General features: G+C 38.3%; 2 pseudogenes; both read left to right on the forward strand.

Moving 5' to 3' along the window:
* The first annotated feature begins 6,646 nt into the window (after nucleotides 1–6,646).
* Nucleotides 6,647–7,248, forward strand: LOC119522473 (annotated as a pseudogene).
* Nucleotides 7,249–21,436: 14,188 nt separating this feature from the next.
* On the forward strand, nucleotides 21,437–48,229 carry LOC119522474 (annotated as a pseudogene).
* Nucleotides 48,230–72,089: the final 23,860 nt, after the last annotated feature.

The following is a 72,089-nucleotide window of genomic DNA, read 5'->3' on the forward strand; positions in this document are numbered from 1 at the left end:
GAGCACTCACCCAAGCATTTGGAGAGGAAAGGGCTGCCACAAAGGCATTTAGGAAGGGTTAGACTCCTGCTCTCTCAAGCCCCAAGGATGCAACATTGTTCTGTAAATGACTCTCGGACTTTGAAATCTAATGGAGTTTGTCCTGCGGGTTTTAGGAACTGTTTTGCTCCTGTTAACCCTGTTTTCCTTACTGTTTCTCCTTATGGCAATGGAAATGTTTATCCTGTGAATGTCTCTTCTTTGTATATTGGAAGCATATAACTTGTTCTAAGTTCACAGATCCAAAGCTAGAGGGAAAGATTGTGCCTTGGGACTGACCACACCTAAACTGATTTTGATGGGATTTTGTACTTGACTGTTGTTACTGAGATGATGTAAGTTTCTGTGATGTTGTTGTGGAATGAATGTATTTTGCATTTGGAAAGATGATGTCATTTTGGGGTCCAGGGGGTGGAATGTGCTGGTTTGAGTGTATTGTGTCCCCCAAATGGCATTATCTTTGTGGTCTTGTGTGGGGCGGAAGTTTTGGTGCTGGTTGGATTTGCTTGGAATGTACCCCACCCAGCTGTGGGAGATGATTCTGATGAGATGTTCCCATGGAGGCGTGGCCCCGCCCATTCGGGGTGGGCCTTGATCAGTGGAGCTATATAAATGAGCTGACTCAAAGAGAGGAAACGGAGTGCAGCTGGGAGTGATGTTTTGAAGAGGAGCAAGCTTGCTAGAGAGGAGCGTCCTGGGAGAAAGCCGTTTTGAGGCCGGAGCTTTGGAGCAGATGCCGGCTGCCTTCCCAGCTAGCAGAGGTTTTCCGGACGCCATTGGCCATCCTCCGGTGAAGGTGCCCGGTTGCTGATGTGTTGCCTTGGATGCTTTGTGGCCTTAAGACTATAACTGTGTAGCGAAATAAACCCCCGTTTTATAAAAGCCTATCCATCTCTGGTGTTTTGCATTCTGCAGCATTAGCAAACTAGGACAGACCTCTACACAGAAAATTAAAAAAAAATTACTAAAAGAAATCAAAGGGCACCTAGCTAGTTGGAAATATATTGCATGTTCATGGATAGGAAGGCTAAAATTCATTAGGATGTCAATTTTACCAAAACTGATTAACAGATTCAATGCAATTCCAATAAAATTCCAACAACCTGCTTTGCAGACTTGGAAAAGGTAGTTATCAAATGTATTGGGAAGGGAAAGGGGCCTTGAATTGCCAAAAACCTTCTAAAAAACAAGAATGAAGTGGGAGGACTTACATTTCCTGACTTTAGAGTCTACCTTAAAGCCACAGTGGTCAAAACAACATGGTATTGGCACAAACATAGACATCTTGATCAATGGAATTAAATTGAGAGTTTGGAAATACACCCCCAGGTCTATGGTCAATTGAATATTTATATGGTCCAAAATTCACTGTATTGTGATAGCACAGTCTCTTCAACAAATGGGGCTGGGAGAACTGGATATCCATATCCAAAAAAATGAAAGCAGACCCCTGCCTCACACCCTATTCAAAAATTAACTCACAGTAGATCAAAGACATCAATATAAGAGACAGTACCATAAACTCCTAGAAGAAAATGTAGGGAAACTTCTTCAAGACATAGTAGTAGGAAGTAGCATCTTAGACCTTACACCCAAAGAACTAGCAATGAAAAAAATAGATAAATGTCAACTTCTCAAAATCAAAAGCTTCTCTGCTTCATAAGGCTTTGTCAAAAAGGTGAAGCAGCAGCCAACTCAAAGAGAGAAATATTTGGAAATCATATATCTGAAAATAGACTGATATCCAGCATATGTAAAGAAATCCTACAATTCCGTGACAATAGTACAAACAGTGCAATTTTAAAATGGGCAAAAGATATGAAAAGACATCTTTCCAAAGAAGAAATACAAATGGCTAAAAAGCACATGAAAAAATATTCATCTTCACTAGCTATTATGGAAATGCAAATCAAAATCACAGTGAGATATAATCTCACACCAAATAGAATGGCTGCCATTAATGAGGAAACTACAAATGCTGGAGAGGATGTGGAGAAACTGGAACTCTTATTTATTGCTGGTGGAAATGTGTAATGGTACAGTTGCTGTGGAAGACAGTTTGGTTTTTCCTCAGAAAATTAGATATTGAGTTACTATATGATCTGGCAATTCCACTTCTTGGGATATACCCAGAACATCTGAAAGCAATGCCATGAACAGACATTTGCACACTGAAGTTCATAGAAGCATTGTTCACAATTGTCAAGAGATGGAAACAATACAAGTGCCCTTCAACAGAAGAGTGGATAAAGAAAATGTTGTATATACACAAGATGGAATACCATGCAGCAGTATGAATGAATGAGGTCCTAAAACATGGCAGCATGGATGAACCTTGAAGATAAAATGCTGAATGAAATTAGTCACACACTGTTATAGTTTGCTAATGCTGCCAGAATGCAAAACACCAGAGATGGATTGGCTTTTATAAAAGGGGGTTTATTTGGTTACACAGTTACAGTCTTAAGGCCATAAAGTGTCTAAGGTAACACATCAGCAACTGGGTACCTTCACTGGAGGATGGCCAATGGTGTCCGGAAAACCTCTGTTAGCTGGGAAGGCATGTGGCTGGCATGTGTCCAAAGTTCTGGTTTCAAAATGGCTTTCTCCAAGGACGTTCCTCTCTAGGCTGCAGTTCCTCAAAAATGTCACTCTTAGTTGCACTTGAGATATTTGTCCTCTCTCAGCTTCTCTGGAGCAAGAGTCTGCTTTCAATGGCCATCTTCAAGCTGTCTCTCATCTGCAGCTCCTGTGCTTTCTTCAAAGTGTCCCTCTTGGCTGTAGCTCCTCTTCAAAATGTCACTCACAGCTGCACTGCACTGAGTTCCTTCTGTTTGTCAGCCCATTTATATGGCTCCACTGATCAAAGCCCACCCTAAATGGGTGGGGCCACACCTCCATGGGAATATCTCATCAGATTTATAACCCACAGTTGGGTGGGGCACATTCCGTGGAAAAACTCAAAGAATTCCAATCTAATCAACATTGATAAGTCCACCCACACAAGGTTATATCAAAGATAATGGCATTTGGGGGGATATAGTACATTCAAACTGGCACACACACAAAGGACAGATCTCGTATGTTACCACTACTATGAACTCCCTGAACAATGTAAAATTGGTATCTTATGTTGTAGAATATAGGGGACCTAGAGATAGAAGCTAGTGAGGGAAGAATGATAACCTAATATGTTTAGATAGGTTAATGAGGGTGAATCTAAAGGCATGGGAATGGATAGGGCTGATGATGGTTCATTAATGGGATTATAAGTATCAGAGTTGCATTCAATGTGAACATGATTGAAAGGGGTGGTTTAAAGACATGCATCTGACAGATTAACACTACAAATATAAGTATGTTCTTGTATGATCTACTTCTAATGTGTGACACTGGCACAAAGAGTTAACAAGTGAATGGTATATGGGAAAAACCACTTATTGCATACCAGGAAGTATAAAATAGGAATACCTTACTAGTACCACACAAATACTAGGGATAAATAAGTAATGGCTGATAAAGCCTTTAGGGTGTTTTGGGTCATGAGAGTTGTTTAAAATAGAGAGTGATGATGATTGTACAACTAAGTGAAGATAATGTGGCATGTTGGTTATTTATCTTGGACAGAATATATGCTATGTGAAATTAGGAACCCCCTACTTAATAAGTCAAGCCCTCTATCTTGAGCCTTTCTCTTGTGAAATTTATGGTTGTAAAGGGGAGGCTAAGCCTACCTATAATTATGCCTAGGAGTCATCTCCAGAGAACCTCTTTTGTTGCTCAGATATGGTCTTTCTCTCTCTAAGCCCAACTCTGCAAATAAATTCATCCCCCTCTCACCAACATGGGACATGGATCCCAGAAATGAGTCTGACACTAACATTGAGTATTGAGAATGCCATTTTGGCCAAAAGGGGGGAAAGAAAGACAACAAAATAAGGTTTCAGTGGCTAAGAGATTTCAAATATTGTTGTGAGGCTCTCCAGAAGGTTACTCCTATGCAAGCTTCAGCTATATATGCAAAATGGCCACAGTAAGACAAGCCAAAATAAACAGTAGTCCCCCAAACCCTAAAGAATACCCTTGTCCCTATCTGTGACTCCATAAATCTTCACTCCATAAGTTTATTTTTCAGAAACTTAAATCTTCCAGAGTGTTCCTATGCTGGATAAGTCCCAAAACCCAGAGGCAACAGCCTCTTTGTGAACTTTAACCAGATGTGTCCCCCTTTCCCTAATGTTGACACTCCTTTTCAACATGAACAAGTTAAGGTGGTCACTTCCAGACATCCCTGAAGGTCAGGAAATTAATTAAACTAGAGGAAGGGCTAGCAACAGACAAGATAGAATTTAACAAATGTTTTTGAAGATTGAATCTTTATATAACTTATTTCCTTAGTTGTTAGGGTGTTAGGATATCTAGAAGGAAATAACTGAAATGGTGGAACTGTAAATCATAACATTCTTTGAAATTTGCTATATAGCTACTTGTTAAACTGTACTTTGAAAGTTACCACCTTTCTGTATATATGTTATATTTCGCAATAAGGAAATAAATGAAACTGTGGAAAAGTAACCCATAGCATTCTTTGAAATTTGCTCTCTAACTTCTTGTTAAATTGCACTTTGAAAGTTGTCATTTTTATGTATATATGTTATATTCCAAAACAAAAAAATGAAAAAAGTAATTTTAAAACACAGAAAAGAGCATTGAAGAAAATAAAAACGAATACATATTGGGAAAAAAAAGCAGAGCCCAGAACTGACTCAATCATGCTTGTGGCAGGGAGGAAAAGGAGGCTGCTTGAGAGACCTGTAAAATTTCCATCCTGAAGCTCCACCCTCCAAAAAAAAGAGGGACAAGGCCCAGCATATTTAATGACTGTTATTTAGAAAATTTGGAACCAGGAATTAAAAAACTGAGAGAGTTTATGCCCCTCTTCATCCTCAGCCTCTGTCTCAACCATGCCCTTGGCAGGAACAGGGTCTGCTGAGAATTAAAGGCATAGTACCACCTTTGGGGAGCAGCAGGCTGATGAGCACCATATGCTAGGCAGGACATGAAGAGTACAGAATCAAGAGGCTTTACAGGAATGACTGACACTCTATTGGGTCTTATCCCCAGGAAGTCTTGATACTTATCACACCCCATTCATGAATCCTATGCCTTGTTTGTCTGGAAAATCTTACTGGGGTCAAATCTATCTGGGGAGATGCTCCTGCCAGAGCCAGATACCAGGTAAATGGTGCTAGAGGTCATGAAAGGAGCATGAAAAACATAGAGGCAAAAAAGACAACAAAAACAAACAAACAAACAGCAGATCAGCATTCCCTGAGGAGGATGAGGGAGGAGAGAGCTTTTACCTGGGGGTGAAACAATTGCACATATACATAAAAAAGACAATCTCAGAAAACTTCCATATAGGCAGGGCAAGAATAAGAAAAATTCTGATTGGTTAAACAGAAGCTATGCTAGGGATCTAGAATAAGTTGAATCAAATATCAAATAACAGAGAACAAAGGCAACCAACAGGAAAACCTAGGCAAAAGAGAGAAAATGACCTCCAGCAAAAACTAATCAAGAAAATCAGATGCCTAGACACAAGCAAAAAATTCATGAGTCGTATTAGGAAGCATGAAGATATGTCCCAGTCAAAGGAAAAACTAACACTTCAACTGAGATACAGAAGTTGAAACAACTAATTAAAGATGTTCAAACAAATCTTCAAAATCAATTCAAGTATTTGAAGAAAAATGTGGCAAAAGAGATGAAAGATATAAATAAGAAACTGGGTGACCAGAAAGAAGAACCTGAAAGCTAGCAAAAACAAATGGCATAATTATGGGGATGAAAGACACAATAGAAGAGATGAAAAACACAATTGATACCTACAATAATAGATTTGAAGAGGCAGAAGAATTAGTGAACTAGAGGATAGAACATCTGAAATCTTACCTACAGAAGAAAACATGGAAAAATATGAGCAAGGGCTCAAGGAAAAGAATCACAACATGAAGCACATGAATATATGTGTTATGGGTGTCCTGGAAGGAGAAGAGAAGGGAAAAGGGGCATAATGAATAATAGAGGAAATAATCACCCCAAATTTCCCAACTCTTATGAAAGACATAAAATTACATGTCCAAGAAGTGCAGCATACCCCAAATAGAATAGATTCAAATAGAACTACTCCAATACACTTACTGATAAGATTATTAAATGTCAAAGACAAAGAGAATTCTGAAAGCAACAAGTGAAAAGCAACCCATCACATACAAGGGAAGCTCAATGAGACTAAGTATGGCTTTCTCCGGCGAAATCATGTAGGTGAGAAGGCAATGGTATGATATATTTAAGATACTGAAAGAGAAAAGCTGCCAACCAAAGTTGTGTGTCCAGCAAAACTGTCCAACAAAAATGAGAGAGGCAGAGCCTACATCTTGCCCCGTGGACCCATGCAGTAATTCAGCAGTAGGGGTGGGGATGGGTGCTTTCTCTCTGCTCCTGGTTCTCTCCCCACTCTCCCTGTGTTATTCCCACTCCTGCTTGGAGGCAACCCGTGTCCTGGCATGCAGACCCTGAGCAGCCACAGCCTCCCTCCAGAGCCATGTCATAGAGCAGGGCCCCCAGGCTGCAGGAGGAGAACCTGCAGGGCTCTTGGGTGGAACTACACTTTAGCAATAATGGGAACAGGATTGGCATTCCAGCCTCAGTGTGTATATAAAATGGTGACATGGAAAAAATCCTGCTGGATGTCCAGAATGCATATGGGCAGAGCAGCCCCAAGAGTTCACACTGTGACAGTCCATCTCACTCGCAGGCACCCCAAGATGTTAACAGAGCTTCTGAAACAGACATGCAGAGCATTGGGGAGAGAAACAGCTCTCGGTCTGAGGAAGATTATATTGAGAAGGAAAGAAATTGAATGCATCTGAAAGAAAAACTCAGGTTAGCTATGGGATTGGTCTAGTTGACCAGAAAATACCGCCCCCCCCCCCCCAGGAATTCCTCTTCAAGCATCCATGGCACAGGCCACTTTCAACATGAGAAACATGAGTGTGATGAAGATGGAACATTTTCTCAGCAGAATTTTAAAAGGTTTTCCTTCCATCCCTGCTCCTCTCTCACCTGCTGGACATCTGGTTGGGGATCTATATTGGAAGGTGCCTGACCATATCAACCAGCACCTTTTTAATGCAACTTTATTGAGGTATATTCACATACCATACACTCATCCAAAGTGTACAATCAGTTGTTCACAGTATAATCATATAGTTGTGCACTCATCACCACAATCAATTTTTGAACATTTTCATTACTCCAAGAAATAAAAATAAAAATAAAAGTGAAAAAGAACACCCAAAACATCTCATACCCCTTTTGACCTCTAATATTATTTACCTTTTGTTCCCCTTTTTCTACTCATCTGTCCATACAGCAGATAAAGGGAGTGCAGGCCACAGGGTTTTCACAATCACACAGTTATCCCATTTAAGCTATATAGTTATATGATAATTTTCAAGAATCAAGGATACTGAATTGCAGTTCAATAGTTTCAGGTATTTCCTTATAGCTGTTCTAATACACTAAAAACTAAAACGGGATATCTAAATAATGCATAAGAATAACATCCAGAATGACTTCTCAACTCCATTTGAAATCTCACAGCCACTGAAACTTTATTTTGTTTCATTCCTCTTCCCCCTTTCAGTCAAGAAGGCTTTCTCAGTCCCATGATACCAGGTTCAGGATCATTCCTGGGAGTCACTGACTGTGTTGCCAGGGAGATTTATACCCCTGGGAGTCAGGTCCCATGTAGGAGGGAAGGCAATTGGTTTACCTGCAGTGTTAGCTTAGAGACAAAGGCCACATCACAACAAAAGAGGTTCTCTGGGGGTGATTCTCAGGCAAAATTATAAGTAATATAGCCTCTCCATGCAGCAACAAGCTTCATAAGGGCCAGTCCCAAGATTGAGTGATTGGTCTACTACAATGGTAGTCCCCAATACTTGCAAAAATATAAGGAATTCCCCAGGTGGGGAAGTTTAATATCTCACACAGAAGTCGAAGTTTTAAAACACAGCCAATATCATCCTTTTCCCTTTAGTCTGGTTTAACTTAGTCCTAACCAAGTCCATTTTGTTAATACCTCATTAAAGTCTGACGTATTTTCAGCTTTAATATTTGCTGTATGGTGTAATCCTGACATTCATAGCTGCTGAACTCTGGCTCTGAGTCTCGGGTGTCACACAGATACCTGAAATTCCAGGGACCAACCAGGTTATACACAAACAGTTCATCATCTCAGAGTTTAGAAATAACCATTACAACTCATGAATAGATGTGACTGCTGTAAGAGCTTACAATCTAGAAACCTATACCATAAGTCTTCCCCTGATGACCTATGCTATCAGATTCAATTCTCAGAGTTTGCACATTATAGTTAGTCCATATTAGGCATTATAATCTATGTCTTTTCAATTCTGGCTTCTTTAAATCAACATATTTTCCACAAGGTCCATTCACCTAGATGCATACTTCACAAATTCATTTCTTCTTGCCACCGCTCAAAATTCCGTTGTATTTATACACCACAGTTCACCATTCAGTTTATCAGTTGATGTACCCTTAAGTCACCTCCATCCATTGTGAATCATGAATACTGCCACCAAACACACCAGGGTGCAATGTCCATTCAGGTCCCTGCTCTCAGTTTTTCCAAGTATGCACACAGTAACAGGGTTGCAGAACCATATGGCAACCCCACAGATAGCTTCCTGTGTTAGGACCACACTGCCCTCCAGATGGGCTACCCCATTCTACTTCCCTACCATCAGTGAACAGGTACATCCCTCCCTTTCATTTTCTCCAGCACTTGTATCTCTCTGTTTATTTTTTAACAGTTTTATTCACACACCAAACAATCCATTCTAAGTAAACAATCAATGATTCCTGGTACAATCACATAGTTAAACATTCACCACCATATTCTATATGAGAACATTTCATTTCTTCCAAGAAGAAAGATGAAAAGGGGGAAAATGAGGAATAAAAGATAGAAGGAAAATAAAAATAAAATATAATACAATGAAAAGGTCATACAACAACAACACCACCACCAAGAATCTCATATCACTCCCTTATATCCCCCTCTTATAGACATTCAGCTGTGGTATATTGCCTTTGCTGCAATTAATGGAAGCATCTTACAATGCTACCACTAACTATAGACTCTAGTTTGCACTGGTTCTATTTTTCACCTATACCATCCAATTTTCAACACTTTGCAATGTTGATATTCATTTGTTCTCCCTCTTTTAAAAACATTCTTATTTCTGTATATTTAATCACCATCAATGACCACTCTGGGTTTCACTAAGTTTTACAGTCCCAGTCTTTATCTTATATTTTTACTTCTGTGTCATACATGCCCCTAGCCTTCCACTTTCAACCATAATCATATTCATATTTGTTCAGAGTACTTACAATATTGTGCTCCCATCACACAGTATTATGCTGTCCATTTCTGGATTTATACAATCAATCCTGCTGAACCTTACATACTCCTTCAACATCAAATACCCATTTTCTAACTACCTTCTATCACCTGACAACCTGTGTTCTCAACTTTAACTCTCAAATTTCACTCATCAATGTTGGTTCATATTAGTGAGTCCATAGAGTACCTGTCCTTTTGTTTCTGGCTAATTTCACTCAATTTAATGTCTATTGTCTACCATTTTGTCTTTTGGATTTTATATGTCATACCTTATTTTTATTTTTCTCTCTCTCTTTTTACTATTATTGATAGCCTTCATTTCTACTCTCTTCTCCAAATCTCTCTCATGTCTTTTCCTATCTGCTTGTAGTACTCCTTTCAGTATTTCTTGTAGAGCAGGTCTCTTATTCACAAAACCTGTCATTGTCTGTTTGTGTGAAAATATATTAAACTCTACCTCATTTTTGAAGGAGAGTTTTGCCAGGAATAGAATTCTTGGTTGGCAGTTTTTCTCTTTCACTATCTTAAATATATCATGTGACTGCCTTCCAACTTCCATGGTTTCTACTGAGAAATCCACAAATAGTCTTATCAAGCTTCCTTTTTTGTGATGGACCACGTTCCTCTTGCTGCCTTCATAATTCTCTCTTTGTCTTTGAAATTTGATAATCTGATTATTATGTGTCTTGGACTAGGTCAATTCTGTTTGAATCTGTTCTGTTTGGTGTACACTGCACTTCTTGGATCTGCAATTTTATGTCTCTCAAAAGAGATGGGGAATTTTCAGTGATTCTTTCCTCCATTATTGTCTACGCCACTTTTCACTTCTCTTCTTCTGGGACATGCATGACATGTATATTTATGCACTTCATGTTGTCATTCAATTCCCTGAGATTCTATTCATAGTTTTTCATTCTTTTCCCTGTCTGTTCTTTTGTGTGTAGGATTTCAGATATCCTGTCCTCCAGTTCAGAAATCTTTTCTTCTGCCTCTTCAAATCTACTGTTGTATGTCTCCATTGGGTTTTTCATATCTTCTATTGTGCCTTTCAGTCCCATACATTCTGTAAATTGTTTTTTCAAACTTTCAAGTTCTTCCTTATGTTCACCAAATGTCTGCTTTATATCCTTCATCTCTTTTGCTATATCTTCCCTCAACTCATTGATTTGCTTTTTGAATTGATTTAGCATATTTGTTTGAAGATCTTTAATTAGTTGTTTCAACTCCTGTATTTCATTTGAAGTGTAAATTTGTTCCTTTGACTGAGCTATATCTTCTTTTTTTCTAGGGTGATTCATAATTTTTTGTTGTTTAGGCATCTGGTTTCCTTGATTACACCAATCAGATTTCCCCAGACTAGAAGGCCCAGGTTTCAGGAAGAGGGTGTAATCAGTATCAGGTTTCTCTGAAGATGAGGCCCAACAAGTTTTCAGATTTTCCTGTGAGGCCTCTAGATGCTGTGCTTTTCCAACTTGCCCAGCATGTGGTGCTTGTCAGCCTGCAGCTCCCACCAGTGTAAAGAGGTGCATTGCTTTTAATTCTCAGTAGACCCTGTCCGTGCCTCAGGCTGAGTGTTGGAAGCCAAGCCTAAGCTGTTTCTGTTTTTTTTTTTTAATTCCCTGGGCCCTAGATTTGGAGCTCTCTGAAGGAGGGCAGCCACTTGAGCTGGGCCCTGCTTCCCCCTTTTCTTAGGGAAGATAACCCTTTAGGGATTTATATCCTACACTTGATTTCTTCCTTTGACTCTCTGACTAACTTAACTCCACCCTTGCCTGGGTCAGCACTGACAACTGGAAATGTCTGAGGGTTTCCCTAATAAGCTACCTGGAATGAGAGAAAAAAAGGATAAAAGAAAGAAAGTCCCTTTTCAGAGCCAGTCCCTAGTCCCTGCCTTTACTAGTCAAGAACCAGAAATGGTGCCTAGTTCTATGTCCCCTTTTCTTGGGACACAGGCCTCTTCCAGTATTCTGAGCTCATCCAATTCCAAAAGTCTCTGTTGTTATTTATTTTTTTTTCCATTAGTGCCACCTCCTCTCTGCCAGGAGAAATCTCTGGGTTCCTTTCCTGCTTGCTCCAGGTTTATCTGTGCTCATAGCTTATGTTCAGTAGTACAGATTCATTAACTAAAACCACAATTGGAGCTTAGTTGAACTACATTCCCTTCCTCCTAGTAGACTGCTTCTTTTTCCCACAGGGAAGTGTTGCAGCTCAGCCTGCCATGCCAGTGGGTGAGGGATGTCAGCCCTGCAGTTTAGGGAGATTTACTTACAGTTCTTATGTGGTGATGTCAGCCATTCCACTCATTCCAAACTAGTGTATGATGTTTGTCCAGTCACAGATGTCCCCCAACAGTTGTTCCAGACTGTTTAGTAGTTGTTCCTCACTATATGCTAGTTGTCCAGAGGATGAACTAAATTACACACCTCCCCATGCTGCCATCTTGCCTCACTTCTCAGCCAGCATCTTTTTATCAAGAATTGGAGTATGACTTTGTTCACATCCTGGGAATTTATATCTGAGCTTGCAACCATCTGACTGATGACAGACCTTCACCCTTGGGTGGCTGCATGACTGTTGTTTATTTATTCTGTAAATGCTGTGTTCCTAATTTAGTGAAGTGAAAGGATAGGCACTAAACCCATGTTAACCTGTGATCATGTCTCTGAGATTGATAGTAAGGAAGGCAGACTGATAATACTGACTGATATTTGGGAATCAGTTTTCTCTGGAAATGACAAGTATCTACGTATAAATAACTTTAATACCCTGGTCACTATATATGTAGTACTCTTACAAAAATCATCTGTATAATTAATCCCGTTAAGACATTTATATCTCAAAAGAATTAATCTGTATAATTATTCTGTTAAGACATTTATATCTCAAAAGACTTAATGTTGATATTAAAATAATGTTGATATTACACTAAGGGGCTTGTCTAAAATAAATTTCATTGCCTAGTATTTTCACACTGTTGTAGAAAACACTATGGGCTCAATTTAAATGGACATGGGTTGTCTACTAAAGCTACACTAAGCTGTGCTCGTAGTTCTTTAAGTAAGAAATGGAAAGCCAAGTCACAGACACAAACTCTGTGATGCAGTTCATGCACTGTTTGCTTTTGCAGTGGGATGACTTCAGCCTCCAGCTGTTAAGTAATTGTCTCAGGTGATCCCTTTTCTGTCAAAAGCAACTTGCTTACTGTTCCATTCTTCATCAGTGTAGACGCTGAATTTAACTTTTGTGTGTGTGTCCTTGAAATGCTTAAAATAGAGAAAAATAAATCTTTGCCAAAAGCTTAAAAAATGAGGGAGAGTTAAAATATGTACAGGTAAAGAGACACAGAGTTAGTGAACAAGGGACCTGCTCTACAAGAAATACTAAAGGGAGCACTACAAGCAGATAGAGAAAGACAGTAGAGAGAGGTTTGGAGAAGTGTTGGAATGAACATTACAAGTAAGGGTTACTAAAGGGGTAAAAAGAGAAAAAATAAGATATAACATATAAAATCCAAAGGACAAAATAATTGAAGAAAATACTGCCTATATAGTAATAACATTAAATATCAATGGATTTAAACATCCCAATCAAAAGACATAGACTGGCACAACGCATTAAAAAAAAAAAAAAACAAAATCCATCTATATGCACTCTACAAGAGACTCACTTTAGATCCAAGGACAAAAATTGGTTGAAAGTGAAAGGTTGGGGGAGAACTAAGATGGCGGCTAGGAGAGACAGGGCAAAAAAAACACCTCCATTAAAAATACTAGACAAAAGCCAGAAAGTGACCCAGAACAGCAGTTCCAGTGATGCACCAGCTGGACAAGGTCTGCTAAATCCACAGGGACTGTGCACTTGGTGAAACTGGGAGTCTGCATTCTGAAATGAGTGAGTAAGCTTGCTGAATATCCAGCAGCCATGCTGTGGTGTAGGGAAACCATGGGTTGGCATTTGGAGGTGGACTAGTTCTTTTTTAAAAAACCCAAAAGCAGCTACAGAAACAGCAGCGAGAACCACACAGTGAAGCACAGGGAATGCCTCAATATCTGGAGTGGAAGATAGCCTTTCATGCACCCACTGCTAATTGTCTCAGAGTGAGGAAGGCAGAGGTTAGCCAAAAGGGGAAAATAACTCATTCACTGCTAACTGTCTCAGAGCGAGGAAGGCAGAGGTTAGCCAAAAGGGGAAAATAACCATGCCCCTTGCAGCCATCTTCCTGGCAGGCTGGGAATGCTCCTGCCTGGCACCAGTGCCACAGCCCAGAGCTGTGCCCAAAAAAACCCACTGTGACAGGATGTGTTTCCAGCATCATGTGCACACACCACAATATCAGGCATGGACAGTAGCCTCTTGGGCACCCACAGCTAATTGTCCAGGAGCTGGGAAGATGGAGCTGTGTGAAAAGGGGGAAATTAACTTGTCCCATACAGCCATCCTTACAGCAGGCTGGAAATGCACATACATGGCCCAGCAGCCCAGAACTTCCTTTGAGGGATGGTGTACACTTGTGACATAGCACAACCTTCCCTCAGAGGAGGCCCTAGAAGGGCATGGCTTGGAAGAGGGACCTACTTGGAAATCCCATAGACCTTATACCAATACCAAGGACTTGTGGCTCAACAGCAAAGACAATCTGTGGTGAGACTGAACTGAAGGTTTAGACTCTTGCAAAAGCCTTAAATCTCCAGGATCACCTAGGAGGTTTGATTATTAAAGCTGCCCTCCCTCCCTAACCACTCAGACACAAGCCCCACATTCAGGGTGGACAGCACCAACAACACACCCAAACTTGGTGCACCAATTGGACCCCACAAGAATCAGACCCCCACACACCACAAAGACAAAGTTGGGGAGAATTGACTTGAGGGGAATAGTTGACTCATGGATGCCATCTGCTGGTTAGTTAGAGAAAGTGTATGCCACCAAGCTGCAGATCTGACAAATTAGATTAGTCTGAATAATGCTGCATATCCTAAAAGAACCCTATCCAGTAAAGGAAATGCCAAGAGGCCAAAAACACAGAAAATCTTAATGCATATGGTAAAACCAGATGATATGGAGAACCCAATCCCAAACACCCAAATCAAAAGATCAGAGGAGACACAGCACTTGGAGCAATTAATCAAAGAACTAAAGACAAACAATGAGAGCATGGCACAGGATATAAAGGACATGAAGAAGATCATGGCAGAGGATATAAAGGACATGAAGAAGAGAATGACACAGGATATAAAGGATATGAAGAGGACCCTAGAAGAGCATAAAGAAAAAATTGCAACAGTAAATAAAAAAATAGATGATCTTGTGGCAATAAAAGAAACTGTAAACCAAATTAAAAAGATTCTGGATACTCATAGTACAAGACTAGAGGAAGCTGAACGACGAATCAGTGGCCTTGAGGGCCACAGAATGGAAAATGAAAGAACAAAAGAAAGAATGGTGTCTTAGTTTGCTAATGCTGGAGAATGCAAAACACCAGAGATGAATAGGCTTTTATAAAATGGGGATTTATTTCACTACACAATTACAGTCTTAAGGCCACAAAGCATCCAAGGTAACACATCAGCAATCGGGTACCCTCACCGGAGGATGGCCAATGGCCTCCGGAAAACCTCTGTTAGCTAGGAAGGCAGCTGGCATCTGCTCCAAAGCTCCGGCCTCAAAACGGCTTTCTCCCAGGACGTTCCTCTCCAGCAAGCTTGCTTCTCTTCAAAACATCACTCCCAGCTGCACTCTCTTTCTTCCCCCCGAGTCAGCTCATTTATATAGCTCCACCGATAAGGGCCCACCCTGAATGGGCGGGGCCACACCTCCATGGGAACATCTCATCAGAATCATTGCCCACAGCTGGGTGGGGCACATTCCAAGCAAATCCAACCATCACCAAAACACCTTTCCCACACAAGACCACAAAGATAATGGCATTTGGGGAACACAATACACTCAAACCGGCACATTCCACCCCCTGGAACCCAAAATGACATTATCTTTCCAAATACAATATACATTCATTTCATCACAATATCACAAAAACTTAAATCATTTCAGTAACAAAAGTTAAGTACAAAATCCCATCAAAATCAATTTAGACGTGGTCAGTCCTAAGGCATAATTTTCCTTTAGCTGTGGATCTGTGAACCTAGAACAAGTTATGTGCTTCCAATATACAAAGGAGAGACATTCATAGGATAAACATTTCCATTGCCATAAGGAGAAACAGTAAGGAAAACAGGGTTAACAGGAGCAAAACAGTTCCTAAAACCCACAGGACAAAGTCCATTAGATTTCAAAGTCCGAGAGTCATTTACAGAACAATGTTGCATCCTTGGGGCTTGAGAGAGTGGGAGCCTAACCCTTCCCAAGGGCCTTTTCTGCAGCCCGTTCCTCTCCAAACACTTAGGTGAGTGCTCCAACATTTCCACACATTGGGGAGACCACCTTCTCGGCTCCACCCTCCTCAAACCTCGGGGCAGCTCCCGGATTCCCTTCCATCTCCGGGGCACATGCTCAACCCCTTCAGAACAGTGTGGTGGCAGCCAGGCTCTCCCCAATTCCCTGGAAATGTGCTCCAACCTCTTTGGGACCTGAGGTGGCAAAACTCTTCCAGAGCATCGAGGCGGAAAGCCCGCCCTCGACCTCCAGGGCAAACTCACCCTTTCCATGCATGTGGGCTGCTCCGCTCTCCCAGCCCGAGACCTCCTGACTCCAGACCTCAACCTCCATGGCTCTGTCTTTGAAGAGATTTTTCCTTTAATTTTTTCCTTGTCTGTCTCCTCCAGTCCAGACCGGCAATGGCTCTGTCTATAAAGATCTCGCAAAAATTCTGTTGGCTTTGCATGAAGCATGCAGGGGTCAAAGCCATCAGACAATAAGACTTTCCACAAATCCTTTCTGCTTAACTCCTTTTCCAATCTTGGCTTGTACTGAAATGGCGGCTGGCTTCCATGTTTGGTTATGTCCTCACGTTGGGCTGTAGCTTCTGGGATTCCACCCCCTGGAAGCTCGTAATTTTCTAAGCCATCAGCTTCTGGTTTCTTTGAACCCAAGAGTTCAGTTCTAAGTTTATCTCTCTCCACTCGCATTTTACTATAAGCTGTAAGGAGAAGCCAGGGTATATCCTCCACAGATAGTCTGGAGATCTCCTCAGCTAAGTATTCCAGGTTGTCACTTTTAAATTCTTCCTTCCATCTGACACCAGGACTCACTTTTGCCAAATTTTGTGCCACTTTAAAACAAGGATCACCTTTCTTCCAGTTTGCAACAACACATTCATCATTTCTACTCAAGTCCTCATCAGAAGTATCTTTAGAGTCCATATTTCCACAAACAGTCTCTTTAAAGCAGTTTTGGCCTTTTCTATCAAGCTCCTCACAATTCTTCCAGAATCTTCCCCTTATCCACTTAAAAAGCCGTTCCAACATGTTTGGTATTTGCAGACTCAGCAGCAAAAGCACCCCACTTCTCTGGTACCAAAATCTGTCTTAGTTTGCTAATGCTGGAGAATGCAAAACACCAGAGATGAATAGGCTTTTATAAAATGGGGATTTATTTCACTACACAATTACAGTCTTAAGGCCACAAAGCATCCAAGGTAACACATCAGCAATCGGGTACCCTCACCGGAGGATGGCCAATGGCCTCCGGAAAACCTCTGTTAGCTAGGAAGGCAGCTGGCATCTGCTCCAAAGCTCCGGCCTCAAAACGGCTTTCTCCCAGGACGTTCCTCTCCAGCAAGCTTGCTTCTCTTCAAAACATCACTCCCAGCTGCACTCTCTTTCTTCCCCCCGAGTCAGCTCATTTATATAGCTCCACCGATAAGGGCCCACCCTGAATGGGCGGGGCCACACCTCCATGGGAACATCTCATCAGAATCATTGCCCACAGCTGGGTGGGGCACATTCCAAGCAAATCCAACCATCACCAAAACACCTTTCCCACACAAGACCACAAAGATAATGGCATTTGGGGAACACAATACACTCAAACCGGCACAAATGGGGAAAAAAATAAAAACAATCAAAATGGACCTCAGGGATATGTTAAATAAAATAAAATGTCCAAATATAAGACTCACTGGTGTCCCAGAAGGGGAAGAGAAGGGTAAAGGTCTAGAAGGAGTATTCAAAGAAATTGTTGGGGAAAACTTCCCAAACCTTCTACACAATATAAATACACAAAGTATAAATGCCCAGTGAACTCCAAATAGAATAAATCCAAATAAACCCACTCCAAGACATATTCTGACCAGACTGTCAAATACTGAAGAGAAGGAGCAAGTTCTGAAAGCAGCAAAAGAAAAGCAACTCACCACATACAAAGGAAACAACATAAGACTAAGTAGTGACTACTCAGTGGCCACCATGGAGACGAGAAGGCAGTGGCATGACATATTTAAAATTCTGAGAGAGAAAAGTTTCCAACCAAGAATGCTTTATCCAGCAAAACTCTCCTTCAAATTTGAGGGAGAGCTTAAATTTTTCACAAACAAATGCTGAGAGAGTTTGCTAATAAAAGACCTGCCCTACTTCAGATACTAAAGGAGCCCTACCGACAGAGAAACAAAGAAAGGAGAGAGGGACATGGAGAAAGGTTCAGTACTAAAGAGATTCAATATTTGTTCATTAAAGAACAATAAGAGAGAGGGGGAAAATATATCTGACAAACATAAACCAAAGGCGAGGATGGCTGATTCAAGAAATGCCTTCACAGTAATAACATTGAATGTAAATGGATTAAACTCCCCAATTAAAAGATATAGATTGGCAGAATGGATCAAAAAATATGAACCATCAATATGTTGCATACAGGAGACTCATCTTAGACACAGGGACATAAATTGAAAGTGAAAGGATGGAAAAAATATTTTATGCAAGCTACAGCCAAAAGTAAGCAGGAGTAGCAATACTAATATCAGATAAAATAGACTTTAAATGCAAGGATGTTATGAGAGACAAAGAAGGCCACTACATACTAATTAAAGGGGCAATTCAGCAAGAAGAAATAACAATCATAAATGGTTATGCACCCAATCATGGTGCCACAAAATACATGAGACAAACACTGACAAAACTAAAGGAAGCAATGGATGTTTCCATAATAATTGTGGGAGACTTCAACACATCACTCTCTCCTATAGATAGATCAACCAGACAGAAGACCAATAAGGAAATTGAAAACCTAAACAATCTGATAAATGAATTTGATTTAACAGACATATATAGAACATTACATCCCAAATGACTAGGCTACACATTCTTCTCTAGTGATGATAGAATTTTCTCCAGAATAGACCATATGCTGGGACATAAAACAAGCTTCAATAAATTTAAGAAAATTGAAATTATTCAAAGCACATTCTTTGACCACAATGGAATACAATTAGAAGTCAATAACCATCAGAGACTTAGAAAATACACAAACACCTGGAGGTTAAACACACTCCTAAAATAAATGGTTTATAATGTAGAATGTAGGGGAACTAGTGATAGAGAGCAGTTAATGAAGGGGGAACAATAACCCAATAAGAACAGATAAGTTATCGTGGGTAAATTTAATGTTCTGGGAATGCCCAGGAATGACTGGTTTGTTCATTTCTGATGGGTATTGTAAGAACAAGTTCATAGAAGTGTTGCTATATTAGGTTATTTTTGGGGGGTGGAGTAGGAACAAGTTGGACTCCCTTGTTATGGTTTGTTTGAGTTTTTTTATTTTATTTAAAAAAATTTTTTTTTGATATACTTGATTTAAAAAAAAGATTTAATTAAAACATGAAAAAATATGCAGAGCCCTCTTGAGCTGGTGGAGAATGCAGGGCTGTTGGGCTCCCCCACCTCGATGGTTGCTGATGTGTTCACAGACATAGGGGACTGGTGGCTTGATGAGCTGAGCCCTCTACCACAGGTCTTGCCCTTGGGAAGACTTTTGCTGCAAAGGAGAGGCTAGGCCTCCCTGTAATTTTGCCTAAGAGCCTCCTGCTGAATGCTTCTTTGTTGCTCAGATGTTGCCCTCTCTCTCTAGCTAAGCCAATGTGGCAGGTGAAATCACTGCCCTTCCCCCATGTGGGATCTGACACCCAAGGAAGTGAATCCCCCTGGTAACATGGAATATGACTCCCAGAGAGGAATCTAGACCTGGCATTGTGGGATGGAGAACATCTTCTTGACCAGAAGGGGGATGTGAAAGGAAATGAAATAAGCTTCAGCGGCAGAGAGATTCCAAAAGGAGCTGAGTTCAGTCTGGTGGGCACTCTTATGCACAATATAGACAACCCTTTTTAGGTTCTAATGAATTGGAATAGCTAGCAGTAAATACCTGAAACTGTCAAACTACAACCCAGAACCCATGAATCTTGTAGACAATTGTATAAAAATGTAGCTTTTGAGGGGTGACAGTGTGATTGGGAAAGACATATGGATCACACTCCCCTTTATCTCATTTATGGGTAGATGAGTAGAAAAATGGGGGAAGAAAAAAAAAAAAAAGACATCCAGTGTTCTTTTTTACTTTAATTGTTCTTTTTCACTTTAATTTTTATCCTTATTATTTTTGTGTGTGTGGTAATGAAAATGTCAAAAATTAGTTTGGTGATGAATGCCCAACTATATAATGGTACTGTAAACAATTGAATGTATGCTTTGTTTCGTATGACTGCATTGTATGTGAATATATCTCAATAAATATGAATTTTAATAATGTGAAAGGTTGGAAAAAGATATTTCACACAAACAACAATCAGAAGAGAGCAGGGTAGCTATACCAGTGCCAGACAAATTAGACTTCAAATGTGTGGGAGCCAAGGGCCCAGGCCTCTCCCTGTCTCTGTGAAATTCAAAAAGCACACAGCACCCTGTGTGACCTAGGTCAGCTAATGTTTAAGCTAACAACCCTAAGGAGGGAGGGGTGTGCAGATGGTCAGTGTAAGCTAATCACAAGGCCCCACTCTGGGTCGGATGTCAGACTGTGCCTTGCTCTTCTCTGGAGTATTTGTGGTGTTATCTGACACTCTGAAGATAGCAATCTTTTCTCTGTGTTACAAGGTCCTCTTTCATGTATCCATGTCCTCCTGCTCTTTGGAATATCTTTGTTTCAAGCTCTATAACTGTCCTTGCTAATCTCCGCTTAATTGCTGAGTACTTTCACATTGAGCTCTGAACCAGCTGTCATCAGAGCAGCTTGACTGAATTCACTCCTGTAAGGAAGTTCCCATAAGAAAGTCTTTGTCTTACTTCATTCTCAGAGTTTCTTTTCATTTCACTGCTGGACCAGCCCCAGCAGGCCAGAAAAATTGGTGAGCCAGCCAGGAGACTAAAGAAACCACAACCACTGACAACATGAATTTGGGAAACAGGAAGTTCCTGAGGGGGATACTGGGGTGGTCTGTGATATCTATGTGGGTAAGTGTGGCTACCTCCTAGATAAATGGGGTACACTGAGGGATTATTGAGATGTGTATAACTCCCTTGCTGGACTAATAGCCCTCCTGCAACAGGCTGCAGGACTGTTAGGATTTCTTAAGAAAAAGGAAAGCCACCAGGCTACCACAGCTGTAGCCTGGCCAACCTTGGAGGTTGTATGTGCAGCTACAGAAAAGGCCTTAATGGCTGATGTGGCAGTCTGTTGCTTAGAAGAATAATTGAAATTATAAAGGGATGTGTGTTTGGCCCAAACAGAATTGAAAGGCACTCTGGATGAAAATTTAGAAATATTGGCATGCCATTCCACTAGAGTAAAAGTGCATAAGCTGCCCAAAGGGCATGTTAGTCATAGCCTAGCTTCCCCTGACTGGAACCCTAAAGTGTGGGACCCTGTTTATTTCTTATTAAACATGATGAACCCCAATCTGACTGGGAAATTGAAACTGAGGAAAGTAAGCATGTTAATCCTCTCATCCAACAAATGGCTAACACAAAGCAAATTCAACACCCTGTTTGCCCATCAGGGGATGATGTTGTGGCAGATGCCACTGTTCCAGCAGCAGCTCCTGATCAAAAGTTGCCTCCCTCCAGAGGTACTATGGCAATACATCAGTATAAGCTACCAGGGGTGCATCAAAAAGTAACTGCCACCATCAAAGAATTAGAGAGAGAGGGCATTATAATCCCCACTCACAGTCCATTTAATAGCCCTGTCTGGTCAATGAAAAACCTGGTGGTACCTGGCAAATGACTACTAGTTATAGAGAACTTAATATAGTAACTCCTCCTTTGTTTGAAGCTGTACCAAATATAGTTACCTTGTTGCAGAATGTAAGTACTCAATTAGGCCAATTTCACTTTATGTTAGACCTTGCTAATATTTTCTTTAGTATTTCTTTAGATCTTTCCAGCTATCCTGCTTTCAACTTCACATGGGAAAGACAACAATGGACATTTGCTGTGCTTCCATAAGGATACCTTCATAGTCCCACTATTTGCCATGGTTTAGTAGCTCAAAATTTTTAAATGTGGAAACATCCAACAGGGCCTGAATACTCTGTCAAATTCTTGGGTGTTGTCTGGTTGGGTCAGACTAAAGGTATTCCTTCAACTGTTGTTGATAAAATACAAAGTTATCCCACACCACATACTCCTGAAAAATTAACAGCTTTCTTTGATTTATTAGGTTATTGGAAACCATTTACACCCCATTTAGCACAAATTCTAAAACCTTTGTATGCCCTGATTAGAAAAGGAAAAGCATGGGAATGGAATTTTCCACAGAAGGCTGCATTTAAAAAAGCTAAGTGAGCTATCACACAAGCTCAAACCCTAAGGTGGGTGGACCCAGATGCACCTTGTGAATTGGATGTGGCCAGCACAATAATTGTTGGAGACTTCAATCCACTACTCTCATCAATGGATAGAACATCTATACAGAGGACCAATAAGGAAACAGAGAAGTTGAATTGTATGATAAATGAACTAGACTTGGCAGTTATTTATAGAACACCACATCCCACAACAGCAGGACACACATTCTTCTCAGTGGCATATGGATCATTCTCTAGGATATACCACACACTGGGTAACACAGAAAGTCTCAACAAATTTTTTTTTAAAAAATGATATTATACAAAACACCTTCTTGTATCATAATGGAATGAAGTTGGAAATCAATAACAGTCAGAAGGTTGGAAAATTCACAAATATATGGAGGCCAAAAAATGCACTCTTAAACAACCAGTGGGTCAAGGAAGAAATTACAAGAGAAATCAGTACATCCTTGAAGCAAATGAAAATGAGAACACAACATATCGAAACTTATGAGATGCAGTAAAGCCAGAGCTGAAAGGGAAATTTATTGTCCTAAACACTTATATTAAAAAGAAGAAAGACCAAAAATTGAAGATGTAACTGCTCACCTGGAGTAACTAGAGAAATAAGAGCATCCTAGCCCCAAAGCAGACAGAAGGGAAGAGATAACAAAGATTAGAGAAGAAATAGATGAAATTGAGAACATGAAAGCAATAGAGATAATCAACAAAACCAGAAGTTGGTCCATGATAAAATATTACAAACTGATGGACACTTAGCTAGGCTAACAGAGAAAAAAAGAGAGAGGTGCAAATAAATAAAATCAGATATGGGAGGGCAGGGACATAAATACTGACCCTGAAAAAATAAAGGTGAAAATTTGAGGATACTATGAGCAACTGTATGTTAACAAGCTAGAAAACTTAGATGAAATAGACAATTTCTATAGAAAAGCATGAGCAATCAACACTGAATTGAAAAGAAATAGAAGCCCTCAATGAAACAATCACAAGTAAAATTACAGAATCAGTCATCAAAAACCTCCCAAAATTGAAAGTCCAGGACAAGATGGATTCACGTGTGAATTCTACAAAGCATTCAAGAAGGAATTAGTACCAATCCTGCTCAAGCTCTTAAAAAATTGAAGAGGAGGGAAAGCTACCTAACTCATTCTATGAAACCAACATCACCCTAATATGAAAGCCACATAAAGATACTATGAGAAAAGAATATTACACACCAATCTAATTAATATAGGTGCAAAAGCTCTCAACAAAATACTCGCAAATGGAATCCAGAAGTACATTAAAAGGATTCCATATCATTACAAAGTGGGGTTTTATTTCAGGTATGCAAGGGTGTTTCAACACAAGAAAATAAATAAATGTAATACACCACATCAATAAATCAAAGGGGAAAAACCACATGATCACCTTGATTGATGCAGAAAGGGCATTTGACAAAATTCAACATCCTTTCTTGATGAAAACAATTCAAAGGATAGGAATAGAAGGAAACTTCCTCAACATGATAAAGGAAATATATTTTAAAAACCCACATATAGCATCATACTCAATTGGTAAAGTCTGAAAGCTTTTCCTCTAAGATCAGGAACAAGAGAAAGATGTCCATTGTCACCACTGTTATTCAAGATTCTGCTGGAAGTTCTAGCTAGAGCAATTAGGCAAGAAAAAGAAATCAAAGTCATCCATATTGGAAAGGAAAAAGTAAAGCTTTCATTTTCTGCAGATGGCATGATCCTATATGTAGAAAATCCTGAAAAATTGACATCAATGATACTAGAGTTAATAAATGAGTACAGCAAAGTGGCAGGATACCAGAACAACACTCAAAAATCAGTAGTGTTCCTATACACTAGTAATGAGCAACTTGATGAGGAAATCAAGATAAAAATCCCATTTTAATAGCAACCCAAGAATCAACACTTTAGGAATAAATTTAAAGAAGGGCATAAAAGAGTTATACACAGAAAACTTTAAAAAATGCTAAATGAAATCAAGGAAGATCTAAATAATTGGAAGGGCATACTATGTTCATAGATTGGAAAAACACATATAGTTCAGATGACAATTCTACCCAAATTGATTTATAGATTTGATGCAATACAAACTAAAATCCCAACTTAATTTGCAAAACTAGAAACACCAAAATCAAATTTACTTTGAAGTGCAAGGTGCCCCTAATAGCTAAAAATACCTTGAGAAAGAAATACAAAGTGTGAGGTCTCACACTACCTTACTTTAATGTATATAACAAAGCTACAGTGGACAAAACAGCATGGTACTTGCATAAAGATAGATATACTGACCAATGGAATTGAATTGAGTATTCAGAAATAGACCTTCTCACCTCTGGACAATTGATTTTCTACAAGGTAGCCAAATTCACTCAACTGGGACAGAGCAGTCTCTTCAAAAAATGGTGCTTGGAGAACTGGATATCCATATCCAAAAGAATGAAGGAGGATGCCTATCTCACACATTATACAAAAATAAACTTGAGAGATATTTATTTCCTGGCAGTTAAGAAGCAGTGGCAGGAGAAACTAAGATGGCGGCTAGGTGAGACAGGGCAAAAAAACACCTCCATGAAAAACACTAGATAAAAACCAGAAAGTGACCCAGAATACCGGTTACAGCAATGCGCCAGCTGGATGAGGTCTGCTAATTCCACAAGGGCTGTATACTTGGTGAAACCGGGAGTCTGCATTCTGAAACGAGTGAGTAAGCTGGCATTTGGAGACCAACTGGCTCTTAAAAAAAAAGGGAAAAACCCAGGAGTGGCTGCAGTTGTGATAGTGGGAACCACGCAGTAAAACACAGCAAGAGGGGGCTGGGCTGGCATCTTGGTGTCTGGCCTGGAAGACAGCCTGCTGCAGATACCCTCGGGGCTGGGGGAGTGGAGAGGAGAGCCAGAAACAGAAAGAAACCCCATGGCTAGCAGCTGGCTCCCCAGAGGGCTGGATAAACTCTTGCCCGGGGCCGTGCCCACAGCCCAGAGCCCTGCCAGTTGTCCCAGAGCTAAGAAGGAGGAACTGTGCAAGGAGGGGGGGGTGAGACACCCCATTCGGCCATATTTGCATCAGGCTGAGAGTGCCCCTGCACGGCCCAGTGGCCCAGGGCTTCCCTTGAGGGATGGTGCACACTGGTGACATAGCAGGCATTCCCTTGGCAGAGGTCCTGGAGGATCACGGTTGGGTGGGGGGACCCACTCAGAGAACCCAGGGACACTATGCCAAGTCCAGTGGTTTGTGGGACAGTGAGAGAGAGGGTCTGGGGATGAAATGAAATGAAGGCTTAGACTGTTGTGGTGGCCTTGAATCTCTGGGAACCTGGGGGATTTGAATATTAAAGCTGCCCTTCCTCCCTGGCCACCCGTACACATGCCCCACATTCAGGGTGGATGGCTCCAGCAACACACCCAAACTGAGTTCTCCAACTGAACCCCACAAGAATCATTTCCCCACACACTGCGGGGACAAGGCTGAGAACTGACTTGAGAGGTATAGGTGACTCACAGATGCCATCTGCTGGTTAGTTAGAGAAAGTGTACACCACCAAACTGTGTTTCTGAAAAATTAGATTGGTATCTTTTTTTTTACAACTTGAAAGAACCCTATCAAGCAAAGCAAATGCCAAGAGGCCAAAAACAACAGAAAGTATTAATGCATATGATAAAACCAGATGATATGGAGAATCCAACTCCAAACACACAAATCAAGGTATCAGAAGAGACACAGTACCTGGCACAATTAATCAAAGAACTACAATTGAGGAATGAAAACATGGCAAAGGATTTAAAGGACATCAAGAAGACCATGGCCCAGGATATAAGTGACATAAAGAAGACCCTAGAAGAGCATAAAGAAGACATTGCAAGACTAAATGAAAACATAGAAGATCTTATGGAAATAAAAGAAACTGTTGGCCAAAATAAAAAAACTCTGGATACTCACAATACAAGATTAGAGGAAGCTGAACAACATCTCAGTGTCCTAGAAGTCCACAGAACAGAAAATGAAAGAACAAAAGAAAGAATGGAGAAAAAATTGAAAAAATCAAAATGGATCTCAGGGATATGATAGATAAAATAAAACGTCCAAACTTAAGACTCATTGGTGTCCCAGAAGGGGAAGAGAAGGGTAAAGGCCTAGAAAGAGTATTCAAAGAAATTGTTGGGGAAAACTTCCCCAATCTTCTACACAATATAAATACACAAAGCATAAATGCCCAGTGAACTCCAAATAGAACAAATCCAAATAAACCCACTCCAAGAAATATTCTGATCAGACTCTCAAATACTGAAGAGAAGGAGCAAGTTCTGAAAGCAGTAAGAGAGAAGCAATTCACCACATACAAAGGAAACAGCATAAGACTAAGTTATGACTACTCAGTGGCCACCATGGAGGCGAGAAGGCAGTTGTGTGACATATTTAAAATTCTGAGAGAGAAAAATTTCCAACCAAGAATACTTGATCCAGCAAAACTCTACTTCAAATTTGAGGTAGAGTGTAAATTTATCACAGACAAACAAATGCTGAGAGAGTTTGCCAATAAAAGACCTGCCCTACTTCAGATACTAAAGGGAATCCTACTGACAGAGAAACAAAGAAAGGAGAGAGATATATACAGAATTTTAACAGACATATACAGTACATCCCAAATCACCAGGACACTCATTTTTCTCTAGTGATCACGGATCTTTCTCCAGAAGGGACCATAAGCTGGGACATAAAACAAGCCTCAAGAAATTAAAAAAAAAAAAAATTGAATATACTCAAAGCACATTCTCCAACCACAATGGAATACAAATGGAAGTCAATAATTTTTGAACTTTAACTCCACTATTTACTTGCTACATGATATAAATTACACAAACTCTAATGACAAATCAGTGGTTTTGAACTCAATGTAAAATATGTAATTTTAGACAACTATATAAAGGTAGGGGAATGGAGGAGTATAGGAACATAGTTTATGTGTCCTATTGAAGTGAAGGTGGTATCAAAGAAAAACAAGATTGTTATGGATTTAAGAGGTTAATTTTAAGCCCCACAGTAAACACAAAGAAATTAACAGAGAATATAACCATAGAGATGAAAAGTAGAGTATGGGTAAAGAGAAATGGGGGAAGGGGCAATGGGGAGTTAAGAAATGAGTGTAGGGTTGCTGTTTGAGGTGAAGGGAAATTTCTAGTAATGGATGGTGGGAAAGAGCATTACAACATTCTAAACATGATTAATCCCACTAATGGAATGCTAGGGAGGGGGTGGAATGGGAAGATTTAGGCTGTATATATGTCTCCACAACTGAAAAATAAAAAAGACAGTCTAAATAGATGACAATTGAATGCCAAGGATGAACTTGGATGGAATTGGAGGATGGAGGACAGGAGGCTCAAAGGGACACAGTTGAGACATAAGGAAAAGGAAGTATAGAATGTAAGCTTTGTATCATTGTTGAATCTCTTGTACTTCTTAGCTGCACTTAATGGGATTGCATAAAAGAATGTTCTTGTTCATGGGAAATGTATACATGAATTATAGTATATGTTCAAGGATGTGTGCAGCTAGCTCTCATATGTTCAGAAGACAGCAATAGATGATGAATGATAGATAGGGAGGGAGGTAGGGAAAGAAATAGCAATGTGACAGCATGTTAAAGTTGGTGGATTGGGCTATTGGGGGAGGGGGGTCAGGGTATGATGGAATTCTGTGTATGGGGTTAGTATTGTTTTTGCAACTGTTCCTATAACTTTGAATTTATTTCAAAATAAAAAAAAATAAACTTGAGATGACTCCTAGGCATAAATATAGGTGGGCTTAACCTCCCCTTTGCAACCATAAGTTTCACCAGAACAAGTCTGGAGAAGTCACCTCCAAAGAACCTCTTCTGTTGATCAAATGTGGACTTTCTCTCTCTAAGCCTAATTCTGTAAATAAATTCATCACCCTCCCCCCAATATGGGACAGGACCCCTCAGATGAAAAAAATAAGAAACTTGAAATGGATCAAAGACCTAAACATTAGAGCTAAGATGATAAAATTTTTTAAAGAAAATATATGGGAATATTTTAAAGTTCTTGTGGTAGTAGGTGGCTTTCTAGATGGTACACCCAAAGAGCAAGCAATGAAAGAACAAATAAATAAATAGGATTTCCTTGAAATTGAATACACTTGGACATCAAAGGATTTTGTTAGTAAAGAGGCAGCCTACTCAATGGGAGACAATATTTGGAAACCACATATTGGATACGAGTTTAATATCCAGAGTATATAAAGATATTGTACAACTCAACAATAAAAAGACAAAGAACCCAATCTTAAAAATGGGCAAAAGACATGGATGACACTTTTCCAAAGAGGAAATAGAAGTGGCTCAAAAGCATATGAAAAGATAATCAACTTCACTAGCTATTAGGGAAATGCAATCAAAACCACAATGAGATATGTCACAACAACTAGAATGGTCATTATCAATAAAACAGAAAACTGAAAATGCTGGAAAGGATGTGGAGAAATAGGGACACTTATTCACTGCTGGTGGGAATGAAGAATGGCACAGCCACCCTGGAAAGCAGGCTGGCAGTTCCGTGTGATTCAGCAATCCCATTACTAGATATATACTCAGAGGAACTGAAAGCAGGTACATGAGCAGACATTTGCACACTGATGCTTATAGTGGCATTATTCATGATTGCCAAGAGATAGAAACAGCCCAAATGTTCATCAATGGAAGAGTGAATAAACAAACTGGTGTATACATATGATGGAATATTATGCAGCTGTAAGATGGAATAAAATCATGATGCATGCAGCAATGAGGGTGAATCTTGAGGACATTATGGTGAGCAAAATAAGCTGGAAACAAAAGGACAAATACTGTATGGTCTTACTAATATGAGCTAATTATAATGAGCAAACTCTGTGAGTTAAAGTTGAGAACACAGGATATCAGGAGATAGAAAGAGGGTAGAGATTGGGCATTTGATGCTGAAGGAGTACAGAATGTTTTACAAGATTGATTGTAAATATTCAGACATAGATATCACAATACAGTGTGATGGTAGCACAATATTGTAAATATAATGATACAAACTGAGTGTAAGTATGGTTGAAAGAGGAAGGCTGTGGGCATGTATGACACCAGAAGAAAAGATAGAGGATAAAAATTGGGACTGTATAACTTAGCAAATCCTTGAGTAGGCAAATATGTTGATTTAATTGTACAAATATAGAAAGTTTTTACATAAGGGAGAACAAATGAATGTCACCATTGCAAGGTGTTAAAATGGGATGTATATGGAAAAATGCAATTAATGCAAACTAAGGTCTATATTTAACAGTAGCATTGCAGTATTCTTTCATTGATTGTAATATAGGCAATACACCAAAGCTAAATGTCAATAAGAGGGCATATAAGGGAGGGGTATGGGTTTTTTGTTGTTGTTTATCTCTTTTTTTCTCTTTTCTTCTTTATTTGTGGAAGAATGGAAATATTCTCAAATTGATTGTGGTGGTGAATGTACAATTAACTATGTGATTATACCAAGAGTTCCTGATTTGTATATACTCAGGGGAACTGAAGGCAGGGACACAAATGGACATTTGTAATCCAATGTTTCTAGTGGCATTATTCATGATTGCAAAGAGATGAAACAGCTCAAATGTGCATCAACTGATGAGTGGCTAAACAAACTGTGGTATATACATATGATGGAATATTACACAGCTATAAGAAAGAATAAAGTCATAAAGCATATAAAAACGTGGATGCACTTTGAAGACATAATGTTGAGCAAAATTAGCCAGGAACAAAAGAACAAATACTGTATGGTCTCACTAATATGAAATAACACTGATAACTTTGAAAGTTAAAGTTGAGAACACAAGTACCCAGGAGATAGAAAAAGGGTAGAGATTGTGCATTTGATTCTGAAGGAGTACAGAATGTTCAACAGGATTGATTGCAAATATGCAGCAATAGATATCACAATACTGTCTAATGGTACCACAACATTGTAAGTACACTGAACAAAGCTTGGTATGAGTATGGTTGAAAAGAGGGAGGCTAGGGATATGTATTACACCAGAAGGGCATATAAAGATAAAGACTGGGACTGTATAACTTAGTGAATACTAGAGTGGACAATGAAGGTGATTAAATGTACAAATATAACAATGTCTTTACATGAATGAAAACAAATGAATATCAACACTACAAGGTGTTGAAAATGGGAAAGCATATGGAAAAATATAATCTATGCACACTATAGTCTATAGTTAACAGTAAGATTGTAATATACTTCCAAGAAATGTAACAAAGGCAATATACAAAAGATAAATGTCAATAAGAGGGGGATATAAGGGAGGAGTATTGGATTCTTGGTGTTATTGTTGCTGTTTCTCCTTCTTATTTTATTTTATTTTTATTTCATTTTTTTATTTTTTATGTTTTAGTCTTAATTTTTTCCTCTTCTGTCTTTGTGGAAGAAATGGAGATGTCCTCATATAGATTGTGGTGGTGAATGCATAGCTATGTGATTATGCCAGGAACCATTGATTATTTACTTAGGATGTATTGTATGGTTTGTGAATAAAACTGTGTAATAAACAGAAAGATGCAAATTGTTGGGGAAAGTGTGTAGAGTCATGTACCTATTCAATGTTGGTATGGAAGTAGAATGGTGCAGCCCCTCTGGAGGGCTTCCACAAGAGGATAAGTATAGTGTTGCCATATGACCCTGCAACCCTGTGACTAGGTATATACTTGGAAGAAATGAAAGCAGAGATAAGAATGGACATTTGCTCACTGGTGTTTATGACAGCAGTAGTCACGATTTGCAAGGATTGAGGTGGCCTTAGGGTACATTGACTGATGAACATTAGGGCAAACTGTGGTTTATACATACAATGGAACACTGAGCAGCTACAAGAAGGAATGAAGTTGTGAGGCAGGCAACTATGTTAATGAACCTTGGGGACATTATGTTGAATAAAATAATACAGAAACAAAAAGAAAAATTTTGTAATGCCTCACTAATATGAACTAAATATAATGTTCAAACTCTGAGAATTGAATTTGATACCATAGGTTATCAGGGGAAGCCTTATTGTAAAGGTTTCTAGATTGTAAGCTCTTACACCAGTCACTTACATTCTGAGTTGTTATGCTTATTGCTAAATTCTGAGATACGGAGCTCTTTCTGTAGAACTTGGTCATTCCCAGGACCTTTGGCTATCTTGTGACACCTGAGACTCAGAGACAGAGTCTGGCAGCTATGAATGTCAGCATTACCCCATACAGCAAATTTTAAGGAGTCTGAAAAAAGAGACCAGGCTTCAATTAGAGACATGAATGAAGAGGATCTGTTTAGGACTAAGGCAAATCAGACTAAAGGGTAGAGGATGATATTGACAGTTTTAAAAACCTCAACTTCTCTGTGAGACTAAAGGAAGACATGATTATTTGGTGCAAAATTTATATTTTCTGAAGCACACTATCTAATTTAACTTGTATAGTCCATCTAGTCAAACACCATAATTACAAGGAACATTTAATAGGGAGTGAGATCTTGTTGGATTGTACAGGTTAGTGTGATGCCCTGATATATCCCAGAGTAATTTGGGAAGCCAATAAAAAATACTGCAAAGCCCCCTTCAGGGACTGGGGAAAAGTGTGGAAATATTAAACTTCCCCACCTGGGAAATTCCTGATATTCTTGCAAGCATTGGGGACTCCAAATTTAATAGGCCTAGCTGGCAATCTTGGAGCTTGCCCTTAAGGAAACTTAATCCTGCAAAGGAGAAGTTAAGTCTATTTGTAATTATCCCTGGGTTACCCCCAGAGAACCTCTTTTGTTGCTCAGATGTGGCCTTTCTCTTTAAGCCAACTCTGTAGGTGATCTCACTGCCCCCCCCCCATGTGGGATATTATTTCCAGGGTTGTGAGTCTCCCTGGCAACATGGGACATGAGTCACAGGGGTGAGCCTGGCCCTGGCATTGTGGGATTTAGAATGCCATCTTGGACCAAAAGGGGGAAGATAAATGAAACAAAATAAAATAAATGAAACAAAATAAAATTTCAATGGCTGAAAGATTTCAAAGAGAGTTGAGAGGTCATTCTGGAGGTTATTCTAATGTATTATATGGATATTCCTTTTAAGCTTTTAGTGTATTGGAATAGCTAGAAGAAAATACCTGAAATTGTTGAACTGTAATCCAGTAGCCTTGATTCTTGAAAATGATTGTATAATATATAGCTTTTACAGTGTTATTGGAACTGTGACACCTGAGACTCAGAGTTAGAATTCTGCAGCTCTGAATGTCAGCATTACTCCATACAGCAACTATTAAAGAAGGTGTAAAAGACATAAGACTTCAATTAGAGAATGAATGAAGTGGATCTGTTTAGGAGTAAGGTAATCAAAATGCATTGTCTGTATTTTAAAACTTCAACATCAGTGTGAGACCAAAGGAAGAGATATTTATTTTGTTCAAAATTTTAATTTTCTATAGCACACTATCTAATCTAAACTGTCTGATCAGTTTATTTAAACAACATGATTACAAGGAACCTATAATAAAGAATGAGATCTTGTCATTCTGTACATGTTAAAGTAATACTCTGATACATTCTATAGTATTTGCAGTAGAAAATTAAAAAGCACTTGCAAAGTCCCATGAGGGATTGGGAAAAAATGTGGAACTATTCAATTTTCTGACCTGGGGAATTCCCAATAGCCTCTCAGGAATTAGGGACTCCCAATTTAATAAACAAAGCCTCAATCTTGAGGCTTGCCCTTATGAAACTAATTTCTGCAATGGCAAAGATAAGCTTACTTATAATTATGCCTAAGAGTCATACCCAGAGAACCTCTTTTGTTGCCTAGATGTGGCCTTTCTCTCTAAGCTGACTCTGCAAATAAACTCACTATCTTCCCCTCTACATGGGACATGACTCCCAGGGGTGATTGTTATATATTTGGAATATTAAATTTTATCCCCATGGTAACCACAAGGAAAATAGATGAAAAATATATCAAGATTGAAATGAGAAGGCACTCAATATGGTACAACACAAAAAAACACATAACTATAAAAACATGCATTAATTGGAGAGACAAAAATTGTATAAGACATTCAAAGGCTAAATAACAAAATGGCAGAAGAAAGTCCTGTATTATCAGTAATGACTTTAAACATAAATGGATTAAATGCTCCAGTTAAAATACAGAGATTAGCAGAGTAGATAATAAAAGCATGACCCACTGTGGGACAAGACTCCCAGGGGTGTCTGGCCCTGGAATTGTGTGATTGAGAATGCCTTCTTTAACAAAAGTGGGAAAAGAAATGAAACAAAATAAAGTTTCAGTGGCTAAGAGATTTCAAATAGGGTCAAGAGGTCATTCTGGAGGTTACACTTATGCATTATATAGATATTCCTTTTTAGTTTTTAGTGTGCTAGAATAGATAGAAGGAAATACCTGAAACTGTTGAACAATAATCCAGTAACCTTGATTCTTGAAGATGATTTCATAACTATATAGCTTATATAGTATGACCACGTGATCATGAAAACCTTGTGATTCACACTCCCTTTATCTGGTGTATGGGCAGATTCGTAATAAAATGAAGAAAAAAAAAACAAATAATAGGTGGGATATGGGGTATGGGATATTTGGGGGGCTCTTTTTTATTTTTATTTTGTTTTTAAAGTATTTTTGTACTAATGAAAATGTTCTAAGATTGATTGTGGTGATGAATGCACAAATATAATTATACTGTGAGTCACTGTATCCTTTGGATGAATTATATGGTGTATGAATATATATTAATAAAATTACATTAAAAATCATGTGGCCATTACATGAGTGTACTGATTTGTTAACACTCATTGAATGAACTGTTCTCTTAAAATGGTTGCATTTTATTTTATGGAAATTTTAAAATAAAAAGTACACCTAAAAAAGAAAAAGAAAAATCATGACCCAATGTATTAGTTAGGGTTCTCTTGGGAGACAGAATCAATGAGAGATGTAACAAACTGTCAACTCCAAGGAAGATGTCCGATGAACTCCTCGGGAAACGAACCGACAACTTCAACGAACTCCCCAGGAAACAAACCGGCAACTTCGACGAACTCCTCAGGAAATGAACTGGGATTTTTGACGAACGTGCTCGATGAACTCCTCAGGAAATGAACCGGCAACTTTGACGAACTCCCCAGGAAATGCTTCACTGGGCAGCTGAAGAAGAAGTGAAGGTTCTCTAACTGTCCTGCTTATAAGCCTTCAACTGATCACCCGGACCAAATCCAGCCAATTGCATTCTCTCATTGTGGAAGGCACGCCCCTTTATGAGTCATCAGTCAGCTGCAGTCAATTGACTGATGATCCAACAAACCAGCCCATTGGTTTATTAACCAGCCTCAAATATCCTCACAGCAATCGTCAGGCCAGTGCCCGCTTGACCAGACAGCTGGGTCACCTAGCCAAGTTGACACATGAACCCAACCATCACACCCAACTATACACTGGCTGCAAGAGACTGACCTTAAATACAAAGATACAAGTAGGTTGAAAGTCAAAGGATGGAAAAAATATACCATGCATGAAGGAACCAAAAAAGATCTGGGGAAGCTATGCTAATTAATGTCAGATAAAACAGACTTTTGAGCAACAAAAATGGTCACTATATACTGATAAAGGGGACAGTCCAACCAGAAGATTTAACAATCATAAATATATATGCACCTAACAGCAGAGTCCCAAAATATATGAAGGGAGAAATTGGTGGTTATGCATTAATGGTAGGAGACTTTAATACATCACTCTCAATAATGAATAGAATATCCAGTAAGAAATCAATAAGGAAGTACATGACTTGTATGATATGCTAAACCAACTGGAACTAACAGATGTATAGAACACTTCACTCAACAAAAACAGAACACACATTCTTCTCAAGGGCACATGGGCCATTCTCCAGGATAGACCAAATGTTGGGTCACAAAAAAATCTCAATAAATGCAAAAATATTGAAAACAAGCAATCTTTAAAAAGATTAAAATTATTCAAAGCACATTCTCTGACCACAATGGAATACAACTAGAAGTTAATAACTGTCAAAGAACAAGAACACTCACAAATATCAGGAGGTTAAACAACACACTCAAACAATCAATGAGTCTAAATAGAAATTGCAAGAGAAATTGCTAAATATCTGAGATGAATGAAAATGAGGACACAACACATCAAAATTTATGGGATGCAGCAAAGGCAGTATTGAGAGGGAAATTTATAGCTCTAAATGCATACATTAAAAAAGAAGAAAGAGCTAAAATCAAAGAACTAATGGAACAACTGAAGAAGCTAGAAAATGATCACCAAACTCATCCTAAAGCAAGTAGAAGAAAACAAATAACAAGGATTAAGGCAGAAATAAATGGTATGGAAAAAAATAGAATAAATAAAACCACAAGTTAGTCTTGGAGAAGAGCAACAAGATCAGCAAACCGTTAGCTAGATTGACAAAGTCAAAATGAAAGAAGACCCAAATAAACAAAATAATAAATGAGAGGGGGGTATTACTACAGATCCTGAAGAAATAAAAAATATCATAAGATGATACTATGAACAACTCTATGCAAACAAACTAGATAATTTAGAAGAAATGGAAAATTTCCTGGAAACACATGAACAACCTAGATTGAATAAAGAAGAAATTGAAGAACTCAATAAACCAATCACAAGTAAAGAGATTCAATTAGTTATCAAAAAGCTTCCTATAAATGAAACCCCAGGCCCACATGGCTTTATAGGGGGTATTGTAACAAACTTTCCAAAAACAACTGATACCATTCCTAATTACACTCTTAAAAAATTGAAGAAAATGTAATACTACCTAACTCATTTTATGAAGTCAACATTGCTCTAATACCAAAACCAGATAAAGGTGCTAAAATAAAGGAAAACTACAGGCCAATTTCTCTAATGAATATAGATGCAAAAATTCTCAACAAAATACTTGCAAATCAAATTCAAAGACACATTAAAAAAATTATACACCCTGACCAAGTGGGGTTCATTCCAGGTATGCAAGAGTGGTTCAACATAAGAAAATCAATCAACATAATAAAACACATTAACAAATCAGAAGGGAAAAATCAAATGATCATCTCAATAGATGTTGAAGAATCATTCAACAAAATCCAACATCCTTTTTTGATAAAAACACTTCAAAAGCTAGGAATTGAAGAAAACACTCAATATGATGAAGGGCATATATGAAAAACCCATAGCCAGTATAGTACTCAATGTGACAGACTGAAAGCCTTCCCTTTAAGATAAGGAATGAGACAAGGATGCCTGCTGTCACCACTATTATTCAACATTGCACTAGAAGTTCTAGCCAGAGCAATTTGGCAAGACAAAGAAATAAAAGGCATCTGAATTGGAAAGGAAGAAGCAAAAGTCTCATTATATGCAGATAATATGATCTTATACTTGGAAAACCCTGAGAAATTGATGATATACCTACTTGAGCTAATAAACAAATTCAGCAAAGTGGTGGGGTGTAAGATTAATGCACATAAGTCAGTAATGTTTCTGTACAGTAGAAATGATGTAACCGAAGAGACACTAAAGAAAAAGATTCCATTCTCAATGGTGACTAAAAAAATAAGTACTGTGCCAGTTTGGATGTATTATGTCCCCCAAAATGACATTATCTTTGATGCAATTTTGTGGGGGCAGACATATTAGTGTTGATTAGGTTGGAATCTTTGAGTGTTTCCACAGAGATGTGACTCAATCAACTGGGCAAGACTTTGATTGGATAATATCTATGGAGGTGTTAACCCACCCATTCAGGGTGTGTCTTAATTAAATCACTGGAGCCATATAAAACAGATGACAAACAGAAGCGACTCAGAGCAACTGAGCTGTGATAATGGTATTGTGGTTATGTAGGAGAATGTCCTTGTTCTTAGGAGATATGTGCTGAAGTATTTGGGGGTGAAATCTAATGATGTCTGCAAATTGTTTCCAAATACATAATATGTGATACACGTGTGTTTGTGTAGAGAGAGAGAGACAGAGACAGAAACAGGAAGAGAGAGAAAGAGAGAGAAAATGTAGGAAGATGTTAACAAAAATTGATGTATCCAAGTAAATGGTGTACAAAATGTTGGAAATTTTTCAAAATAAAAATATGTATGAGAGGAGATTAGGTCATCCAAAGAATTACCTAGAAAGCAGGAGAACCAGGGTCAGAATACAGGCAGAAACAAGGGTGACTGCAGCCAGAGTCACAGACACAATCACACTAAAATCCTATACAGTGAGGACACTGTTGTTGATGACATTGAACCTTGAAGTCCATAGTACAGTGTCCAGACACTGAACAGTACTGTGACTTCCAGTATGGTTTCTCCTTGCCTCTGCTTCAGTGTGTCACTAGGTCCACTGCCTCTGACTAGCTGAGCCTTAGGTCATGTGTCCACATCCTAGGAAGTGCTGGGAAAGGCCTTTTAGCATCTGTGGCAAGAAGCATGTGCTGCCTCACTGACTCATTTGGTGAGAAATTCCCCAAACATAAAGAGAAGGGTTCAGAAGCTTTCTTTCAATGACAGTCCTTCTTCTAGCCTACAAACTACACAGGTTAGACAATGTAAGTCATTATAAAGTCATTTGTATTATGTCACTCTCCTCATGAACACCTAAAATGGCCCCTTAAATCTAGTTCAAACCCTTAGTTCAGCTTTCTGGCCCACTGATTACATTAATGCCAACTCAAGTAGACCCAACTGGACCTTGGAAATTAGAGAAAAGTTGAAAGAATAAAGGCAAACAGAAAGGTGAGCTCCTTGTGGAATTAACTGGGATCCATACATCATGAATATAGAGTAAGTTATTTGGAATAAATTATATAGTCCAAATGGTGATTTGCATGATATTAAGGTGTGTCCATAGCTTTCATCAGGAAGCAAACAACCTCAAATGAACAAAAGGCTTAGAAGTCAGAGCATGTTATAAAAGTGGGATGCCATAGGTTCAAATAGCTAATGGGAGCAATAACATTGAGAAAAAGAAGTGCTGCAACTTTAGCACAACCCCATGGGTGAATGCCTTGCCAAGATAATGTAAGCACTTCTATTTCCTTGTAAGTCTCTCCCTACAGTGATAAGGGTGACTCACCAGGCTTCCATAGCTTAATGACATTATTTCTCAATTTATTATAATCATCAACAGCCAGATATTGAGCCCCCCTTGTGTGCTCATTGCTGCAAATATGAAGATGAATAAGGCCCTTGAGGAGTTTATAATCCATTTGGAGAAAGAGAAGAGATCAGGAAAGATAAATAACAATAAAAGGTAGCACATAAAGACCAAATGAGGAGTACAGACAAGTGCTGAAGAAGGTTAGAGGAGGGACAGAATACCACGGGATGGGATGGTAATAGAGTCTTCCTTGAAGAAATGGGCATTTGAGGAAGAGTTGGATTTACATAAAAGCAGGGCGATGGTTCAGATTTTCCATTCCTGGTAGGCCTAAGAACAGGTGCCTCCATATATCTGTGAATTTTCTGACCTTCCACCTGTTTTTGATTTCCAACTTCATTCCATTAGATCTGAGAAAGTGTTTTGTATAATATCAGTATTTTAAAATTTATTGAGAATTGCTTTGTGACCCAACATGTGGTCTGTCCTGGAGAATGATCCATGAGCACTTGAGAAAAATGTGTATCTTGCTGTCATGGGGTGTAGTGTTCTATAAATGTCTGTTAAGTTTAGTTCATTTATCATTTTATTCAATATCTATGTTTCACTATTGATCTTCTGTCTAGATGATATATCCATTGATGAAAGTGGTGTATTGAAGTCTCCAGATATTATTGTAGAGGTGTCTACTTCTCCCTTCAGTTTTGTCAGTGTTTGCCTCACATATTTTGGGGTATTCTGTCTTGGTGCACAGATATTTATGATTGTTATGTCTTCTTGATGGATTGTCCCTTTTATTAATACATAGTGTACTTTTTCTCTTTTAATTGTTTTGCACTTGAAGTCTACTTTGCCTAATATTAATATAGCTACCCCTGCTCTTTTCTGGTTGTTGTTTTCATGAAATATATTTTTCAACATTTCACTTTCAACCTGTTTTTGTCCTTGAGTCTTAAGTGAGTCTCTTGTAGACAGCATATAGATAGGTCCTGTTTTTTATCCACTCTGTCAACCTATGTCTTTTGATTGGGGAGTTTAATCCATTAACATTTAATATTATTATTATAAAGGCAGTATTTCTTCAACAATTTTTTCCTTTTGGATTTTATGTCATATCATTTTTTTCTTTCTTTTTACCCTTTTAGTTACTCTTACTACTAATCTTCATTTCTACACTCTTCTCCAAACCTCTCTCTCCCGTCTTTTCCTGTCTGTAACACTGCCTTTAGTATTTCTTGTAGAGGAGGTCTCCTGTTCACAAACTCTCTCAGTTTCTGTTTATCTGTAAATGTTTTAAACTCTCCCTCATTTTTGAAGGACAGTTTTGCCAGATATAGGATTCTTGATTGGAAGTTTTTCAGTATTTTTAATATATCATACCACTGCCTTTGCCTCCATGCTTTCTGCTGAGAGATTCGTACTTAGTCTTATCAAGCTTTTCTTTAATGGGATGGATCTCTTTTCTCTTGCTGCTTTAAGAATTCTCTGTCTTTGACATTTGGCAATCTGATTAGTGTCTTGAAGTAGGTCTATTTAGGATCAATTCTGTTTAGAGTACACTGCAATTCATGGACCTGTAATTTTTATGTCTTTCATAAGAGTTGGGAAATTTTAATTGATTATTTCCTCTATTATTCTTTCTGCCACTTTTCCCTTCTCTTCTTCTTCTGGGACACCTATAACAGGTATATTTGTACACTTCATGTTGTCATTCTATTCCCTGAGACCCTGCTCATTATTTTCCATTCTTTTCCTTACCTGTCCTTTTGTGTGTAGGAGTTCAGATGTTCCATCTTCTAGTTCACTAATCCTTTCTTCTGCCCCTTCACATCTGCTCTTGCATGTCTCCATTGTGTTTTCCATCCCTTCTATTGTGCCTCTCATTCCTGCAAGTTCTGTCATTTGTTTTTTCAAGCTTTTGAGTTCTTCTCTATGGACATCTCTTTGGCCACATTTTCTTTCAACTTGTTGGTTTGATTTAGTGTATTTGTCTGAACACTTTTAATTAATTGTTTCAACTCCTGAATCTCAGTTGAAGTGTTAGTTTGTTCTTTTGACTGGGCCATATCTTCATGTTTCCTGGTGTGACTCATGAGTTTTTACTCTCTAGGCATCTGATTTTCTTGATTAGTTTATTCTGGAGGTTGTTTTCTCTCTTTTGCCCAGGGTTTTCTTGTTAGTTGTCTTTGATCTCTGTCTGTTCTTTGTTTCTCTTGCTAGCCAGTTGTAAGATCAGCTCTTCTCCCTAAATATCAGGCACCCACAGTGGCCTGCCACAGGGGTGGGAGGTAGGCACTGGGTACCCCAGGAAGTTCACTGTGTGTGGTAAAACAAATTTACTGACTTCCTGTGGTGCTCTATTTTTCACAGGCCAGGAAGATCTGTGTTTGTTTTAGAGTCCTGCTTTAACAGTTGGGTCATCAGTATTTCTCAACCAAAACAGAGCTGGGTTTCCATGCAGGGCATGTGGACCATGCCCTGTGGTCCTAAGAAAGGGCTAGAAACACAGTGTCTGTTCATGTTTTCTCAGTCTCCTTGTCCCTCACTGACCTGGGCCTTGAAATGTCCTGTCCTTTCCCCCAGGTCTTCAAATGGTGGGGGGATGTTTCACTGCTGTGAGAGAACTTATAGTCTGTGTCCCTGGTTGGAGGGATCCTGTCTGCTGATTTCATGCCTTTCCCACAGTGAGACTGAGTGCGGGGGAGGGGAAAGGACTGGCAGGTCCAGGATGGAAGATTCCTACCTGATATTCTTCTCTTTCTTCAATTTGGCATTTGCAAGGTCCTTCTCCAGTCTATATCTTCCTCCAGAATTTCAAACAATTCAAAATTGTCCTTTTCTTCATTGAATCTCTGGAGAGAAGTTTTCAATAGCTGTTTACATTGCCATCTTTTTCCTGATAGCTTTTTTAATGGTAAACTAGTTTTGCATTAATGAAATAAATCTCACTTGGTCATGATGTAGTCTCCTTTTTATATGTTACCAAATTCAGTTTTCTAAGATTTAAGGACTTTTTGCATCTATAATTTTCAGTTCCTTCTTCATTTCTTGTTCTTGAAGACTTCTTTTATGTTCTTGTAAGTTTATATAAGCATTTAAATGTATATCTGATATATATCATTCAGAATTTATTGTTTTTTCATTTGGGTGTATATTCATAAGGGGGAAAACAGGATGAAAAATATGCCAGTTTAAAGGTACTTGGCTCTTGATGTAAGCTGGCATAGTTTGGCTGGAATAGAGAGTTTATCTAGAGAAGGAGTAGGCATATAGTGGTGTGAACTACAGGATGTAGAGCCAGATATTTCTGGCTTCAAATATTTGCTCTGCTATTTTCTTTGTACAATTACCTTCTTTGGTCATTCAACAAATATTATTGAAAGCATGCATTCCAGTGTATCAGTTAGTGACAAGTGCCAGCTATGAGGGAAAAAAAAGTATAAAGAGCTAGGGAGTGACATAGGTAGAGGGGAGTTGGTTAATTCTGTATAGGTGGTCAGAGAACATTTCTCTGATGAGTTATCATTTAAACAGAGACCTGAGACAAGCAAATAAGCAAAGTATTCAGATTTCTTTATTGACTGATTTCTGTGTTCCAACCTCTATGCTAATCATTTTTCATCCATGATCTCTTTTAAATGAAGACTCTGTGAGGCTGGCCCTATTAACCTCCATATTTTGTAGCTGAGGAAACTGAGGCACAGTTTACAACTCTGATCTCAACTTCTCATAAAGTTGATATTCGTATATCCAAATGCATGCTTGATGTCTCTATTTGGGTGTACATTACTTAAGATATTCAAAATTGAACTCTAGATTTTCCATATCACTAAACTTCTCCTCCTGCAGTCTTTTCCCATTATAGGAGATGGTAACTTCACATTTCAAGTTTTTCAGGCACAAAACCTAGAAGATATGTTTGATTCCTCTCATCCTCTTAAACCATACATCCTCTTAAACCAGTACAAATCTTTTCAAATACTTCTAACATATAACCAGAATATGACCATTTCTCACTACCTCCACTATCATACTTCTGGTATAATTTACCTACAGCCTCTAATGCAGACTATTGGAATAGTTATCTACCTGGCCTCCCCAAATACACCTTTGGCCCTACCATAATTTCTCAACACAACAGCCACAGAAGGATCATTTTAAGTCAGAGACATCTTTCCTCTGCAGAAACTGCCCAATGGCTCCCATCTTATTCAGTGTAAAATCTAAGGTTTGTATCATGGCCTATTGTTATTCTCTAACCCCATCTTCCATTCCTCTTCCCCTCAGTTACACTTCTTTAGCCACTCTGGCCTCTAAACTGTTCCTTAAACAGTCCAAAATGTCCCTACCTCAGAGCATTTGTACTTATTATTGCCTCTGTCACAAATGCCTTTCCCCAAGAAATCTGAAAGACTGGTGTTCTGGGGCTGGCTGCCAGTGGTCCTTGACTCTTCACATGGCAAGGCACATGGCAGCATCTCCTGGTCTTTACCTTCTCTTCTAGGTTCTGTTGATGTGGCTTATTGCTTTCTGTAGCTTTCTCTCTTTGTGTCTGAATTTAATTCCACATATAAAGCACTCCAGCAATAGGATTATGACCCATCCTGATAGTGTTGGGCCACCCCTTCTTAACCTAAGGTTACAATGGGTTCATACCCACAGGAAGATTAAACTTAAGAACATGTTTTTCTGGTGTACATGCAACTTCAAACCACATAATACATCTATTAAGAATTGCAAAAGGAGAGAACATAAAGAATGTGAAAGGATCAATATTTAAATAGATAGTGGCTGAACGTTTTTCAGATTTGATGAAAGACATTGCTTTTCAGATTCAGGAAGCATAAGTCTTTGTCAGGAAAAATAAAATAAATTCACATCTAGACACATATTAGTGAAAATTCTTAATGAGAAAGACAAAATAATCTTTAAAAAATCCAGGAGAAAAGACAGATTACCTTCCAAGGAACAGTAATTACAGTCAGGAGACTTAATCACAACAACTGAAAGCATAAGGCAATGAAAATATCACCATACTCAGAAAAAATAACTTCAGAATAAAACTATATATCATTTAAACACATTTCCAGAAACTAGACTGTGGTTATAAGGGTATATAGATACTTGATCTTCCACCAACCTGCATACTTAATATTTGTACATTTGACTGTATGAAAGCTATGCCTTAATTAGAAAATATATAGGTATTTTCCAACAATGGCTTGAGTGCTTGCCATGCCCAGATCCTTGCTAAAAGAATTCCCAAATATGTACTTCAGAAAGAGGGAAATTTAACTGAAGAGGAAGGAGTTAGATTTACCAGTTGTGACCAAAGAAAATGGTAAACATGCAGGTAGATCTAAACAAGGATTGAATCACTCAAACAATAATAGCATCATATTTACCTGATTATAAGATGTACTTTTAAAAACATTTTAACATTTTTGAAATTAGGATGCACCTTTTATGTTGAATGTCATAGTTTTATTGGCGGCAATTTTACTTTCTTTGCAGTAGATAAAATAATGGTGTTTCTTATAATCAATGATGCCTTTGATTCAACACAACATAATAATAATTATTAATTTGGGGACTATTAAAACAAAGTGGAAATGAAATTATATATTTTATGGTAACCAAATTGTCGATGAGGGAAAATTGTTCTTTAGAGAAGAATTCCAGGTAATAAATGCAGAGAGTATGATGGAATTAGAAAATCACCATTTTGGAACCCCTAATGAAATACTGGATCTAAGCAAATACAAACAATGGATATTAAGACCATTAGGTGGACAGTTCATATATAACTTTATAATAGATCAGGCTGACATAACCTGAATGAAACCACAAATCAATCATATCATAATTAAAATTTGAACAACCATATATGTTTATCATGATATGATATATTAAGAAGTACACAACACCATGTATGAAGCATTTTTGCAAAAATGAAACAAAAGAAAATATAACAACAATAACAAAAAAGCCATATCCTGGATCTAATCAGTCTCTAGCTGTGGCTACAAGTTTATAGGAAATACAGGGAATAGAGAAACAAGTTAAATCATACCACAAGAAGCAAACAGACAGCATCAATTCCATGAACATGGGACATGCTATTGGATGAATGACCAGATTCTCCAATAAATAAATGGTGTACCACCTTCCCCCAAAAAGATAGAGAATGTTAGAGATTAAGGGATATTTAAGACACAAAATGTGAAGTGTGGACATATTTGGACCCTGATTCAAACCAGCAAAATATCTAAAGACATTTTTAGATGATTGGGGAAATTTGAATATGGATTGGTGTTATATGGTATTAAGGATTTATTGTTAATATTTTAGGGGTGATAACCTTTTGCTTATATTTGAAAAGGGATTTTCTACTAGAGATATATACTGAAATATTTACAGTTGAAATTATATGATTTCTTAGATTTTCTTTAAATTTTCTGTAACTATTACAACAGTAGCAATGGAAGTGGGGATGGTGGGAATAGATGAACCAAGATTGAACTTATGTTGATACTTGTAAAAACTGGGTGATGGTTACATGGAAGTTTATTACATGATTTCTCTACTTTTGTGTATGTGTGAAAACTCCCATAATAAAAATGTTTTAAAAGTTAAAATGATTAAGTGCCATCATTAAAATAATAGCAGTAGAATGTTTAAATTAAAATTTCCCATGTAGAGGGAAAAAATGTATTAGAGAAACTCAGTTAATTCATTATAAAGTAAGAAAAGATTTTTTTTAAAAAAGGAGCCAAAAAAAGCACAACAAATAACCCACAATAAGATGACAGAAATAAAGCTAAATATATCAGGATTTACATTAAAAATAAATGAACTAAATGTTGTAGTTATAAGACAAAGATTATCAGATTGAATTAAGAAAAAAATATGACTAGATGTCATTATGAAAGACATTTTAAATAAAGATACAGAAATGTTGAAATAAAAAGGATTGAAAAAATTATGTCATACAAATACTAACCAAAAAGAGCTGGTTTAGTTATAATAGACATTAAGGCAAAATAAAAATAAAAATAAAAATATTCTTTAGGTAAAAAGAGGGTCACACCATCATGGGAAAAAGAGTGTATAAAAATTATGATGTTGTATGGCATTGAATTATGTAAGTAAAAATTGATAGGATTACAAGGACAAACTGATAAAATCCACAACCATAGCAGGGGATTTAAGCATATCTCTCTTTGCAATTGACCAATAAATCAGATATAAAACTTAATAAGGATATAGGAGAGATAAACAGTACAATTAACTAGCTTTTTTGAGTTGGCATGTATGGATTCTTACATTACAATTAGAAAATACACACTCTTTTCAACCATAAAGGAAATGTTTTTGCTAAGTTGATCTCCACAAATATTACAGAAGTGATTAAAATTTTTTTACACATAGACTGTATTCTCTGACCACAGTGTAATAACATTGGAAATAAATAATACAATGATAACAAAGAAAATATATATTTTAAAATTTTAAATGATGCACACACTCTTAAATAAGTCATGGATCAAATAAGGAACAATAATAGAAAGAGCTAAATCACAATGAATATAGTATATATCAAACCTATGAGATGTACTTATAGAAGTAATTAGAAGCAAAATTTATAGCCTTATGCTTATATAAGAAAAGGAGAAAGACTAAAAATAAACAACCTAAGCATACAATTTAAGAAATTAGGAAAAAATTGAATAAATTTTAATGGTAGAAGGAAAGAGTTAATAAAATAAGAAATTAAAGATATGATAGGGTCATTGAAGACAAAATTTGCTTCTTTGACTAATAAAATAATTTCTGTCAAGATTAATATTGATGAAAGATGGAAAACACAAAATCTTAATGAAAATGACTAGAGTTGCTTCAGAAATTAAACAGAGAATAAGAGGTTCCTATGAACAGCTTAATGATAATTCATTTGAAAACAGAAACAATTGAGAGGTTCCTAGGAAAATATAATTTGCCAACACAAGTTAAAGAAGAAATGCAGAATTTTAATTGTTTTCTAAACAATAAAAATCATTGTTTAAAAATTTTTCCACAAAGATAACCCCAAACCTATATAATCATATAGACAATTTCCATCAAGTATTAACAGAACAGAAAATGCCAATTTTATACACTTGCTTTTCTAGTGAATTGAGAGATTGGAAAGCTCCCCAACTCCTTTCTTATACTATCTTTGCCTGACATAGGACAATATAAAAAAGGAAAATTATGGGTCAATCTCATTTGCAAACATTGACACAAAAATCCAAAGCAAGTTAGCAAACTGAATCCAGCAAGATATAGAAAAAGATTACATCATAAGCAAAGTTGCTTTAAGCCAAGGAACAGTTTAACATTAGAAAATGTATTAGTTTAATTCACTATATTAACAGATCAATGGAGAAAAACATGATCATCTCAATAAATACAGAAAAATATTAATAAAATTCAACTCTTTTACATGACTAGGGAACAAAATCTCTTGACAAATAGGAATAGAGGAAACTTCCTTAACCTGATACAGAATACCTGTCAAAATATACAGCAATCCTCATTTTAAATAGTAAAACATTAGAAACTTTACTTTTGAATAAAGGAAGAAAATAAGGGTATCCACTATTAAACTTCTGTTCATAAAATAACATATCAAGTGTAACAAGATAAAAAAAAAGAGTTCTGGATTGGGAAATTAGAAGCAAAACTGCCTCTATTCATGGATGACATAATTGTTTATGTAAAAAATCCAAGACCATTTGAAAAAAGAAAGGGTGCTCTGGTTAGACTAGGACTGGAATTGAGTTTCTTCGCCCTTGGGTTTGAGAAAAAAAGAATTTCTTTGAAGACGAATTAGAGGAGGAACATGTGATAATCACATTAGTCCCAGTAAAAAAGGAATCTCAAGAGGGTCATCAAATGGAACCAAGTACTTCAACTGCACAAGTTAAACCAAAGAAGTCTAGGAAAAAGGATAAAGTTCATCTTCCTCAAATGAATGAGCAATTCAAAGCTTGCTCAAAACGTAAAGTACCAATGCTTCCCTTGCCGACCATTTTGCCTCCTATTAATAAGGTCCACCAGGACACTTTGCGGAAGTGGTGCTAACATTTTAATTTGAGTACCGACGGCCCGAAAATAGAGGTTTATCTAAGGCTCCAGCAACACGCTTACCCTGAGCAAAAACAGGATATTCCTGACACACCAGAGGAGGCTAAGTTGCAGTTATGTTCGAAGAAATGCAAGGTGATGACCAAGACAGCAAAGGATCAGAAAAGTTGTAAGAGAAGGGAGAGAGAAGAAATGGCTAATAGAGTTGAAGTGATAACTTCAGCTCAGGAAGCAATATTGGCGTCATGGACAAGAATTGCTGCAAGAGCAGCTCAGCCTAAGACCGTGAATTCATGTCCCATTCCTACTTCTGTCGAGACCTTTTTGCTTCAAGCCTCTGGTGTCAGATGGTGTGTGGTCCATGGCCGAGTTCTCCCTGCAGACACCAAGGGCTGGGTTCGCCTGCAGTTCCATGCAGGGCAGGCCTGGGTACCTGACACTCCCAAGAGGATGACCTCTCTCTTTCTGTTACCAGCCTGCACTTTCCCATCTGCAGACGTAGAAGATAATATGTTGTGCCCTGAATGTGTGAAGAGGAATAAGAAGTTAACGAAAAGATTAATTCTAATGGGGAAGGAGAAGTGATCTGCTTCGGACACACCAACATCTCTCTTTTTGGATGGGCAATGTTTTAATAAACAGCAAATAGCCTAGAGCCCATAGCTAAATTGACTTGCATCCCAATGATTGCTGTATGCTGTGATGTGTCCTAATCATCCTCAGTGCTGCCTGCTTTCTTGAGTATAAATAGGAATTTCTGGATTCTGGACTTGGGGTTTGCCAAAAAGTGGCTGCTACTGCTGCTTTTTTATGAGTTGGGTTTAAGAAGAGGTTTTCCCATCCGCTCCAATTAAAGTGTTTCTCAGTGTATTGGTTCCATATAAATTGCTGTTAGAGGAGAGTTCCATTACAGAAAAAGCATCAGTAAATATTTTAACATTAAGTATGTAGCTATATAGAATATGTTTTTGCTCCTTTAAGAAATTTTCATGTGTGTATAATATATTCACAATATTCAAAATGTGCTTAAGGGTATAAGTGAAATATTTCTCATTGTAACATTGACACAGTTAGCCTTGTTCAATCATATTGTGTGTGTGTATTTGTACAATGAAATTTCTAAAAATGGATTTATTGTTGTGCCGAGGTCCTGCCTCAGCAAACGTGACAGGGTCCTAAAGTGGGGGTCGGCGTCGGCGCAGCAAGGAAGGAGACAGACACGCAAAGTGTCTGGGACGAAGCTCAGGGCTCCGACAATTTTAATGAAAAAGTGATTTTCTTTTATAGCTCAAAGTTACATAAGCTCTGCACCTGGATCACGCGGGTGAGAGCTGGCAAGCACAGCATATAAATCACAAAACCATTGTTACTTAATTCCAGGGGACATTGGGGTCCGAACAGGGCGGGGGGACCGAGCAGTGTGTGTTTTCATCCCTATGTTAAGACAACTCTATTCCGGTGCAGACCTTCCAAGTTCCTCATAATATTCTTCCTTGTTCTCAGTAATGATCTCTGTTTTGGCTATTTTAATTATTTAGAAGGGCTTGTTTTTGTACCTAAAGTAAATTAGCTGTGGGCTCATACGAGGAACTACTCTCGTACCATAAGCCCGTGGGGTGGGTGCCCAAAGAATTTCTTGTATGCTCTGGCTGCCCGAGGTCAGCCATTAGGCACTAGTGGAGCATGTTGACCCTGATTCAGTTCTAACCTCGGCAAACAACGGGGCCTGTCAAGGAACCGGGTGATGAATTACGTGGTTTACATTGCTTCTGCTTTGGCCTTCTAATCGCTTTCTCAGTGAAATATTTTTGGATGTAAAAGGGGGAACTTGTGTAAAGGAGGATGTCTGGAAAGGGGCAAGGGGGCTTCAGGCGGCTAAACGGGGTGGCTGCTTTCTCATAGGTGGAGGAGGGGGTTCATCGAAAGGTAAAATCATCGGAAGGTGCCCAACACTTTGTCATATCTTTGATTATTATCCAGAGTATATCCCAAATTATTACATTAGTAAAGAAAAAGAGAAAGCAGAAGCACAAAGATTAAAAGAATCAGCATTGCAATAGTCCATCGGTGGTAGGCTTTGCCAGGATCCGTCGAGGGGCCACGCCCGCCGCTGTGCGGCACATCCACAGTAATGTTTTCTGTTGAACCTGAGGCTTTGCCATCAGGTTTAGGATGTGGCGATTTGGCTCCCGACATTGTTGAATAAAATTCCTACAAGTGGGAAAAAAAAAAAGAAAGGGTGCTCTATACTATATCAATATTCAAAACTTGATTGCATCTTTGTACACCAGCAATGGAGAATTAGATCACATAATTTACAATATATATTTTATTATATATGTATATTGATATACATTTATATATACATTATAAAATCTATAAAATATCCATTTAAAAATCTATTATTGGATAAATCAACCTCATGTTTCAGATCTTTTGTTTGTGCCTCTCCTCTATCTAGAATGACCTTCCTTCTACCTTTGCATAGCAACATCCAATTCATCCTTCAGTGTCTGAACATTCCATAATATCTCCCTTAATCACATCAGTTAAAAGTGACCTTTTCCTCTGAGGTACTATAGCTTTACTTTGTACCACTATTAAGATACTGACCCTGAACTACCACTAATTGTAATTTGTGAAAGTCATTATGTTTTACTAGTTGTAGTCTATAGGAAGACAAGGTAGAGATGGTGTCTTATTCTTCTTTATATATATCACAGAACCTAGCACAATGCACATACTAGGCATTTAATAATGCTTACTAAATAAAGTAATAGATTCCTTGTCAAATAATTAATTGGCTTTACAGCTTATAAATTCATTTCTGTTGAATTAAAAAATCCATTCTTAGATGATTCCTGAGTTTCTGGACCAGCCAGGCTGAAGACCAGCGCTTAAGGTGAAGTTATTTTGAGTCTTAGATGTCATTAATCAGCAAGTATCTCTTCCTTTTAACTCTAAAGAACCTGAGCGGCTGGATCTGTGCAAACATTCAGCCCTCTTAGATTGCAAGATTTTCTTATTTCTTTCAGTGGGCATGGTGGGCATTGAGTCAATACCTGCTGACTTGTAAAAGTTAATGCCAGTAGAACCATTGGCTTAAATAACTTTGCATTGGATGGAATAAAAAAAGAAACCAGCTCTTTGCACAGCTGCTTTATTTGAGGTGGTGGCTCCAATTGGTTTCTCCATGCCTTAGGCATGATTGCCTCTGTAGCCTGTTTTGTTAAACATTCGCTATTCTAGTCCAAGACCATTGGACTAGGAACCATCTAATTAGCTTCAAGGCAGCCAACTGCCCTGGCCCCAGAGATCTCTGCTGCCTCTGAAGTGGCTTGCTTGAACTCTGTCCAGTACAGGTGCACAGCACCCTGTGCCACCAATCCAACAAAATCAAATGCTATCTTTGTGAAGAATAAAGCTGAGAAGCACAGTTCCAAGCAATATTTATCAGTGATCCTAGTTTATTATGAAACCAGTAGCACTTCCCAAAGCTGTGGGGCCTGGAGAGAGAATGTAGTTGATGGAGCCCTTTCCCCATCTACCTTGTATTTCTTCGGAGTCTTAGATGTACACAGCTGTCACTAATCAGCAAGTATCTCTTCCTTTTAACTCTAAAGAACATGGGCGGCTGGATCTGTGCAAACATTCAGCCCTCTTACATTCTTTCACTTTTAAACATCAGCTACCTTATCTTTCTCAGTTTTACCCTCGGCTCATTTATCATCTATTCCCATGGAAGTATGTTATGTCACAAAACAGGAAGAATAGAGGTAGGGTAGAATTTTTATTTGGTCAATTTAGCATTCCAGTGATGTCATGAGAACTTTGGGATCTTTCATCTCTATGCTCTGTTATCCTCAGTGTGGGATTAATCCTTAGGCTTATAACAAGATGACTATTCCGGACATAACAGTTCCAGATATAAAAATATCCAGTAGAAGCAGAGAGACTATCTCTTTATATGCCTCTCTTTTAGGAATGAACAAAGTTTTCCCAGAAGCCATCCAGCAGTCCTCCCTTCAAATATAATTGACTAGAATCAAGCCATGTGGCCATTCCTAACCCAGCAAGGGAATGGGAGACAGACCAATGGTTTTCACACCTTAGCATGCACCAGAATTACCTGGAGGGCTTGTTTTAAAACACAAAATTCTAGGCTACACTCACAGAGTTTTTGATTCAATAGGTCTTGGGTAGGACTGGGGAACTTGCATATTTAACGTGTAACCAGATGTCACCCAAGTTACTGATCTGGGAACACTTTTTTAGGAACCACTGCCTGAGGCCAATCAGGCATACCCCTTGAATCACCCCAAATCACATGGCTACATGGCTGAGGGGTGGACCCATGATCAAAACTGGGGCTTGTCAGGAAAGAAAAAGAAAGAATCAATTCTGTGAATCAACCCACAGTGTGCACTTAAAAAAACTTACATCCTTATTCTACGTTTCTTGATTCTTAAGAGGATACGACTCTAAACTACAGATGGAGATCACAGGAACAATCAAAAGAGTATCAGACATTCCCTGATGTATCAGTCAAAAGAATAAGGAGGCAAAGTGCCTTATTCTCCTACCCATCCACATAAGAGAGGACATTGTTCATGGTTCAATTGTGACAAGATTATTGATTTTGAATTAAAAAAAAAGCCTGTGCTGGACACCTGGATCTGATGCACAATAGGTGCATGTAGCTGAGCCTGTTTCTTCACCAATAAATAGAGGATAATAATCATTATTTTGCAAGGTTTTTGGAAGGGTTGGAGAGAATATATGTAAAGTATAGTAGACAGAGTAGACATCCAATAAGTGACAGCTATTATATTATGCCTAGTTTCCAATTTGTGAACCCCAGTATTCATTTTTAGGTTCTAAGAAGTACGGTACTGCTTTTTAGTAATTCTCAGTGTATTTTAAGTTGAAGTTTTGGGACAATTTGAAAATGAATGCAAACATGAAAAGCATCTCTTTCTATTGAAACACTTGATTGCCAGTGGGCCAAACATTATTGGCAGCTATTAGTGTTTCATTGATTCTTATTCTTGTAAAAGTATTAGAAAAATTTATATTTTGGGAACTTTAATGATACTAAGAGCTTGGGGCATTTTAACCTAGAATAACAAAAATCCTGCAGACACATACAAAGAGACTTTGAATTTGTGTGTGTGTGTGTGTGTGTGTGTGTGTGTGTGTGTGTGGCTGTTGTTAAGAAACAGTAGCAAATTGCTTTTTGGTAAATAAGCATTAGAAAAAACATAAAAGAATGATGATGAAGGATGTCTTTTTAGTATATTTTCAAATACTTTGATGAATTCTAGTTTTAATCATTTAAAATGTACCTTTAAAACTATAGTTTGTTTTTCTTTTTAACTACATTTATTTTTGAAAAGTGCCTATTGTGGCAGTTAGCAGTCCTTGATTGTAAGCAACAGAAATGAATTCTGGTTAACAAGCACGAAAAGGGGGCTATACTGCAAGGATGCCGAGTGACTCAAAGAACTGGAAGAAGAGCTAAATAACCAGGCCTCAGGAAGGCCATAGTCAGGCATCTTGGGGGATATCAGTAACATGGAGTTCATGGGAAGTCTCTATTGCAAAGGTTGGCAAACTACAACCCACATGACAATCAAGCCTACCACCTGTTTTTGTAACTAAAGTTTTATTGGAATATAGTCATGCTCATCTGTTTACTCTGTGGCTGCTTTTTGACTACAATAGCAAAGTGAATAGTTGCAGCAGAGACTGTGCATTCCACAACACCTAAAATATTTACTATCTAGTCCTTTGCAGAGGTTTGCTGACACCTGCTTTAAAGTATTGGTATTAAAATGAGATAGTTCCAGCTGACTTCCATCCTTGTGTAGTGTCACTCAACATTAAAAATCCTGGTAGAGGGACATGATTTGCCTAAATTGGGTTATGCTCCCACTTCTAGACAATCACTATATCAGGGGATGGAATACTATGATTGACAGTTACATTGGGAGAAGGAATGGAGAAGGGGCTTGACCAAAGGGAAAAGCAAGCATTATTACCAGATAAAGGAGGGGATGAAGGCAGGCCAAACCAACAGATGTGCATTACATCTATGCAAGTATAACATACAAATTCAGAAATTCCTTTGTGGTTATGTAGTATACTGGACAGACTAGTACATAGTGAATTTTTTATTCTTTACTTTGCTCATTTGAGTAGTTAATTCTTCTTTACTGGTTTATAGGTGCTGTTTATGTGCTTTGGATTTTAATTCTTTGTCATATAGATTGTAAATATTTATCAAATTTAAAAAATCTCTCTTTCAGGTTTGTTCATGGATTCTTTTGTGGTACAGAAACTCATAATTTTAATGTAAGGGATAATAGACTAATACAAAGATTACAGACTTTAGAGTCGAATAGAGACCTGGATTCATATCCTTACCGGATGTGTAATTTTAGTTATGTTACTTAACCTCACTGAGCATCAATTTGCTTATCTGTAAAATGAGTAAAATAGATAACTTAATTAGGCATGCAAGGAATTAATAAGGTACAAAATGTGCCCAGCAGGAGTAGGAACTGGAATTCTGCTCTCCAAGTTCCCCAGTCTTCAGGGTTCAGTCTCCCCTTAAAAACCAAGCCACTGTAATTCGAGCTTCTGTATTCCATGATTATAGGTATTCTAGTCTTTTACTGGGTTCTCTTTTCCAAGGATTTTTGAGAATACCCATGGAATAGCATCAAATATATCCTAGTTGACACTAGTCACCTCAGACTTCTGTGCTTGTAGGTCACTTTGGCACTCTCCTGCTGGTGCTGAGACTGAAAAATTATCACAGATCCTTCTCTTTATTGAAGGCTTGGAACAACAAAGGGAAATTATAACACTTAAAAGTAAAGTTTAAAACTATATTTTAGATAACATGGCTTCTAGAGTCCATAGGCCAACCCTGTCCAGGGGATTGCTACTGGCTTTCTCTTTTATTAGCCCCTCCCTAGCCTATACCATGGTGTGGAGGCAGCCTACCTTTCATCACTAGTAATTACCTTGAGCATGTACTCTGGTCAAAGTCACAATACCCTCCCCCAATTCACCAGAGAAAAAGAAGAAATTGTTTTCCCCTGACTTCCATTTCAATATCATCAGAATCCTTAAAGAAATGCAAGATGTAATGAAGACAACTGGTAACTTTTTTACGTTATTTTTATTTAGCCCCACCTTGTCCCAAATTTCTCCATTCCAAATGATATTCTGGCTTAATCTTTACTGGGGAAATAGACCATCTGTATTAGTTTCCCAGTGTTGTGTAACAAGTTGCCCCAAATAATAACAACTTAAAGCAATCAATATTTATGAACTTACAGATTCTTTCTACCAAGAAACAAAGATAGGGGTGATGTCATCAAAATGGCAACATAAACAGCTATGGAAACTTCTCTCCAGAGATTCAATGAAAAAGACAGGACAAGTTTGAATTGTTTGAAACTCTGTAAGAGGATATAGACTGGAGAAGGACCCTGCAAATGCCAAATTGAAGAAAGAGAATATCAGGAAGGAATCTTCCATCCTGGACCAGCCAGTCCTCTCCCCTCCCACTCACTCAGTCTCACTGTGGGAAAGGTATGGAATCAGCAGACAGGATCCCTCCAACCAGGGACACAGATTATAAATTCTCTCACAACAGTGAAACATCCCTGCATCTTTTGAAGACCTGGGGGACAGGATGGGACAATTCAAGGGCCAGATCAATGAGGGACAAAGAGACTGAGAAAACATGGGTGGACACTGTGTTTCCAGCCCTGGATCTGAAAGCTCTTCCCCCACCCTTGAGGGAAGCAGCAGCAAGCAGAAGTTTCTTTGCCTGAGGGATGGCTGGAGTACTGGGTCAGCTGAGGGAGTCCTCTGCCACAGGTGAAGCCCCACATCAAACCAGATTTGGCCAGCAAAGTGAGAGCATAGGAATCCTGCAGTTTCGGCTCTCCTGTGTCAATGCAGCCTATGTTCAGAGGCAAAGCAGCTTCTGAGGATGATTAAGTTACCAAAGAGTGCCATCTGCTGGACAGTATGGAGGGTACAAGGGAATTTAAACACTTTCAAAAAGATGGTACAGACCCTTTCTTAGGACCACAGGGCATGGTCCACATGTCCTACATGGAAACCCAGCTCTGTTTTGGTTGAGAAATACTGATGACCCAACTGTTAAAGCAGGGCTCTAAAACAAACACAGATCTTCCTGACCTGTGAAAAATAGAGCACCACAGGAAGTCAGTAGGTTTGTTTTACCACACACAATGAACTTGATGGGGTATCCAGTGCCTACCTCCCACCCCTGTGGCAGGCCACAGTGGGTGCCTGATATCTGGGGAGTAGAGCTGATATGATATCTGGCTAGCAAGAGAAACAAAGAACAGATAGAGATCAAAGGCAACTAACAAGAAAACCCTGAGCAAAAGAGAGAAAACAACCTCCAGAATAAACTAATCAAGAAAATCAGATGCCTAGAGAGCAAAAACTCATGAGTCACACCAGGAAACACGAAGATATGGTCCAGTCAAAGGAACAAACTAAAGCCTGAAAAGAGATTCAGGAGTTGAAACAATTAATTAAAGATGTTCAAACAAATATGCTAAATCAAACCAACAAGTTGAAAGAAAATGTGGCCAAAGAGATGTCTATAGAGAAGCACTCAAAAGGCTGGAAAAACAAATGACAGAACTTGCAGGAATGAAAGGCCCAATAGAAGGGATGGAAAACACAGTGGAGACATACAAGAGCAGACTTGGACAGGCAGAAGAAAGAATCAGTGAAGTAGAAGAGAGGACAACTGTAATCCTATACACAAAAGAACAGATAGGGAAAGGAATGGAAAAATATGAGCAGGGTCTCAGAGAACTGAATGACAACATGAAGCCCATGAATATACATTTCATGGGTGTCACAGAAGGAGAGGAGAGGGAAAATGGGCAGAAAGAATAATAGAGGAAATAATCACCAAAAATTTCCCAACTCTTATGAAAGACATAAAATTACAAGTCCAAGAATTACAGTGTACCCCAAACAGAATTTATCCAAATAGACTTACTCTAAGACACTTACTAATCAGATTTTCAAATGTCAAAGACAGAGAATTCTGAAAGCAGTAATAGAAAAGCAATCCATCACACACAAGGGAAGCTCAATAAGACTAAGTGCAGATCTCTCAGCAGAAGCCATGGAGGTGAGAAGGCAGTGGTATGATATATTCAAGATGCTGAAAGAGAAAAACTGCCAACCAAGAATCCTATATCCAGCAAAACTGTTCTTCAAAAATGAGGGGGAGCTTAAAATATCTACAGATAGACTCTGAGAGAGTTTGTGAGCATGAGACCTCCTCTACAACAAATACTAAATGGAGTGCTACAGACAGATAGGAAAAGGCAGGAGAGAGAGTTTTGAGAAGAGTGTAGAAATGAAGATTTTGGGAGATAGAAAGAGGGTTGGTATCAGGCATTTGATGCTGAAGGAGTATAGAATATTCAAGATGACTGATTGTATAGATCCAGAAATGGATAGCGCAATATTGTGTGATGGTAGTGCAATATTGTAAGTATACTGAGAAAAAGATAACTGTGAATATGTTTGAAAGAGGAAGGTTAGGGGTAGGTATGACACCAGAAGAAATGATAGAAGATCAAGACTGGAACTGTATAACTTAGCGAATATTAGAGTGGTCAATGATTGCAATTAAATGTACAAATATAAGAATGTTTTTACATAAGGAAGAACAAATGGATGTCAAATTTACAAGGTGTTGAAAATGGGATGGTATTGGGGAAACAATGCAATCAATGCAAACCAGAGTCTATAGTTAACAGTAACATTGTAATATGCTTCTGTTAATTGTAACAAATGCAATATACCAAAGCTAAATGTCTGTAAGAGGGGGATATAAGAGAAAGGTATGGGACTCTTAGCATTGGTGTCTGAACTTTTTATTGTATATTATTACATTTTTTCTTTTTTTTAGTCATCATTTTTTTTTCTTTTTCTCCTCTTCCTCTTTCTTTGTGAAAGAAATGGAAATGTCCCCACATAGATTGTAGTGGTGAATGCATAACTATGTGATTATACCAAGAATGGTGTTTTAAAACTTCAGCTTCTGTGTGAGACCAATGAAAGAGATGTTTATTTGGTCCAAAATCTATATTTCTGTAGCACACCATACAATTGAACTTGTATTGTCAGTTTATTCAAACACCATAATTGCATGGAACTTTGAATAAGGAGGGAGAACTGCTTGGCTTGTACAGGTTAGTGTGAAGTCTGCATACAGCCCAGAGTAATTTGGGCAGAGAATAAAAATGTATCTGCAAATTTCCCTTGAAGGAGTGGGGAAATATATGGAAATACTAAAGTTTCCCACATGGGGAATTCCTTAAATTCTCACAAGCATTGGGGACTACTGTTGTAGTAGGCCAAGCCCTTGATCTTGAGATTTGCCCTTATGAAACTTGTTACTGCAAAGGAGAAGTTAAACCTACTTATCACTGTGCCTGAGTCATCCCAAGAGAGCCTCTTTTGTACCTCAGATGTGGCCTCTGTCTCTAAGCCAACTCTGCAGGTAAGCTCACTGCCCTCCCCAACTATGTGGGGCATGACTACCAGCGGTGTAAATCTCTCTGGCAATGTAGGACATGACTCCTGGGGATGAACCTGGACCTGGCATTGAGGGATTGAGAAAGCCTTCTTGACCAAAAGGGGGAAGAGAAATGAAACAAAATAAGGTTTCAGTGGCTGATTGATTTCAAAAGGGTTGAGAGGACATTCTGGAGATTTTTATTATGCATTATATAGATATCTGTTTTACTTTCTAGTGTATTAGAATAGCTAGAAGAAAATATCTGAAACTGTTAACTGCAACCCAGTAGCTTTGATTCTTGAAGCTGATTTTATGACTTTATATCTTACACTGTCTGACAGTGTGATTGTGAAAACCTTGTGGCTCACACTCCCTTTATCCAGTGTATGGACAGACGAGTAGAACAATGGGGACAAAAAGTAAATGAATAATAGGGAGGTGTTCTAGTTTGCTAATGCTGCCCATTATGCAAAATACTGGAAATGGATTGGCTTTTATAAAAGGGGGTTTATTTGGTTGCACAGTTACAGTCTTAAGGCCATCAAGTGTCCAAGGTAATGCATCAATAATTGGGTACCTTCACTGAAGGATGGCCAGTGGTGTCCAGAAAACCTCTGTTAGTTTGGAAAGGCACGTGGCTGGTGTCTGCTCCAGAGTCCTGGTTTCAAAATGGCTTTCTCCCAGGACATTCCTCTCTAGGCTTCAGCTTCTCTCCAAAATGTCACTCTCAGTTGCTTTTGGGGTGCTTGTCCTCTCAGCTTCTCCAGAGCAAAACTCTGCTTTCAAAGGCCATCTTCAAAATGTGTCTCTTAGCTGCAGCTACTCTCTCAGCTCCTGTGCATTCTTCAAAGTGTCCCTCTTGGCTGTAGCAAGCTCACTCCTTCTGTTTGAGCTTATATAGTGCTCCAGTAAACTAATCAAGGCCACGCTGAATGGGTGGGGCCATACTTCCATGGAAATTATCCAATGAAAGATCTCACCCACAGTTGAGCGATCACATCTCCTCAGAAACATACAATCAAAAGTCTCCAATCCAATCAACACCAATACTTTTCCTGCCCACACAAGACTGTATCAAAGATAATGGTGTTTTGAGGGACATAATGCATCCAAACCAGCACATTCCATCCCCTGGACCCCAAAATGTCATTATCTTTCCATATGCAAATACATTCATCCCATCACAATATCACAAAAACTTAAATCATTTCAGTGGCAATAGGTAAGTACAAGATCCCATCAAAATCATTTACAGGTGTGGTCTGCCCAAAAGCAAAATTCCACTTTGACTGTGGACCTGTGAACTTAGAACACATTATGTGCTACCAATATACAAAGGAGGGACATTCATAGGATAAACATTCCCATTGCCATAAGGAGATAGAGTAAGGAAAACAGGGTTAACAGGACCAAAACAGTTCCTAAAACCCACAGGGCAAACTCCATTAGATTTCAAAGTCTGAGAGTCATTTACAGAATGATGTTGCATCCTTGGAGCTTGAGAGATTGGGAGTCTAACCCTTCCTAAGGGCCTTTGTGGCAGCCCTTTCCTCTCCAAACACTTGGGTAAGTACTCCAACATATCCACACAATGGGAAGACCACCTTCATGGCCCCACCCTCCTCAAACATTAGGACAGCACCTGGATACTCTATATCTGGGGCACACACTCAACCCCTTCAGAACAGTGGGGTGGCAGCCAGGCTGTTCCCTGTGCCCTGGAAATGTGCTCCACCCTCTTTGAGGCCTGAGGTGGCAACACCTTTCCTGAACATCAAGGTGGAAGGCCGACCCTCAACCTCCAGGGCAAGCTTGCCCTTTTCATGTGTGTGGACCACTGCCTTCTCCCAGCCTGAGACCTCTTGACTCCAGACCTCAACTTCCATGGCTCTGTCTTTGAAGAAATTTTTCCTTTAGTATGTTCCTTGTCTGTCTCCTCCAGTCCAGACTGGCAGCAGCTCCATCTATAAAGATCTCACAAAAATTCTGTTGGCTTCACATGAAGCACACAGGGTCAAAGCCGTCAGACAATAGGACTTTCCACAAATCCTTTCTGGATAACTCTGTCTCCAATTTTGGCTTGTACTGGAATGGCAGTTGGGTTCCATGTTTGCATAAATCCTCACATTGGGCTGTAGCTTCTGGGGTTCCACCCCCTGGAAGCCTGGAATTTTCCAAACCATCAGTTTCTGGTTTCTTTGATCCCAAGAGTTCAGTTCTAAGTTTATCTCTCTCCACTCACATTTTACTATAAGCTGCAAGGTGAAGCCATGCTATATCTACAAATTCTAGGTTCAAAATCTCATCAGCCAAGTATCCCAGCTCATCACTTTCAAATTCTGTCTTCCATCTGACACCAGGATTCAATTTTGCCAAATTCTCTGCCACTTTAAAACAAGGATCGCCTTTCTTCCAGTTGGCAATGACACATTCATCGTTTCTGCTCAAGGCCTCATTAGAAGTATCTTGAGTCCATATTTCCACAGTCTCTTCAAAGCAGTTTAGGCCTTTTCTATTGAGCTCCTCACAATTCTTCCACAGTCTTCCCCTTATCCATTTAAAAAGCCACTTCAACATGTTTGGTATTTGCAAACACAGCAGCACCCCACTCTTGGTACCAAAATCTGTTCCAGTTTGCTAATGCTGACCATTATGCAAAACACCAGAAATGGATTGGCTTTTATAAAAGGGGGTTTATTTGGTTGCACAGTTACAGTCTTAAGGCCATCAAGTGTCCAAGGTAATGCATCAACAATCGGCTACCTTCAATGGGGGATGGCCAATGGCAGCCGGAAAACCTCTGTTAGCTGGGAAGGCACATGACTGGTGTTTGTTCCTGAGTCCTGGTTTCAAAATGGCTTTCTCCCTGGATGTTCCTCTCTAGGCTACAGCTTCTCTCCAAATGTCACTCTTAGTTGCTCTTGGGGCATTTGTCCTCTCTTAGCTTCTCCAGAGCAAAACTCTGCTTTCAAAGACCATCTTCAAAATGTGTCTCTTAGCTGCAGCTACTCTCTCAGCTCCTGTGCCTTCTTCAAAGTGTCACAAGCTCACTCCTTCTGTTTGAGCTTATATAGTGCTCCAGTAAACTAATCAAGACCCATGCTGAATGGGTGGGGCCACACCTCCATGGAAATTATCCAGTGAAAGATCTCGCTCACAGTTGAGTGATCACATCTCCACAGAAACATCCAATCAGAAGTCTCCAACCCAAGCAACACCAATACATTTCCTGCCACACAAGACTGCATCAAAGATAATGGCATTTTGGGGGACACAATACATCCAAACCAGCACAGGAGAGATGGAGGAATGGGATGTTTTGAGTCTTCTTTTTTACTTTAATTTTTATTCTCATTCTTATTTTTTTGTGGTAATGAAAATGTTCAAAAATTGTGATGAATGCACAACTGTATGATGGTACTGTGAACAACTGATTATTAACTTTGGGTGATTGTATGGCACGTGACTATATCTCAATAAAATTGAATTTAAAAAGAATCAAAGATAGACTTCATGGTGGTTTATGTGGGCCCCTCTTACTCAAAGTCTCTTATGAATTTCATTCAAGCAGTCAGCTGTGATGGCGTTCTCATCTAAAGGCTTATCTGGGGGAATATCTTCTTCTAAGGTTATTCATATGGTGGTTAGTTCCTCACTGGCTGCTTCCTCACCATAGGATGCCTAGGTGTTCTCTCAACTTGTCAACAGATGTCCCCCAGAGTGAGTGATGTAAGAGACAGAGACAGCAAGAGTGACCCCAAGATGGAAAGCCACTTATTTCAGAAGTGACATACCACCACTTCCACCATATTCTTTTGATCATGCAGACTAATCCTGATACAATTTGGAATGTAACTACATACAGTATGAATACCAGGAGGTAGGGATCTTTGGATTGAACTTGGTGGCTGGCTATCACACCATCCAATATTATCCCCAAACAAGAATTGTGCATCCACTCATAGACAAATGGGGAAAACTTCTTGCAACTTTAAAATAGCCATTTTGTCTTTTCTTTTAGTCATCAAGGTTTAAAAATTACTGGGGTCCAATCTTGAAGCATTTCAACACATCTGATTATTTCAAATTCCAACATATTTGATAAAAGATAGACGTATAACTGAAATAAAGATGGTGTGTGACTATATCTCAATAAAATTGCAGTAAAACCTGAAATAAAGGCAGGTAAACTTTAATTATATATATATAATTGTTTGAATGTGCTCATTCCCTGATTATGTGGAAAAGTGGCTAAAGTACAGAAAGTGAATTCAAAATATCCTAGAAACAAGAGATTACCCCATATTTAATTATCTTTCAGTCATAATTCTCTGCATTTAATTTGTACTCTTTTTGTTAACACCACCCTTGAGGCTGTAACCAATTGCCATATGATTTTATGATTGTTGCATTTGTCCTGATGTCAAGGCTCTACAGAGAGAAATGATAATTCCTTTCTCTTCTCATTGGAATCTATCCAAATCCACAGTGCTATCACTATATGCTTTTTAAGTTCATTACCAGAAACATATACTTTCTAAGAGTTAAAATCACTTTTTCTCATATATTATATAATTTAATCCTTACAACACTCCTGTAAAAATGCTGTTATCCCATATTATGGATGAGGAAGCTGACATGAGAGGCTAAGTAAGTTGCCTGGGATCACACAACTAGCACAGTAAATTGTGGGATTAGGATGTGAACCCAGGTCCTCTGATTCTCAAAGAGAAACATTTTTAACTTTTTATTGAAGTACAACATCCATACATGAAAGTGGAGCAATCATATATGTATAGTTCAATGATTTATCACAAAGTGAAGACACTTATATAAGCAGAACCCAGATCAAGGAACCAAACCCAGCACCCAAAAGGCTCCCTTCTCTTGCCTTCTTGTCACTACTCCCCTAATGGTAGCCACTATCTTGATTTCTAATGACATAAATGTTTTGTTTTATATAATTATTTACTATGAATTATTTTGTTTCAGGTTTCCTTCTTTGCAAGATTCATCTATGCTGCTGCTTAAGGTTGCAGTATATTCATTCCTATTGCTGTTATAGTGTTTCATTGTGTGAACATACCACAATTTATTTATCTGTTCTAGTCTAAGGAATTTCTATTCTATTCCAAGGGAAATCTTCCTTCAACAGGTGAATGTGAAAAACAAACTCTATGTGATAGTTAATTTTTCATGCCAACTTGGCTAGGCTATAGTTGGCCCAGTTATTCAATCAAACACTAATTTAGGTGCTGTTGTGAAAGTATTTTGTACAAGTAGTTAATGTCTGCAATCAGTTGACTTTAAGAAAATGAGATTTTCCTCAATAATGTGTGTGCAAATAATCCAATCAGTTGAAAGGCCTTAAGAATAAAATTGTTGTTCCCCTGAGAAAGAAGAAATTCCACCTGTGGATGGCAATGTCAGCTCCTGCCTGTAAGTTTTCAGTTTGTCAGCCTGCACTATGGATTTTTGTATATACATGTATCCTATTGGCTCTGTTTTACTGGTAGAACCCTGACTGATACACAGTGGCACATCCATACATTTGAATACTGCTCAGCAGCAAAAAGGAATGAGCTAGTAATTTCATACAGCAAAATGGATGATTCTTAAGTATATTTTGCTGAGTGAAAGATGCCAGATTCAGAAGGTTACCTTATTTTCTGATTCCATTTATATGACATTATGGAAATGACAAAACTATAGGAATGGAAAGAGATTGGTGGTTGTGGGGGAAAGGGTTTTGTCAATGAAGGGGCCACACAAAGGAATTTTTAGGCTAATGGAATTTTTCTGTATGGTAGTGGAGTGTACGGTAGATACATGATTTGTCAAAATCCACGTAACTGTGTACCACAAAGTGGGAATGTTAGTGTGTGCAAAATTCCAAAAATTAACCAGAATGTCAGGGGATCCCAAGATACAGAATACACAAACTACGATACAAACTATGACAAAAGAATCCCTCTGTATTACAAATGTATGAGGTAACCTCACAGACAAGGTAGGGAAAAAAAGAAGCTGAATATATAACTTTGGCAAAGTGTGTTTTCACTGAATACTGTAAGACTAAAGACCAAAAGAGTTGCACATGAACACTGTAGTTTAGTTGTTACATTTTTTTTCTCATGGAGGTACATATGAACAATTCTGAAATGACTTTACATGTATTTGAGGGTTGAACAAATAAGTAAATAAATTGTAGATAATGAGAGCTAAGTTTGTCACTGGGAGAAAGAAGTTGCAAATGAGCAAAGGAGGAGATGCTAGAATGAACATTTGAGTTGGAGATATCATTATGCACTTTTGTTTAAACACCCCCCCACACACACATACACAGAAATAGAGAAACAGAGAAACAAAAATATAGATATGTGTGCATGCTTGCTTTGGTATACATATGTAAATTCCCTTTCTCTGTCTGCTGAAAGAGCCTAGAAACTTTGACAGCCCAGTAACAGCTAGCACACTCAGTGCCCAGGTCTTTTTTCTAAATATAATTCTCCAAAATGAGGACCCCTTGGAGAAATGACTGATTCTAAGGGCAGGTCAGAAAAGTAAAAAATGATCCTGGAGCATTGTGTACAGCCAGAAAATGTTAAAATATGTAAAGGATGGGGTTACGCATAATCAAACAGGAGCCAACCTATAAGAGCTCCCAAAGGCCCATGATGGAACAATTTGAGCAATAAAATAAACAAAGATAGCATTGAATTATTGAATTATAGCCCCAATATAAAATAAGTATCCATCATTCCATATTGATATAAATAAATAAATATTGAATGAATAAATAAATGGAGGACAAGAGACAAATATTCCCTGGAGAAAAATTCCAAATAATATATGTGGTTACTCTCCCCTACAGGAGGTGGAGCTTAATCTTCCTACCTTTTAGTGGGAGCTGGACTTAGTGACTCTTTTCTAATGAATAGAATATGGCAAGGGAAAAATTATATTTTGACAGTGATAGGGTAATATTGCCATTAGTAAGTCATGTTAATATCATGTATTCCCTGATATGTTGTAATGAGAAGGGCACTTCACATCTGTGGTATTCTTCTCAAGCCTCTATAAATCCAGTGTAATCATGAGAAAACATCAAACAAACCAAAAATAAGGGATGCTCTACAAAATGCTGACCTGTAATCTTCAAAACTATCAAGGTCATGAAAAGCAAGGAAAGACTAAGAAACTGTCACAGACTATAGGGTACTAAGGAGACATGACTACAAAATGCAACATGCAATCCTGTATTGGATCCTGGAACAGGGAAAGTACATTAGTGGAAAAACTGATGAAATCCAAATAGAGTCCATAGTTTCATTAGTAGTACAGTGCCAATGATAGTTTCTTAGTTTTGACAAATGCACCTTGGTTATGTAAGATGTTAACATTAACAGGAGCTGGTTACAGGAGCATGGGAACTCTCTGCACTATCTGTACAGTTTTTCTGTAAACCTAATATTATTCCAAAATTTTAAAAAGTTTTTAAAAATGTTCAAAGATTTGAATAGGTATTTTACCAAAGAAAGTATGCAAATAACTGATAAACACATGAAAATATGCTCAACATAATCAGTCATTAGGAAAATAAAAATGAAAACCATGAGATACCACTCCACACCTAATAAGATGAGAGTAATGAATGACAGACAAGTGTTGGTGAGGATGTGGAGAAATTGGAATCCTCATACATTGCTGGTAGGGATTTAAAATGGTGCTACCACTGTGGAAAAGTTTGGCAGTTCCTCAGTAAGTTAAATACAGCATCACAATTGTGCTCTAGGCATACACATGAGAGAAATGAAAACATATGTCCAAGAAATGAAAACTTGTACACAAATGCTCATATCATCATTATTCACAAGAGTCAAAAAGTGGAAATAACCCAAGTGTACATCAGTTGATGAATGGATAAACAAACTGTAGTACATCCATAGAATTGAATACTACTCAGCTGTCAAAAGTAATGAAGTACTGATACATGTTACAACATGGATTAAAAAAAAAATTATGTCCACTGAAAGAAGCTAGATAAAAACTAACATATATTGTAAGATTTCATTTGTATGAAATGTCCAGAAAAAGCAAACTTATAGAGATAGAAAACAGAACAGCGTTTGTCTAAAATTAGAAGTGGGAGCAGGGATTACTTGTAAATGGTCACAAAGGAACTTTTCAGGATGATGGAAATGTTCTAAAATTAGATTGTGGTGATGGTTGCAGAACTCTGTAAATTGTAAGGTACATGTACAAGAGGTGATTTTTTAAGGACTGGAAAAAGAGGCTGAGATATTTTGCACCTTTAAGATTAGCAAATATTAAGCAACAACAGATTATACCTAGAGTGGACAACAAAATGGGGACATGAATTCTAGTATGCTGTTGGTGGGTATATAAAAAGGCACAACTTTTTTGGAGGACAATTTTTGAAATATATTACTCTTTTAGAAAAAAAAAAAAAGGTTATTTTAAAAACCAAAACAAAAATCTGAATTGGACAGTGGACTGTAGTTGACAGAACAATTATAAGAATGTGCCATCATCAGTTGTGGCAGATAGTTCATGCCAATGCAAAGTGTTGATAATGAGGTGGCATAAGAGAATCCTGTATTTTATGTATGATGGTTCTGTAGAGCCACAACTTCTCTAATAAAAATAAAAACAAAATTTCACTCCAGAAGTGTGAATTTAATAGGTTTAAAGAAATATTTCAAACCAAGGATTATATTCTAGAAAACCAGAATGCAAAACACCAGCAATGGATTGGCTTTTATAAAAGGGGGTTTATTTAGTTACAAAATTACAGTCTTAAGGCCATAAAGTGTTCATCAACAAAGGGTACCTTCACTGGAGGATGGCCAATGGTGTCCAGAAAATCTCTGTTAGCTGGGAAGGCACGTGGCTGGCATCTGCTCCAAAGTTCGGGTTTCAAAATGGCTTTCTCCCAGTATGTTCCTCTCTAGGCTGCAGTTCCTCAAAAATGTCACTCTTAGTTACACTTGGGGTATCTGTCCTCTCTTAGCTTCTCCAGAGCAAGAGTCTGCTTTCAATGCCCATCTTCAAAATGTCTCTCATCTGCAGCTCCTGTGCTTTCTTCAAATTGTCCCTCTTGGCTGTAGCCCCTCTTCAAAACATCACTCACAGCTGCACTGAGTTCCCGCTGCCTGTCAGCTCATTTGTATGGCTCCACTGATCAAGGCCCACCCTGAATGGGTGGGGCCATGCCTCCATGGAAATATCTCATCAGTGTTATCACCTACAGTTGGGTGGGTCACATCTCCATGGAAATCTAATCAGCACCAAAACATCTGTCACACAAGACTGTATCAAAGAATATGGCTTTTTCTGGGGGACATAATACATTCAAACTGGCACAACCATTAACCTAAATCTTTATTTGAAAGTGACTGCTTCCTCTCCACCCTAGGTTTAATAACAATTCAAATTGAAAAAAAAAAAAGCAAAGAAAATGTGAAATGTGTTCTTAATACATAAGACCAAGGATAAGCAGAGAAACTGGTTTCAATGAGGATCAAGGTAGAGAAAAACTCCTTCTTCATTGTATCCCTATTTCTCTGTTTGAATTTTTACCATGTTCATTTAATACTTTCTCACTCATACACACACTCAAAAAAATTGAGATACAAAATAAAGTAAAAAACATACTCCTTGACCCACTAATTCCACGCTTAGAAATTTGTCATACAGAAATATTTATATACCCAGAATGAATTTTAATGGTTCTAAACACTCATTTAACATTCAGCTATTTACGAAAATTTGTTGTGCATCTGGTATGTGCCAGGGATTGAATTAGATAGCTAGATACTGAGTTTACAGTGGTGAGTAAACCAGATGTTTTTCCTGCCCTTGTGGAACTTAACAGTCTGTCTAGTCAGGGAGAGAAATATGAAAAAAAATAAGTATTAAAAAAAGAAATTAGGAGGAGGGGAAAGATGGTGGCATAGAGAGGAGTGGAATTTAGTCAGTTCCCTGGAACAACTAATAAACAAAAAGAAACAACAAGCAAATAATTTGGAATAACTGCTGAGAGATAACTGTGACTGTCCACACATCGTACACCAACCTGGATTGGGAGGAATGCCTGAGATCATAGCATAGAGTCTGTAAGTAAAAGGTGTGGAACCAAGCAGAGAGCACATACCCCCATGGCAGGCTGAGCTGCAAAACCTTGCTGTGTTAGAGAGCAGCATGGCATTCTCTGAGCAAGTGAATATGGCTCAGCTGAGCTCCAACTGCAGTTTTAATTAATAAGTGTGGACTGCTGAATACAAGCTACAAACCCCAACAAGCAGACAGAGGCTTATAGTGATGATTGACCTTAAAGAACAAGAAGACTCATCTGTCCCAGGAAAGAGAGCCCAGAAGACCAGGTGTTACCTCTGGCCAATGAGTGAAACTGGGGAGCTGTGTACTGGTGCTAAAAGGGGGCTTTCTGTCCATTTTTCTCTCTCTCAACCTGAGGGGCTCAGAGGAGAGAGCCGCAGCCATTTTCAGTTCACAGCAATCTGACCCAGACAGGGGAGGAGATAACAGAGTCAGAGAGACTATTCAAATGCTGATGATAACTCCCTAGGGGTGTATCTTTCCTAAGAGGATGGAGGTGGGGCCCAGCTCTACTACTGGCCTTCCATTGAGAACCAGACCCCAGAGCCTGGGGGAAAACAGCCAAAAGAGAAACTAAAGGGGCCACACCTCCTTACATCAGGCAGGAGTGACAGGCTGAGAGGTGCCACCTGCTGGGCAGGTTAGGAAAAGCACAGTGGTTAGAGGCCTCACATGGTGTGTCAATCTTCTAAGATACACCCTCAGGGAAAGCTTATACTGAATATTGCCTCCTTCTGAGACCTGAGACTGTTCTGGTCTGGGAAAACCTGATTGGGGTAACCAAGGAAACCATATGCCTAGACAGCAGAAAACTACAACCTACACTAAGAAAAATGAAGATATGGCCCAGTCAGAGGAACAAACTTACACTTCAATTGAGATACAGGAATTTAAAAAACTAATGCTAAATTAATTCAACAAGTTTAGGAAAGATATGGTAAAAGAGATGAAGGGTATAATGAAAACACTGGGAGAACATAAGGTAGATATCAAAAGTTTGAAAGACAACTGGCAGAATCTATGGAAATGAAAGGCACAACACAAGAGATGAAAGACACAATGGAGACATACAACAGATCTCAAGAAGCAGAAGAAAACACTCAGGAACTGGAGAAGAAGACACATGAAATTCCTATACACAAAAGAACAAATAGGGAAAAGAATGGAAAAATATGAGCAATATCTCAGGGAATTGAATGACAACATGAAATGCATGAATGTACTGTCATGGGTGTCCCAGAAGAAGAACAGAAGGGAAAAGGGCAGAAGCAATAATAGAGGAAATAATCAATGAAATTTTCCCATCTCTTATGAAAAACATAAAATTACAGATCCAAGAAGTGCAGTGTACCCCAAACAGAATAGATCTGAATAGGCCTATGCTAAGACACTTAATAATCAGATTATCAAACATCAAAGATAAAGAGAGAATCCTAAAAGCAGCAAGAGAAAAGCAATCCATCACATACAAAGGAAGCTTGATAAGACTATGTATGTATTTCTCAGTAGAAACCATGGAGGAAAGAAGGAAGTGATATATTTAAGATACTGAAAGAGAAAAAAATGCCAACCAAGAATCCTATATCTGGCAAAACTGTCCTTCAAATATGAGGGAGAGTTTACAATATTCTCTGACAGACAATGAGAGTTTTTGAACAAGATACCTACTCTACAGGGAATACTAAAGGGAGCACTACACACAGATAGGAAATCACAGGAGTGAGAGGTTTGGAACACAATTTTAGGTGATGGCAGCACAGCAATGTAAGTACACTGAACAAATATGGCTGTGAGTATGGTTGAAAGAGGAAGGTTAGGAGCATGTGGGACACCAGAAGGAAAGAGGAAAGAGGAAAGACAAAGACTGGGACTGTATAACTCAGTGAAACCTAATCTTGCAAGGTGTTAAAAATAGGGTGGTATTGGGGGTAAATATAATCTATGCAAACTAGAGACTATAGATAGCAGAAACATTATTATGCTTCCTTTAATGTAACAAAAGCAATATAACAAAGCTAAATGCCTATTAGAGGGGGACATAAGGGAGGTGTATGGGACTCAGCATTGGTGATGTTGTCTGACTTTTTTATTCTACTTTAGTTTAATTCTATCTTTCCTTTCATTGCTTTTTAGCTGTCATGTTTTTTTCTTTCTTTTACTTTTTCTTTTGTCTCTCTACCTTCTTTGACTCTTCCTCCTTCTTTGTGGAAGAAATGGAGATGTCCTTATATAGATAGAGGTGATGGTGGTGAATACATAAATATGTGACTATACAGGGAACCATCAATTGTTTACTTAGGATGGAAAGTATGATGGGTGAACAAAACCATCATAAAAAAATGAGTTGATGAAGAAACCTTGAGGGCACTACATTGAGTGAAATAAGTCAGACACATAAGGATGAATATTGCATGGTCTTACTGATATGAACTAATCGTAATATGTAAATTCATAGACATGAAATATAAGTTAACAGGATATAGAACGAGGCTAAAGAATGGGGAGTGGTTGCTTATTATGAGCAGAATGTTCAACTAGGGTGAACTTAAGTTTTGGAAGTGGACAGAGGTGATGGTAGCACATTATCATGAGAATAACTAACAGTGCTGAATAGTGTGTGAATGTGATGGAAAGGGGAAGCTTAGAGTCACATATGTCACCAGAAGGAAAGTTGGAGGTTAAAAGATGGGAATGTATAAAACAGTGAATCTTGTGGTGGACAATGTCCATGATTAACTGTACAAATATTAGAAATCTCTTTCATGAACTAGAACAAATGTATGACACTATAACTAGAAGTTAATGATAGAGGGGTCTATAGGGAAAAATATACTTATTGCAAACTATGTACTACAGTTAACAGTATTTTAACATTATTTCATCAACAGTAGCAAATGTACTGTACCAATACTGAGTCAATAATGGAGGGGGGTGGCTAGGGGTATGGGAGGAATGAGGTTTTTTTTTTGTCTTTATTTCTTCTCTGGAGTAATGAAAATGTTCTAAAAATTGGAAAGAAAAAGTAGTTGCATTGATGGATGCACAGCTGTATGATGGTACTGTGGGCAATTAATTGTGGACTTTGGATCTTTGGATAATTGTATGGTATGTGAATCTCAATAAAATTAAATTTTAAAAAGTACATAAAAAAAGAAACGGTATGCTAACCCAGAAAATGGTCATTAAACATTATAATGAAATGGATAAGGAACTTAATCTTGTGGGCTTAGACACTGTATTTAACAACTCACTATATACAAGTAAGAAAGGTATTCACCAGTGAATAACAAGACCCTTAATATATTAATGCATATTATATTGTGATCAAAATTTTGTCCTCATGTGCAGTAATTTTTGTATCAACTTTTTCTTATAATTTGTTATGATTTTTGCATTCCTTGGAACAATTCACAGTGGGTATTAAATCACTTTGGTGGGGTATGACCTGTCTCAAAAAATAAAGTAGAAGAGAAAACACCAGAGTACCATATATTGTAAATATACATAAATAAATAAATAATATATATATAAATAAAATAATAAAATGAAATGAGAATTAACTTTGTATTTAGCTTTGCGCTAAGCCCACAAGAAATTTGAGCAAGTGATGGGCATAGATAAAATATTTACAAGATACATAACAAAGGATTAAGTAAAAGAAAAAAAGTTCTTATACAAGTGCAGAAACAGATGCACATGATG

The sequence above is a fragment of the Choloepus didactylus genome, chromosome X, assembly GCF_015220235.1.
Source record: "Choloepus didactylus isolate mChoDid1 chromosome X, mChoDid1.pri, whole genome shotgun sequence".
NCBI classification, from domain to species: Eukaryota; Metazoa; Chordata; class Mammalia; order Pilosa; family Megalonychidae; genus Choloepus; species Choloepus didactylus.